General features: G+C 44.4%; 1 protein-coding gene across 1 annotated transcript; it reads left to right on the top strand.

Moving 5' to 3' along the window:
• Positions 1 to 22,788: 22,788 nt before the first annotated feature.
• Positions 22,789 to 52,004, top strand: MTURN (maturin, neural progenitor differentiation regulator homolog). Its single transcript, XM_068972323.1, has 3 exons — positions 22,789 to 22,950; positions 37,487 to 37,609; positions 51,894 to 52,004. The coding sequence occupies exons 1-3, from the start codon at positions 22,789 to 22,791 to the stop codon at positions 52,002 to 52,004; spliced, it is 396 nt and encodes a 131-aa protein (XP_068828424.1).
• Positions 52,005 to 72,089: the final 20,085 nt, after the last annotated feature.

The raw sequence follows: 72,089 nt of genomic DNA, 5'->3' as shown, positions 1-72,089 counted from the left end.
AGAGGCTCTTTAGTTCTTCTTCACTTTCTGCCATAAGGGTGGTGTCATCTGCATATCTGAGGTGATTGATATTTCTCCTGGCAATCTTGATTCCAGCTTGTGCTTCTTCCAGCCCAGCGTTTCTCATGATGTACTCTGCATATAAGTTAAATAAGCAGGCTGACAATATACATCCTTGACGTATTCCTTTTCCTATTTGGAACCAGTCTGTTGTTCCATGTCCAGTTATAACTGTTGCTTCCTGACCTGCATACAGATTTCTCAAGAGGCAGGTCAGGTGGTTTGGTATTCCCATCTCTTTCAGAATTTTCCACAGTTTATTGTGATCCACACAGTCAAAGGCTTTGGCGTAGTCAATACAGCAGAAGTAGATATTTTTCTGGAACTCTATTGCTTTTTCGATGATCCAGAGGATGTTGGCAATTTGATCTCTGGTTCCTCTGCCTTTTCTAAAACCAGCTTGAACATCTGGGAGTTCACGGTTCACGTATTGCTGAAGCCTGGCTTGGAGAATTTTGAGCATTACTTTACCAGCGTGTGAGATGATTGCAATTGTGTGGTAGTTTGAGCATTCTTTGGCATTGCCTTTCTCTGGGATTGGAATGAAAACTGCCCTTTTCCAGTCCTGTGGCCACTGCTGAGTTTTCCACATTTGCTGGCATATTGAGTGCAACACTTTCACAGCATCATCTTTCAGGATTTGAAATAGCTCCACTGGAATTCCATCACCTCCACTAGCTTTGTTCATAGTGATGCTTTCTAAGGCCCACTTGACTTCACATTCCAGGAGGTCTGGCTCTAGGTGGGTGATCACACCATTGTGATTATCTGGGTCATGAAGATCTTTTTGTACAGCTCTTCTATGTATTCTTGCCACCTCTTCTTAATATCTTCTGCTTCTGTTAGGTCCAGACCATTTCTGTCCTTTAGCAAGCCCATCTTTGCATGAAATGTTCGCTTGAATCTCTAATTTTCTTGAAGAGATCTCTAGTCTTTCCCATTCTGTTGTTTTCCTCTATTTCTTTGCATTGATCACTGAGGAAGGCTTTCTTATCTCTTCTTGCTATTCTTTGGAACTCTGCATTCAAATGGGTATATCTTTCCTTTTCTCCTTTGCTTTTCACTTGTCTTCTTTTCACAGCTATTTGTAAGGCCTCCTCAGACAGCCATTTTGCTTTTTTGCATTTCTTTTCCGTGGGGATGGTGTTGATCTCTGTCTCGTGTACAATGTCACGAACCTCCATCCATAGTTCATCAGGCACTCTATCTATCAGATCTAGTCCTTAAATCTATTTCTCACTTCCACTGTATAATCATAAGGGATTTGATTTAGGTCATAGCTGAATGGTCTAGTGGCTTTCCCTACTTTCTTCTATTTCAGTCTTAATTTTGCAATAAGGAGTTCATGATCTGAGCCACAGTCAGCTCCTGGTCTTGTTTTTGTTGACTGTATAGAGCTTCTCCATCTTTGGCTGCAAAGAATATAATCAATTTGATTTCAGTGTTGACCATCTGGTGATGTCCATATGTAGAGTCTTCTCTTGTGTTGTTGGAAGAGAGTGTTTGCTATGACAACTGCATTCTGTTGGCAAAACTCTATTAGTCTTTGCCCTGCTTCATTCTGTACACCATGGCCAAATTTGCCTGTTACTCCAGGTATTTCTTGACTTCCTACTTTTGCATTCCAGTCCCCTATAATGAAAAGGACATCTTTGGGGGGTGTTAGTTCTAGAAGGTCTTCATAGAACTGTTCAACTTCAGCTTCTTCAGTGTTACTGGTTGGGGCATAGACTTGGATAACTGTGATATTGAATGGTTTGCCTTGGAGACGAACAGAGATCATTCTGTCATTTTTGAGATTGCATCCAAGTACTGCATTTCAGACTCTCTTGTTGACTGTGATGGTTACTCCATTTCTTCTAAGGGATTCTTGCTCACAGTAGTATATATAATGGTCATGTGAGTTAAATTCACCCATCCCAGTCCATTTTAGTTTGCTGATTCCTAAAATGTCGACGTTCACTCTTGCCATCTCCTATTTGACCACTTCCAATTTGCCTTGATTCATGGACCTAACATTCCAGGTTCCTATGCAATATTGCTCTTTACAGCATTGGATCTTGCTTCCATCACTAGTCACATCCACAGCTGTGTGTTGTTTTTGCTTTGGCTCCATCTCTTCATTCTTTCTGGAGTTATTTTTCCACTGATCTCCAGTGGCATATTGGGCACCTACTGACCTGGGGAGTTCATCTTTCAGTGTCCTGTATTTTTTCCTTTCCATACTGTTCATGGGGTTCTCAAGGCAAGAATACTGAAGTGGTTTGCCATTCCCTTTTCTGGTGGACCACATTTTGTCAGAACTCTCCACCATGACCTGTCCATGTTGGGTGGCCCTACACGGCATGGTTTAGTTTCATTGAGTTAGACAAGGCTGTGGTCCATATGATTAGATTGGTTAGTTTTCTGTGATTGTGGTTTCAGTCTGTCTGCCCTCTCTCAGCGCCTACCATCTTATTGGGGTTTCTCTGACCTTGTACGTGGGGTATTTCCTCTCGGCTGCTCGCCACTCCAGTGCCGCTCATTTATAGTAGAAACAATGGTCTTAAAATCCAGCACTTTTGATTTACAGCAGCCAGGATTTTTGAGAGAAAAAGGAATTTGAAGTTTCAAAAGACTCTTCCCCTCAAAGATCAATGCACAAAGTTTATGTTTTAAACAAGGTATTAGAAAGAAATGAGAAGAATAACGAAAAGGCTCTACTTCCTGCAGATTAAAGATAGCTGAGATTTTGTCAAATACGTCTTTTTTTATTTAAAAAAAGATATAAGAAGATTTATATGCTAGTGAGTTCTTAAAAGGGGCACAAAAATCTCTGGTAGTGAGCAAAGAGCTGTCAGAGGGTTTCCATGCAAAATCAGGCAGGTGGAGAGTGGTTGCAAGGACATGATGACCCTGGAGCAGATGGAGTGCCTCTCTTCAGGGGGGTCAGCATGGGCTAAATGCCTCCTCTGAGGGCAAGAAGGATGCTGAAGAAGTCTGGATATGACATGATGGTGAGAGGAACTGCCCTCCCAAAAAAAATGCTGAAATGACTGAGTTTACCTGGAGCTGAACTTGATTGCTTTTCTGCCATCAGGTGGAATTGAAAACTGAAATGTAATTTTATCTCAGAAAAATAAGGTTCAGTCACTTACGTGTTAAGAGTTTTGTGGCCTATGAAAATCTTGCCCACCAAACTCTGAGAAGCAACATGAGAAAAATTTGTTATAAGTCTATAGGTAAGTGTCTCATGGAATCCAAGAGAAAAAGGTGTGAGCTAGGTTCATAAAAGACTATAAGCAAGTACTGGAAACCATTTTCTCGGCTCTCATTGCTGCTTCTTTATGCACACCCGTTTCCGTCTTCTCTGAGGATCAGCTGTCTGTATTCCCCCATCCATATGCCAGAATATAGTGGCATCGAGATCCTACACTATGTGACACAGTTCTAGCCACATACAGATTCTAGCTTTCTGTCTCTTAGTCCCAATTCCTAATTCTTACACAAGAATCTAATTGGCCCACTGTAATCCCACGTCTGTCTCCCTCAGTTCAGTTGGCAGTGGCCTGAAAAGCCATGGCCTACGGCACAAACATGACTGCTGTGGTCCCTCATCCTGTTCCAGGGCATGGGCCTCAGGGAGCTGGAAATGGCCGTGAGCTGGGAAGACAAGATGGTGACTCATCCACTGTGAGGCTCATGCCTTGCTTCCACCATTTACAAAGTAAGAGGAATAATATCTATAAATCCCTACTTCTAGATGAAGGCAAAGAGAACTAACATTATTATACTTCTCTCGCAGATACTAGACATTGTGGTAAAGTTAACCAGGTTATCCTAACTCATCCTATAAACAACCTAAGATATGGGCATTTTAATTTCCATCTTTACAAATAAGGAAATTGGTGTTTACAGAGGTTAAATCTCGGCGCTTGTAAGGGGCAGAGCTCAGATCTGAACCCCGACAGAACCGGCACTGCAGCAGAGGAAAGAGCTATTAAGATTGAGATAATGTCTGAAAGCAGCACATTACATTCTCAGCTATGAGTAAATTGCCTGGGACAGGATCTTGCATGGAGCAAATGCTCAGAATTAAAAGTCTCATTAATAAGAGCACCTGACTCTTCAATTACAGTGGCAGTCTTACCATCATGAAATGTTTGCCTCCCATCAATCCACCAAACACCTCTACGAAATGGGCACCCATCTGCTTTAAGGGGTTTCTGCCAAGACACATTGTATTACAAATGAAAAAGAAGATTGAAACAGCTGCCTATACCGATTTTAACTGTGATTGACCTTCAGCCACCGTTTGGTGAGATGGATCAGAGAGCTTTTTTATAGCTTCCTGTGCTGCTTCATGTTGAGGTGTGAATTTGCCAGCTTAGGGGCCTGTTGTCATAGTGTCTTTAGAATCTGTCTATGTGCTCTGATCTTCTGACCTCCCAAAGCTAAATATAACTCTTTATGATTGGTGATGAGCTCACACAAAGTCCAGACTGTAAATGTTTGCCAGATGAAACATTTGTCAACAGGTAGTGATTAATCACCTACTGTGTCCTCAGCCCTGAGAATATTGAATCTCTAAGATACAATCCATGCCTCTGAGAGGCACAGTTTTTTTCTGTGCAATCAAAAACCCAAGAGCTTAGTAATTAGGGAAATGCAACTCTAAACCACCTTGAGATCTGTCTTCATACTCACCAGGTTAGCTATAGTCAAAAGACAGAGGGTCAAGATGTGGAGAAATCATAATCCCCTCACATTGCTGGGGAGAACGTGAAATGGTGCAGCCGCTATGGAAACAGCATGGCAGTTTCTTAAGAAGTTAAACATAGAATTATCACATGACCCAGCAATTCCATTCCTGGGTGTATACCCCAAAGAATTGAAAACAGGTGTTCAAACAAGAGCTCATACGCAAGTATTCACAGCAGCACTGTTCACAATAGCCAAAATGTAGAGACAACCCAAATGTCCATCAGCTGATGAGTGGATGAACAAAATGGGGTATATCTGTATGTGTGTGTGTGTTCAGTCTTGTCCAACTCTTTGTAACCCCATGGACTGTAGCCCACCAGGCTTCTCTGTCCATGGAATTTTTCAGGCAAGAATACTGGAGTGGGTTGCCATTTCCTCCTCCAGGGAATCTTCTTAAATGAAGGACAGAACCTATGTCTCTTGAGTCTCCTGCACTGGCAGGCAGATTCTTTACCACTGCACCACCTGGGAAGCCTAGCGTATCTGTACAATGGAATACTATTTAGTAATAAAAAGTGATTAAGTGCTGATGAAACATTGGATCAATACTGAATGGAAGAAGCCGGACCTGAAAGACCACACATATCATATGATTCCATATTTATGAAAAGTCTATGCTAAGTCACTTCAGTCATGTCCAGCTCTTTGCAACTCTATGGACTGCAGCCGTCCAGGCTTCTCTGTCCACGGGATTTTCCAGGCAAGAATACTGGAGTTGATTGCCATTTCCTTATCTAATATGTAATATATATTTACATATAAATAACTGTAAGAGCTATGACCAGAGATGAGCATATCAATATGAAATGCCTTGTGATTCCACCTGGGCATTCTGTCAGATGGCCTTTCTTCTAAGAGGTGGAGTGAAAACATATTAGCCTGGGAGAAGCTATTGGAAATTGGCCCATCTGGTTTCCTAATTGAGTTCAGAAAGCAAATACCACTGGATTCATATACTGATCTATCAGTATCCTCATTGCTGAGTATATATAAATCATACAAGACCCTAAAACTATATATTTATGTATTAAAGTTTTGGTTACACTTCCCACTGTTTTTTCCCCCTATTGTGTTTTTTAAATGGTGTTACTGTGGCTCATGTTCAGGGTCTTATACCCTGAATCCATCCCCTTCCAAGAAGTCTTATAAAATCATGTTCACCTATCTAAAAGTCATATAGTTGTGAAGTTCTTTTTACCTGTTTAAAAATTATTGAGATATAGTTGACTTGTAACATTGTATTAGTTTTCAGTGTACAACATGATTATTTGGGCTTCCCCAGTGGCTCAGCAGTAAAGAATCTGTCTGCAATGCAGGAGATATGGGTTCGATCCCTGGGTCAAAAGATCCCCTGGAGGAAGGCATGGCAACCCTTCTCCAGGATTGTTGCCTGGAGAATCCCATAGACCGAGGAGCCTGGTGGGCTACAGTCCGTAGGTTTGCCAAGGGTCAGGCAGGACTGAAGCGACTGAGCGTGATGCCACAGCACAGAATTATCTGATTTCCATATATGTAAGAGTTATGAAATGATCACCTCCATAGGTCTAGTTAATATCCTTCACCACACATAGCTACAATTTTTGTGTGTGTAACAAATGCTTTTAAGATCTTCTGTCTTGACAGCTTTTAAATATACAGTATTGTTAACTGTAGCCCCTGTGCTGTACATCCCCAGGACTTACTTATTTCATAACCGGAAGTTTGTACTTTTGACCACACTTTTAGCCATCACACTCACTCCCTGCCCCCCACCCACCTCTGGCAACCACCAATCTGCTCTCAGTATCTATGAGCCATGTTATTTATTTATTTATTTTATTCTTCATATTAGTGAAGTTCTTTTTACCCCTTTAAAAATTATTGAAATATAATTGACTTGTAACATTATATTAGTGTTCAGTGTACAACATAATTATTTGGGCATCCCCAGTGGCTCCATGGGCTTTCCTTATAGCTCAGTTGGTAAAGAATCTGCCTGCAGTGCAGGAGACTTGAGTTCAATTCCTGGGTTGGGAAGATCCCCTGGAGAAGGAAATGGCAACCCACTCTAGTATACTTGCCTGGAGAATCCCATGGATAGAGGAGCATGGCAGGCTACAGTCCATGGGGTTGCAAGAGTTGGACACGACTTAGCAACCAAACCACCACCACCAGTGGCTCCAGAGTGAGATACTATGGAATTTGTCTTTCTCTGTCTGACTTATTTCGTGTAACATAATGCCCTCGGGGTCTATCCATGTTGTCACAGATGGCAAATATTCCCTTTTCATGGTTGAATAATATTCCATTGTGTGTATATGTGTATGGCATTTTCTTTCCCATTCATCTATTGGTGAACACCTTGATTGCCTCCATGTCTTATCTACTACAAATAATGTTACAATGAACATGAAGGTTCATATATCTTTTCAAGTTAGTGTTTTTATTTCCTTCACATAAATAGCCCCAAATGGAGTTGTAGGATCATATGATAGTTTATTTTTAATTTTTTAAGGAACTTGCATGCTGTTTTCCTCAGTGGCTGTACCATTTTACATTTCCACCTACAGAGCACAAAAGTCCCTTTTTCTCCACATCTTCTCCAATATTTGTTTTTTCTTCTTCCTTTTTTTTTTTTTTAACAATAGTACCTTGCTCTGATCTGTATTTAGAAATTACCCTTAATGTTGAAATACGTACATTTTGGGGTATCTTCCCAGTTTAATGGGCTTCTGTGGTAGCTCAGCTGATAAAGAATCCACCTGCAGTGCAGGAGACCCTGGTTCAATTCCTGGGTTGGTAAGATCCCCTGGAGAAGGGATAGGCTACCCACTCCAGTGTTCTTGCCTGTAGAATGCCCATGGACAAAGGAGCCTGCAGGCTACAGTCCATAGGGTCCCAAAGAGTCAGACATGACCCAGTGACTCTAAATGTTGAAATAGGTACATTTTGGGGTGTCTTCCCAGTTTCATACTCCCATTTCATTGAGAGCGTCTCTATCTCCATGAGACAGACATGTTCAGGATTGATGACCCTGCTTTGCTGGTGCCATGAATAGACACCTAACCTGAGGTGAGGCAATCAGACCAGAGTGGGACTTGGGGATGACTGACTATGCCTTTTAGCTGGAAAGAGGGTTATGGAAAACGAAGAGCAGAAACCGCCATCACAGAAAACCATTCTCATCCACGTGCCAGGAGAAACAAAGAAAGTAGATATTTATAGAGAAGAACTGATTTTTGAATTGATGTGAATAACAAAGGAAAAAGGGGGGAAAATAGTCTGGCTAGAGAGAGAGAGAAAGAGGGAGATAGGCAGGGAGAGGGAAAGACACACAGAGAGAAAAAACGATAGTTCTTGTTAGTATTCTAGTCCCTTGTTCTTGGTTTTCATGATGTCCATTCCTGTCCTTGGGTTCTGTGAGACACCCTGAATTTTTGTATAATGTTCTCCTGATTTTTTTTTTTTTGCATAAGATAGCTTGAGTGAGTTTCTGTTGTATTGACTAAGACTACTAGAACCTACTTCTCCATCTTGTTTTGAGCCCCTGAACAAACAAATAAACTTTGGCTCTTTCTGAATTAATTAAACACATTTATAGGCATTTATATCTATAATCATCTAATCCAAACCATTCATTTTATACAACAAAACATTGGTGTTCAAGGAAGTGAAATCCCCTGCTCAAGGTCTCACAGTTAGGAGATGGCAGAGCCAGAAACAAAACCAAGGTCTTTGAATATCAGCCTAGTGTTCTTTCTGCTAAACAAGGCTACCTTTTCATGAAAACAGTTAGCATCATGCTTGGGGCAAAGAATGCCTGCTCCCTATTCTGACTGACCACTGCAGTGGTCAGTTGGTCCAGGCTGAACATTTGAAGTATCCCAGACCTCTGGAGTCAGCTATGAGCTCTAGCTATTGGCCCAGAGATAAGCTCCTGCTCCAAGAAGAGATACCTAGGGACTTTTCAGGGAGAATATTCAGATACTTAGAGAAAAAGGGATGATCTGAATCCCCATTTTCTGAGCTCTAATACACTAGGGATCATGTGAGCTTAGTGCTTCTGGGGATTTTCTTTTTAGCATGAGAAGACATACAGCTCTGAAAAACAAAGCCAGCTCAGAGGAAAATAGAGCCAAGAGACGAAAAGAGACAGATGCCCAATGACTTTATTTGAGTAGCTAGAGTCAACCATGCCAAAGTTTTCAACTCCTAAATTCTCAGTTACCTGACCCAGTGTGTTTCCTCTTTGCTTAAGCTGGTTTGGCTTTGGTGGTGCCTACAGCCAAGTAAGTTAAAATACCAAAATGTTGACTACTAATCACAATTTAATTTTATATACGTTGCTTCTTATTCTCATATACTACAGAGAGGATACATCTTTGGGTCATTGTAAAGGGAAGTTAACTTTTATGATTTAAAATTTAATTAATATGAGTTATTGAGACTTCCGTGGTAGTCCAGTGTGCCCTAGTCAGGGAACTAAGGGCCTGCATGCCACACAATGTGCCAAAATCAATAAATAAATGAGTTACTGGGGCTACACTAAGAACAATAGTGACAAATAAATACAACGGTATATGTGCTTTTTAAAAATTGAGGTATAGTTGATTTATAATAGGACATGTTATAGATGTATAACATAGTGATTCACAATTTTTAAAGGTTATACTCCATTTAGAGTTATTATAAAATTTTGACTATATTCCCTGTGCTGTACAGTACATACTTATAGCGTACTTATTTTATACATGCTAAGTTGTACCTCTTAGCCCCCATCTCTGTCTTGCCCCTCCACGCTTTCCTCTCCTGACTGATGGTAACCACTGATTTGTTCTCTTATCTGTTTCTTTTGTGTTATGTTCACTAGCTTGTCTATTTTTTAGCTTCCACGTATAAATAATATCATTATAGTATTTGTCTTTGTCTGACTTATCTCACTAAGAATAGTACCCACTAGGCCCATCCATGTTACTACAAATGGCAAAATTTCATTCTTTTCTGTGGTTGAGTAGTAGTCCATCATCTTTATCCATTCATGTATTGATGGACACTTAGGTTGCTTCCATATCTTGGCAATTGTAAATAATGCTGCTATGAACATTGGAATGTGAAGTCAAGTGGGCTTTAGAAAGCATCACTATGAACAAAGCTAGTGGAGGTGATGGAATTCCAGTTAAGCTGTTCCAAATCCTGAAAGATGATGGTGTGAAAGTGCTGCACTCAATATGCCAGCAAATTTGGAAAACTCAGCAGTAGCCACAGGACTGGAAAAGGGCAGTTTTCATCCCATTCCCAAAGAAAGGCAATGCCAAAGAATGCTCAAACTACTGCACAATTGCACTCATCTCACATGCTAGTAAAGTAATGCTCAAAATTCTCCAAGCCAGGCTTCAGCAATACATGAACCATGAACTTCCTGATGTTCAAGCTGGTTTTAGAAAAGCCAGAGGAACCAGAGATCAACTTGCCAATATATGCTGGATCATGGAAAAAGCAAGAGAGTTCCAGAAAAACATCTATTTCTGCTTTATTGACTATGCCAAAGCCTTTGACTGTGTGGATCACAATAAACTGTGGAAAATTCTGAAAGAGATGGGAATACCAGACCACCTGACCTGCCTCTTGAGAAATCTGTATGCAGGTCAGGAAGCAACAGTTAGAACTGGACATGGAACAACAGACTGGTTCCAAATAGGACAAGGAGTATGTCAAGGCTGTATATTGTCACCCTGCTTATTTAACTTATATGCAGAGTACATCATGAGAAATGCTGGGCTGGAAGAAGCACAAGCTGGAATCAAGATTGCTGGGAGAAATATCAATAACCTCAGATATGCAAATGACACCACCCTTATGGCAGAAAGTGAGGAGGAACTAAAAAGCTTCTGATGAAAGTGAAAGAGGAGAGTGAAAAATTTGGCTTAAAGCTCAACATTCAGAAAACTAAGATCATGGCATCTGGTCCTGGCAAATAGATGGGGAAACAGTGGAAACAGTGTCAGACTTTATTTTTTGGGGCTCCAAAATCACTGCAGATGGTGACTGCAGCTATGAAATTAAAAGACACTTACTCCTTGGAAGAAAAGTTATGACCAACCCAGACAGCATATTCAAAAGCAGAGATACTACTTTGCCGACAAAGGTCCGTCTAGTCAAGGCTATGGTTTTTCCAGTATTCATGTATGGATGTGAGAGTTGGACTGTGAAGAAAGCTGAGCACCAAAGAATTGATGCTTTTGAAGTATGTTGTTGGAGAAGACTCTTGAGAGTCCCTTGGATTGCAAGGAGATCCAACCAGTCCATTCTGAAGGAGATCAGCCCTGGGATTTCTTTGGAAGGAATGATACTGAAGCTGAAACTCCAGTACTTCGGCCACCTCATGCGAAGAGTTGACTCATTGGAAAAGACTCTGACGCTGGGAGGGATTGGGGGCAGGAGGAGAAGGGGACGACTGAGGATGAGATGGCTGGATGGCATCACTGCCTCAATGGATGTGAGTCTGAGTGAACTCCGGGAGATGGTGATGGACAGGGAGGCCTGGCGTGCTGTGATTCATGGGGTGGCAAAGAGTCGGACACGACTGAGCGACTGAACTGAACTGAACTGTGAACGTTGGGGTGCTTGTATCTTTTTGAATTATTGTTTTTGTTTCCTTCAGATATATATGCAGGCATGGAGTGCTAGGTCATATGGTAGTTCTGGTTTTAGTTTTTTTGAAGAACTTCCGTAATGTCAGTGACTGCACCAATTTACTTTCCTGCCAGCAGTATTCTAGGGTTCCCTTTTCTCCACATCCTCACCAACATTTGTTATTTGTAGACTTTTTAATGGTAGCCATTCTGATGGATGTGGGGTGATGTCTCATTGTGGTTTTGATTAGCATTCCTCTGATGGTATATGATATTGAACCGTTTTGCATGTGCCTGTGGCCACTGTATGTCTTTTTAAACTTTTATTTATCCGGCTGTGTTTGTCTCATGGCACACGGGCTCCTTGTTGCAGCACATGTTGCCCCATGGCATGTGGGACCTTAGTTCCCTGCAGGCATGCGCTTGCTCAACCATGTCCGACTCTGCACTTCAAGGACTGTGGCCTACCAGGCTTCTCTGTCTATGGGATTCTCCAGGCAAGAATACTGGAGAATGGGTTACCATTACCTCCTCCAGGTGATCTTCCTGACCCAGGGATTGAATCTGAATCTCCTATGTCTCCTGCATTACAGGTGGATTCTTTACTGCTGAGCCACCAGGGAAACCCTTATTTCCCTCACCAGAGATCAAACCCTTCCCCCTTGCACTGTGAGGTGGATTCTTAACCACTGGACCACCAGGGAAGGCCCTATCTGTATGTCTTATTTGCAAAAATATCTATTCAGGTCTTCTGTCCATTTTTAGATCAGGTTGTTTTTCAATGTTAGGTTGTATGAGTTGTTTATATATTGGGGTTATACATATTGGTCATATTATTTGCAAATACTTTCTCCTACTCAGTAGATTGTCTTTTCATTTTGTCAATGGATTCCTTTGCTGTGCAAATGGTTTTATGTTTAATTAGGTCCCATTTTTTAAATTTTGATTTTATTTCCTTTGCCTTATGTGACAAGTTGAAAAACATTGCTACAAATTATGTCAAAGAATGTTATACCTATGTTTCCTTCTAGGAATTTCATGGTTTCTGGTCTCACATTTAGATCTGTAACCCATTTTTAGTTTATTTTTGTATATGTTGTTAGAAACTATTCTAATTGTGTTCTTTTATGTGTAGAAGTCCAGTTTTTCCAGCACCACTTATTGAAGAGACTGTCTTTTCTCCATTGTATGTTCTTGCCTCCTTTCTTATAGCTTAATTGACCAAAAGTATGTGGGTTGAACACAGTATATTTTTCCATCTGCTTGTGTCATCTTCAGTTTCTTTCATTAGTGTCTTACAGTTTTCCAAGTACAGATTTTTACCTCCTTAGGCAGGTTTATTCTTAGATATTTTATTCTTTTTTATGTAGTTGTAAATGAGGTTGTTTCCCTAACTTCTCTTTTTGATAGTTCTCTGTTAGTGTATAAAAATGCAAAAGATTTCTGTATATTGATTTTGTATCCTGAAACTCGACTCAGTTCATTGGTGACCTCTAGTAGTTCTTTTGGTGGAGCATTTAGGATTTTCCATGTGTAGTATCATGTCATCTCCTTTTTGCAATTTGTATTCCTTTTATTTCTTTCTTGTCTCATTGTTGTAACCAGGACTTCTAATACAATATTGAATAAAAATGGTAGGAGTGGGTATCCTTGTCTTGTTCTGGATCTTAGAAGGAATGCTTTCAGCTTTTCACCATTGAGTATGATGTTACCTGTGGGCTTGGCGTACATGACCTTTATTGTATTGAGGTATGTTCCCTCTGGGGCTCCCAAGTGGCTCAGTGGTGAAGAACACGCCTGCCAATGCAGAAGACATGGGTTCAGTTGCTGGGTCAGGAAGATCCCATGGAGAAGGAAATGGCAACCTACTCCAGTATTCTTGCCTGGGAAATCCCATGGACAGAGAAGCCTGGAGGGCTACAGTGCACGGGGTCGCAAAAGAGTAAGACATAACTTAGTGACTAAAACAACAATGATTTTCCCTCTATGCCCACTTTGTAGAGAGTTTCTAGCATAAATTGATGTACAACTGTCAGTTCAGTTCAGTCACTCAGTCATGTCTGGCTCCTTGCAACCCCATGAACCGTAGCCTGCCAGGCCTCCCTGTCCATCACCAACTGCCGGAGTCCTCCCAAACCCATGTCCATTGAGTCAGCGATGCTGTCCAACCATCTCATCCTCTGTCATCCCCTTCTCCTCCTGTACAACTATAAATGTGCTTTTGTTTTCCAAGGAAAATGAATAAATTTAAATTTATCCTAAGGTAATACTTTTTGGAGTTTTTTTGTTAGGTTCTGGACCCCTTTACACTCACAATTTATTGAGGACTCCAAGACATTCTGTTTATTTGGGGTATAATTATCAACATTTACTGTATTAAAAGTGGAAGTGAAAATCACTCAGTCATGTCCAACTCTTTATGACCCCATGGACTGTAGCCTACCAGGCTCCTCTGTCCGTGCTTTGCTTCAAGCAAGAATCCTGGAGTGGATTGCCATTTCCTTCTCCAGGGGACCTTCCAGACCCAGGGATCAAACCTGGGTCTCCTGTACTGCAGGCAGATTCTTTACTGTCTGAGCTCCCAGGGAAACCCATTAAAAGTGGAAACTGAGAACTTTCAAAAATATATACTGATTCATTTGCCAATAGCCATGATTAGTGCATTGTATGTTAATATAGGTAACGTCTTAGTGTTATAATAAAATTAATTTTGGGTCTGCAACCCCTGAAGATGTGTTCTAAAGTAAAATGTTAGATTGTTTCAGAATAGGAAAAAGGATAGGGAAGGACAAAACTTGGCAAGTACATTTATTTGCCTTAGTTTATAATACTTGAGTCTGAAAAGTGGCTCTGTAATGTGTTAATATCTTAGCAAAGTTTGCCCAGTTTTGGTAAGCTTGTTGCTTGATTTATTGAGTAGTGTCTCAGCCTATAGCCTAAAAGGTTATCATTATCTGCTATGTAACCTGCCTGGGTAGCAAAGATTCTGGGTTTTACTAGAATAATTTCCTGTGCTTTATGTTGACTTTTCTATATCCTTGATTATTTAAGGAAGAAAAAGAATCAAGGTTCTTCACTTGTGAAAGAGCATAGACTTTTTAAAAAATCCTGTTACCATCTATGGTTATTTTTCAGTGCTTTCTTTTGACTCTAATTAAATAGGTAATCACTAATTGTTTCTTAGGCATCCATGATCCCATCTTAAGTATCCAAATATCTTCTGACAAGTTTTTTTTTTTTTAATTTTCACTTTCCCAAAAATATTACCTGTAGATGACAGAGACTTAAAATGGCTATGTTTAATTTATAACTAGTAATCTTCAAATACTAAAGTTCTGATGAAGGGGTGCCTACTACTGATACAACCCACAAGGATATTTGGTTGTCCATTTACATTGATTATGATTACACATACTCGGGAATCATTTACTCCGTCTTATTTTGTGTATATCATTCTTTAGAATGATTTTTCTTGGCTTCTGTTTTTTTCCATTCCTGCTGTCTGTTGAATTGGTGGGCTTTCTTTGGTCCCCATTTTCCTGTCTATCTGTTTGGAAGTTTCTCTTTATGGCAGAACCTGCTAGATGTCTCTGCCATAGGCATTTTCCCTTTTTTCCTTAGCAATAAAACTGGGAAATAAACCTTGCTGAGAAACTGCATTTCTGAGTTTCTTTCATAGATAGAAGGGACACAGTATGTGAGAAGTTGTTTGCTTGGAACATCTGGGAAGGCTCATTGAAAGGGTAATGAATGACAGGGGCTTCCCTGGTGGTCCAGTGGTTGGGAAGCTGCCTGCCAATGCAGCAGACATGGGTTTGATCCCTGGTCCAGGAAGATCCCACATGCCACAGGGCAACTGAGCCCATGCACCACAACTAGTGAAGTCCCCATGCCCTAGAGCCCATGTTCTGCAACAAGAGAAGTCTCTGCAATGAGAGGCCCACACACCACAACTAGAGAAAGCCAGAACAGCAATGAAGACCCAGCACCGCCGAAAATAAACTAATTAATAAATTTAAAAAGGAAAAGAGTAATGACAGTTGGCCTATGTTCCTTTATTCTTTCTTCCTTTATCCTGCTTGGAATGTGGGTATGATAACTGGAACTCCAGAAACCATCATGCGCCCTGAGGCAGCTCTAAGGATGGAAGCTACACCCCCAGGATAGTAGGGCAGAAAGCGCCTGAGCCCCAGTGACCAAGGAGTGGCCAAATCTGCCCTTCCCTGTGCACCTCCAGACTTTATTCATATGAGATAAAGACCAATTCTGACCTTATACTAGTCACTTTGGTCAAGATTTTTATTATTAGCTGAATGCAATTTCTAACTGATTCACCTGAAATTTTTAAACATGTATACTTAATGTAACAAGATCTAAACTTAATCAGTACCTCTGTATACATTATAGACCAAGGACCACTACTATCAGAACTTTGGATATACTGTCATTTCTCACTTTTTTAAAAGCTTCTTGCTGATTTTTGCACCATCTTCCCCTACTACACACACACTCACATATTTATTTTCTGATTCTTACGAGTTCAACAAGGTATGTACCCTTAACCCCATTTTCACAGATGAAGAAATTGCGGTTCACAGGCATTAGGTAACCTTTCCAAGGTCACATAATTAATAAGTGGCAAAGTCTTTTTAACACCCAAACTTTTCTATTGTGTCAGATATCTTGAAAAGTAAGAGTGTTAGTCGCTCAGTTGTGTCCGACTACGTGATCCCATACACTGTAGCCCGTGAGGCTCCTCTGTCCATGGGATTCTCCAGGCAAGAATAGGTAGCCATTCCTTTCTCCAGGGGATCTTCCCAACCCAGGGACCAAACCTGGGTCTCCTGCATTGCAGGCAAATTATTTGCCATCTGAGCCTCCAGGGAAGTCACAAATCTTAGCTGTATTCTTTCATCAACTACTTTGCTGGCATTGTAGCTGAGGACAAGCACACCCTCTGACTGGGGGAAGGCTGGAGTAAAGCAAACTATGCTATTACCCAGATCATCATATCGTACTAAATGGACATACATAAGAGATCAGTCTGCTAATTTAAGGACAGCAGCTTCTGGTTTAGCCAATTTCTAGGATATAGGAGTTTTCCCAGAGGGAAATCTACATCCTTGTAGGAGTTCTCTAGTAATGCTCTTGGGACACCTTGCTAGAGAATGAGCTAATACAACTAGGTCCTAATAAGCCTCAGCAGACAAAATAAAGGCAGAACTATAATCACGATCAGAAAGGGAAAAGAAAATAATATTAAAACAACCATTTTGCCACCATAAAATCTGTGTTTCTCTTTCAGAGCCACCAAAGAGATATCACTGAAAAGGATGTTTTGTGTGTTGTAAGGAAAGAAGGCAATGAAAATGTTTAGGAGCAAGGAACTTGAGAAACTATTTTAGTTGAGAGTAAAGGCAAGGACGGGGAGTGACTGAACAAAACAGAATACTGAGGTGTTTTAAATGAATTTAATAAAATAGAAGTAATTTCTTTTCATTTGACATATGTAAAAGGAAAATGCTTATCAGATGAATCTGATCAGATAGACATGCTTTGAAGACAAACGTAGCCAAATTATGTAACCAGAGCTTTCTCAAGTTCTAGATGCAAAGCTTTTAGAGGAATAACAAAAAAGAAAAGATTTTGTAGAAATTCAGATCACCAGATTCAGAAACACAATTTGGAATGAATTTTTCTGGCCAGAGGGCAAGAATGCCGAAGAAAATCCTTCTCCTCAGGTTTATGGAGTATTTGGGTCACAATGACCCATTTATGTAGATTTATAATTTTTGCTGATCTTTCAATTTAATTTTTTTCCAAACTCCAGTTACAATGAAACATGAACTTTGGCATGGGCTGAACTCAAGAGACTACCCTCTATTTATCTTCCCCATCCCACTGTCCAGGTGTCACCTCTCTTGAGTGTATTGGGAAGGCACACAGATGACTCTCATCCCTCTTTTATTTTTAATTGGAGGACAATTGTTTTACAATTGTTTTGTTGGTTTCTGCCTCACAACAATGTGAATCAGCCATAAGTATACACATACCCTCTCCCTCCTGAGCCTCCCTCCCTCTCATCCCTCTTATGTTGACGTCTTGGGGGTTTTGTCTCCAGATCCTGGGGTCCTCTCACCTCTCCCATTACTGCTGTGACAGATCACATACCCCTCTACTGACCATCCCCTCCTGGAGCTTGACGTCTGCTGTGCCTCTTGGCAAAATACAACTACTTTGAGTTTACAGGGTGAATGCGGAACCAGCCACATTTCCCGTTCTGCCTTATTCCTCATACTGCATAACCACGAGGCTGTGTGGATGAAGCAGATTTACCAGATGGTAGGGTTAGTTAAATGGACTTATAATGTGGGAGTAAATAAAAGGTACAATTATATATTCAAGTCAGCATTGCTCACACTAGAATAAAAGCCACAGAGGACCTGGGAACGGGGGTGGGTGGAAGAGTTGGCTTGAGTAGGAGAATCTAGGGTGGGTTTTGCAGTTCTGAATCGGGTTCCTGAGAACTCCCAGCCAACGTGGAGTTTGAAGATGCCTTCTCTCCTTAACAACATCTCCAAAAGACAGTGGTTCAACAGGAGAAAAGTCTAGATTCATATATTAGAAGAGAAAGATTTCTCTAAATGCAATGAAGCCTGCACAACTCTCTGCCCACTACTGGAGCTATGTTTTATTTTCCTTCTACTTTTAAATAATGGCCAAAGGCAAAACAGGAAAGGGGACTCAGCAGTCCCTGATGTTCCTTCACTCCTGGGCTACACAAAAGACCTGGCTGAAGTTCTGGAGTGACCACTACCCTGTACCTGGAGCCCATATACATCTCTACAGGGGATGCCTCACAGGACTCTCCAAGCAGGAGGGAAGCAGAGTGACTTGTCTTCCTATCTAAGAAACTGACTTAGTTGCCTTAAGGAAATCAAGATCCAAGCAACTTCTGAAGATTCACTTTGCAGGACTAATTTCCACTGCTTTTATGTGATAACCCTTTCCCTTAAAGGTGCAAGACTTCTCTCTCTAAATCTGTGGTTCTCAAATAGGGGTGATTTTGGCTTCCAGGGAACATTTAACAATGTCTGGAGACATTTTGGGGGCTTCCCTGATGGCTCAGTGGGTAAAGAATCCGCCTACAATGCAGTAAATGCAGGTTCGATTCCTGGGTCGGGAAGATTCCCTGAAGGAAGAAATGGCAGCCCATTCCAGTACTCTTGCCTGGAGAATCCCATGGACAGAGGAGCCTGGCAGCCTACAGTCCGAAGTGTCACAAAGAGTCAGACACGACTGAGCAATTAAGACATTTTTTGGTTGTCACAACGTCAGAGAGGAGTGGGGGAAATGCTGCTGGCATCTAGTGGGTAGATGCCAGGGATGCCACTAAACATCCTACAGTGCAAAAGATAACTCCCTACAAGAAAGAAATATCCAGCTCCAAATACCAGTAGTACTGCTATCTGCTCCAAATGCTTAGGAAAAAAAATGAGATTTCATTCACATCATCTGTGACCAGTACTCATCATGCTACCATTCTCATGTCACTCCTGAATTTTACTTTTAAAATTCATCAGCTGATCTTCCTACAAATCATTCCCAAGAAGTAGATTAAGAGTAATCATGGCATTTACTGAGTTCATACTATGTGCCAGGTTCTGGGAAAAGGACTTAATATACTTTATCTCTTTTTTTGTCACCATTTGTCAGAAGAGAAAACTGAGGTTCAGGGCAATTAAGTTGTAGATGTACACGAAACTTAAATTCGCTGAGGTGGGAATCAATGCAGAGCTCAAGTTTCTGATCTTTAACTCAATGCCTTTCTATGAAAAACAACAGTGTGCGTTCAATTTATTGAACAATTCCTTTAAACTCAGATTCTATTTTTCATCATAAGAATTTTTCATCTTCTGACAAAAAGTATTTGTTAAATACATACAACTCTGTACTTATGGCCATCCATCACTTGGAGCAAACTTGATAGATGGATTTTGAAACATGCATAGTTGTAAAACTCCCTCCTTTCCCCAAAGAAGAAAAGCTATGTCTTTTATACATTTTAGTCTCAAATTTAAAGAATCTCTATCTTGGGGTGTCTGTATTTAAAAGAAAAAAGCAACATTTTGTAACATTCGCAACAGCAGATTGAATTTTCTTATTCATGTGCCCATCTCCTTCTCTGTCCTATGTATTCCTTTTCTACGGCTGCAGAACAAATTAAAACAAACTTAGCAACTTAAGACAATACCTATCTCACACTTCTGTAAGTCAGAAGTTCTGTAAGTCAGAAATCAGTTACGCATAGCCGAGGCATAACTGACTTCTCTGCTCAGGCTCTCCCAAGGCTGAAATCATGGAATCAAGTCAGGCTAAGTTCTCCTCTGGAGGCTCTGCAGAAAATTTAGTTTCAAGCTCACTGAGGTCGCTGCAGTTGTAAGACTAAAGTCTCACTTGCTGGCTGATGGTCAAGGATTGACCATCTACACTCCTCTCCAATGAAGCAGCTCCCTCCATCATCAAAGCTGTTAGGAACGAATCTCACTTGATGATGAATCTGCTTCATGGTTTGAATTTCCAAGGAAAGCCCAGTCCCTTGTAAGGGCCCATGTGATTACATGAGGCCCACCAAGGACAATCTCCCCATCTTGAGGTCTATTGATTTGACTCCTTAGTTACATGAGCAGAATCCCTCACAGCAGTACCTAGATTCATGTTTGTTTGAATAACTGGGAGAACATCTATGTAGAGCAGGAATCTTGGTTTACAAGGAATCTTGAAGGTCATGTTAGAACCCTTCCTAGTTCACAGTCTGTAAACTCCTTGATGGCAAAATCTGGGTCTTGTGCATCTTTGTCTGGTACTCAAGAGATGCTCCATGAGTGTTCACTGAACTGAGTTGTTTTAAAGGGATTGAGAAATTACTGAAGTCATGAAATTGCTACATATAAGCATTAATTTTCAGGTAAGGACAACTCCCATCAGGAAAAAGATCAAATAAGATGCAATGCCCAGGTAGCCTTTAGGGTGATCTCTATCATGACCTCTTCCTCTATCAAAAGATTAAGTGGACTTTCTACTTTCACTCTGGGAATGCAGCTTTGATTTCATTAGGGGAAGTCAAGGGGAAAAGAATTCCTATCCCAGAAATGGCAAGATAAACAACTTCCCAGAATCAAATCAATTCTGTCAAGTAAAGGGTGTTTTCAGTGGGTTCAAGGTGTCATGAGCTTCCCTTGCCTAGTCTGTCAGCTCTTTGAGAGTGGAATTACATATTATTTATATTAAAAAAACTAAGAACGTAGCATCTGGTCCCCTCACTTCATGGCAGATAGATGGGGAAACAATGGAAACAGTGACAGATTTTATTTTCTTGGGCTCCAAAATCACTGCAGATGGTGACTGCAGCCATGAAATTCAAAGATGCTTGTTCCTTGGAAAATAAGCTATGACAAACTTAGACAGCATATTAAAAAGCAGAGACATCACTTTTCCAACAAAGGTCTATATAGTTAAAGCTATGGTTTTTCCAGTAGTCATGTATGGATGCAAGAGTTGGACCAAAAAGAAAGCTGAGTGTGAAAGAATTGATGATTTCAAACTGTGGTGCTGGGGAAGACTTTTGAGAGTCCCTTGGACAGCAAGGAGATCAAACCAGTTAATCCTAAAGAAACTCAACCCTGAATATTCATTGGAAGGACTGATGCTGAAGCTGAAACTCCAATACTTTTGCCACCTGATGTGAAGAGCTGACTCATTAGAAAAGACCCTGATGCTGGGAAAGATTGAGGGCAGGAGGATGAGGGTGATAGAGGATGAGATGGTTGGATGGCATCACTGAATCAATGGACATGAGTTTGAGCAAACTCCTGGAGATAGTGCAGGCCAGGGAAGCCTGACATGCTGCAGTCCATGGGGTCACAAAGAGTCAGACACTAGCGACTGAACAACAACACCACATTTATATCCCTAGAACTAGCATGGTGCTTGCTTCAGAAGACCAGCTTTAAAGACAAAAGCTGACTGAATGTTTGTATTATGGAATGAATGCTATTTGGCCCGTCTCTGCTAGTAGTTAATCACTTCCTGTGGGCCAGGGCTCTATCCAATGCATTTTCTGCAATCCAGCAATGTCTGTCTGGTCCTGGCAGCTACTGAACATTCAACAGGTGCAGTGGTTGGACCTTGTTTTAAAATGTACTTTCTCCTCTCCTAAATTGGCAGTTGGTCATTCTCGGTTTTACAGTATGAATTTAAGGTGATGACTCTTCAATCTAGATTTGTCGTTGTTCAGTCGCTCAGTTGTGTCCGACTCATTGCGACCCCATTGCAGCACACCAGGCTTCCCTGTCTTTTACCATCTCCCGGAGCTTGCTCAAACTCATGTCCATTGAATCGGGGATCCCACCATCTCGTCTTCTGTTCCCTTCTCCTCGTGCCTTCAATCTAGACTTATGAGGCTTATTTTTAGAAATACTCAGCTTTATGTTAACGCCAAAAAAACAAAACAAACAAAACACCCAGATCCATAAACTTTCATCTTCCTTTCCAAACGGACATTCATTTCAGTGTCTAGTAAATATATTTATGGAAAACATTTCTTTACATCATTCAGATGACAGAGCTGAAAAAGCTCTGTTTCCCTTTGGTTTTCTCAGCTCCTCCATTCCTAGCCTCAGACAAGGTACACGTTTTCTGTAGTTCTGTAAATTTCTCTACACTTCAGTCTCATTGGGAAAAATGCTTTCCCGGCCTTCAAACTCCAGATAAACGCGATCCAGATAACTCCGCTTCACTGTAACCTGCGAGCTGCCGTTTTCGGGCCCGCGCTGTGACGTCACCCGGCTCACAGATCTCGGCGTTGGTCTCAGACTCCGGTGATTGGCTGGACCTCATGACGTCACGGACCGGGGCGGCCCTAGGTTCCTGAGGGCCCCGGGATACTCCGGGTTCGTTTTTTAAAAAGGGGGCAGGTGGAGACAGGAAAGTCCGCGGAGCGCACGGTGCCTCCAGCCGTGCTCCGTCCACGCCCACTGTCAACCTCGCCCGGCCGGGCCGCGCCAGCCTCCGGGGCTGCCCGAAAAGGGGCGGGCGGAGAGGCGGAGCGGGGAGGAGCCGGGCGCGGCGCCGCGCAGTCCCTGGCCACCGCCCACCCGGTTACACACAGCATGTAAACAGTCCCCGCCGGGAGGAGCCCCGGGACCGGAGGGAGCCCGAGCCGCCCGGCCCCGCCGCCTGCCCGAGAGCCACAGAGCCGCGCGCTGCCCGTCCGGGAGGAGGGCGCCGGAGGAGAGGAGGGCGGGCGGCGGAGGGAGCGGGAGGCGGGCGGCGCGCGAGGAGGCTGAGGGAGCGGCGGGCGCGGCGGGCCAGGATGGATTTCCAGCAGCTGGCTGACGTTGCGGAGAAATGGTGCTCCAACACGCCCTTCGAGCTCATCGCCACCGAGGAGACCGAGCGCAGGATGGATTTCTACGCCGATCCCGGCGTCTCCTTCTACGTGTTGTGTCCGGACAACGGCTGCGGGGACAATTTTGTGAGTGCTCGGGGGAGGGACCGCCGCAGCGCGCGGGAGTGTGGACGCGCGGCCACTACCCTGCGCCCCAGCTCCCGCTCGCCGGGGAGGCGGTGGGGCGTGAGGTGGGGGGGCGTAACCGCCTGCAGGCACCCCAATGCTCCGCGCTCCGCCCGGCGAGCCCCTGAGCTTGGCGCGTTGGGGTCAGCACTCTGGGTGAGGCCAGTAGGAGGCAGGCAGGGGCATCCTTAGAATCCGGGAAGCTGGGCTAGGGAGGGCAGTTTCCGGGACGCGACCCCGCGGCTCGAGCGCAGTGCTCGGCTAGAGCATCTCCGAGGATGTCTGCGCCTAGCGCCAGTCCGGGCCGGGGCGCACGGACCCTTCACTCCCGCAGGATCCGGAGTCCGGAGCTTCCTCCACCCAGGCGTCCCGTCCGGGTGAGGAATCCCGTTACCTTCTCAATGCGCAGACACAACTCCTCGAGTTTTCCCCGCCCTAGAGAACCCTCATCCCGACCCCTCTCCCCATGTTATTCTCGGTGGTATTAAGACACAAAGCCTCTGTCCACACTAGTGATGCCCCATCTCCTGGACCATCTTTGCGGAATTACACCCCGGATCTTAAAAAGGCACACGCGCGTGCGCACACAAACACACACACACACTCACACACAGAGGCACGCCTAGCCCCCTTTCCTCTTGTGCTTCCATTGCTCCTCTATGAGCTTCCAACGAGCTGTGTGGAGCCCAAAAGGTTCTCTCCTGCTGAGGCGGCGGCCTTGGCCCTGCCAGAGCCTTTCGGTTTTTCCAGATGGGGGTGAAATTCCCCCTCCCCATCCCACCTCCCGCCCCGCGCCGGGCTCGGAGGGACTTGGCCCTGAAACTGCGGTGTCCAAATTCTCGACTTTGTATCCTGCCCTCACTTGGGATCTTGGCGCTGGCAGTTAAGGAAGGGGAGGTAGAGGGCCGGGGAGTTGGGGTGGGAGGTGTGGAGACTGGGTGAGGATGGCGTTCCATGAAGTATTTGTAAGGACGGGGTAAAAATAATGGTCCCTACATGTAAGATGGAGGCGGCTATGGGCTCAGGTTACCGGCCTGAGTTGCCGGCCTGAGCCTGGAGCTGGCGCTGCTGCCGCCCCTGGGGACGGAGGTGGGGCAGTGCAGAGGCGCGGCCTGGCGCTGGCTCTTCAGGTGGGGTGAGACAAAGCTGGTTCAAAGCTCACGCTGTCTTGCACCCCAGCTACCACAGAAAGTTCGACAAGGAGTTAGCGTGATTGTCTTTCTTGGCCCCAGAGAGATGAAGTCTTCCATGTGACTTAACATGAAGCATGCCCCTCCCACCACCTCCATTCCACTCCACAAAGGTGAGAGACTCACCAGGCCCCAGCCTCCTAACCCTCTAGAAGAGGGATAGCCTTGAGTGGCAGTCAAATTTGACTTGTGGCAGCGTGACTCTGGTCAAACGCATTTTAATGTTTTAAAATGCTCAGTGTACACATCTGAAAAATGGGTATAATACCGATCCCCAGGTGATCAAATAGATAATGCACCTGACAGTCTCCACTGCACAGCAAGGGCCCCACAAATTTGGGTCAGAGATCTGGGGTTCCCCAGAGCTTAGAACTTATCTCTTTAAGAGCCTCAATGTCTCACCTGTAAAATTAGGTTAATCAGAATGCCTCCATCATAGGTATTTGTGAAGTGCAAGTAAAATATAAATGTATGTAAGAACACTATTAACTGTAGTTAAAATAAGTAAGTGTTGTTTGTCAATGTGGAAGATCATTAAAAAGAGATTTCAGTTCAGTTCAGTTTAGTCGCTCAGTCGTGTCTGACTCTTTGCAACCCCATGAATCGCAGCACGCCAGGCCTCCCTGTCCATCACCAACTCCCGGAGTTCACTCAGACTCACGTCCATCTAGTCCGTGATGCCATCCAGCCATCTCAACCTCGGTCATCCCCTTCTCCTCCTGCCCCCAATCCCTCCCAGCATCAGAGTCTTTTCCAATGAGTCAACTCTTCTCATGAGGTGGCCAAAGTACTGGAGTTTCAGCTTTAGCATCATTCCTTCCAAAGAAATCTCAGGGCTGATCTATTTACTCCATAGTAAAAGTATGAATAAGCACCAGGGATGTAGTGGAAATGGCACCAGGATCCAAGTAATTGCAGTGTTGGGGTTTGACTAGGAGTCCCTTCCACCCCTGGGCTTCCTTGGTCTGCTAGTGGCCTTTCCCCTCCTTACTGTGTGAAATGGGGCAGGAATCACTCATGGTTCCGGAACTCATGGTTCCACACAGCCATCCTGCTCTCACTGCAGGAGACATATCCAAAGAGAATAAGTGGGTGAAGAAAAGCAAGGCTGTTCTCTTGATTTGAATATGTTTAGCAAACCATCATTCAGAAACATGAAGTCTATCAGGCCTTTTTCAAGGCCACCCATGTTACATTTTAAATCTCCACCTGTATGAGTTAAATACTTGAAAGTATTTCTTTTGAAAGTATTCATTCACTGACAGTTAAATGAAATAAATAGGAAAGAAAGAAAGTGGTGGGGAGGGGGGGTGCGGGGAGTAATTCATTGGGCAGACCGGACCTTTCTCAGTTTCTAGAGGCCATAATAAACAAGATGCCAAACACTGGAATTTTCTTAGCCCAAAACCTTGCCTCAGATTTGCAGGCCAGGTTTGTCAAGATGCTGTTTGCCTCTAGTTAAAGAAACTCAGACCTGAAGAAAATGTCCTACCTCTGTCCATTGCTTTTTCCCAGGAGAATCTGCTAAGTATCAGAGGAAATTTGAGATGCATGGAATCCTTGTAATCTGAAGGATCTGTAAACAATAAGAATATTTACATAGCATTTCTCAGTTTACAAAGTGTTTTTATAGCATTCATTCATTTAACATTTATTGAGGGCTCACTCTGTACGTGGCCAGGGCTACTTCGAATAGGACCATTCTCTTCATCTGAGAAACAGTGTGGTATAATGCCTAGGGGCACAGGCTCTGGGGCAGGCGACTCAAGCTTTCACCCCAGCTCCCCACATCTAACTTTGTGCCTCAGAGGAAGTTGTTTAACCCTTCTCTGTCATAACTTCCACATCTGTAAAATAGAGATGATATTAGTATCTCCCTAGCGGATTTGTTTGGGAACAGTGCCTAAAGTGGGGATGATATTAACAATCTCAGGCAGAGTTTGCACATAGCAGTCCCTCTGGATCTATTTAAAATGTCGATAAAAACATCAGGTTGTGTTCTTACCACTCCCTCCCTCTCCGAAACAGACTTCCCATCACTTTTGCAATAACACCTGAGCTTTCCTGGGTTCAAGCTCCCACACGATCTGCCTCCCGCCACCTCTCTGACCTCATCCTGGCCCATTCTTCCCCCTGGCTTAGTGTGTTCCTGCCACACTGGCCTTTCTGGTCTTTAGAGAAACCAAGCTCATTCTTGCCTTAGGGCCTTTACATCTGCTGTTCCCTCTCCCTAAAACACCCTTCCCCCACCTCCTTACATAGCTCCTTTCTTTATACCATTGCAGCCTGGGAGAAACCTTCCTGACCACATACTCCCTTACTTCACCCTCTCTTATTCTTACCATAGCACTCACTAATACTTGATAGTCCACTGCCTATGTTCTGCCTCGCCCACTAGCCTATTAAGCTTCATGAGACCTTATTCATCCCTGTATGGCAGCACTCAGAACATGCCAGACATGTGACAGATATTCAGTGCATGTTTGCAAGAATGAATGAATGAGTAATAGCTCAGTATAGAAGACATGTTAAATTTCAAGAGTGACAGCTTCAAAGACAGCTACCACTTAAGTGTGAAGTACCATGTATCAGACTTTGTATGTATGAACCCATTTAATCTTAGTAATCTCAGAAGCCACTCTCTGTAATTATCTCCACTTTACAGATGAGAAAACTGAAGCCGAGTGAGGTTTACTAACTTCCTTACAGCTAATAGATGGTAGCTGTGAACTGAATACTTGGCACTACAGGGGTGACAACAGGGGACCCGATTCAGACTTGGGTTCAAGGGCTACATCTTATTGAGCTTCACAAAAATTCTGTAAGGTGGGTATTACTATTTTATAGGCGAGGAAACCGACACTAGTAACTTTAAGGACTCAGCCAGGACTATGCCAGTAAGAAGTGACAGAGTCAGGACTTGAGCCAAAGCCCAGAGGGCTGTCCCTTCCACCATGCAGAAGGCCTCCTGGACAGGATCAGGCTGGGGCCTAGGAACAAGGACTTCTTTTTGTCTCTCCTCTCTTTGGCAGCTCCTGGGCCCCTTGTGAACTCCTTCCCCTGCTTGCTTTACAGGCCATGTGGTCCCTTTGCAAACTGCTGCTGATTCAAGTCTCTCTCTATGGATGGCTGGGGAGTTCAGGTCTGGGATAAAATGCTGCCAGTGCCCTGTGTGTGCTGGGGGTTCAGGGACACGGCTACCCTGCCTGGCTCTTTGGGTGTCACAGGGAGGGTGCCGAGAGCTTAGACAGGCGGCACGCCCATCCTCTGCCAGCTCAAAAGGTCCCCAGGGTTCGGTCAGGCTTGAGGAATGGGGCGTTGGCAGCCACTAACATGCCAGACGGACAGAGGGGCACGTGCTCCTGGGCATGGCAGCACCAGCTGCTTTCCCTCCTCGCCTCGTCCTGGAGAAAAGAGCTCTCTGGAAACAAAGCCCACTGCCCAGCCTCTCCCTGCTGCTGATGGTGAGGGGGTGGGGGGCGCTCCCTTATTGTCCTGCCAACCATTCACAACATGTTTGGTTCTGCATGTATAGTTTAATCCCTCCCCAATACAAAAACAAAGATAGCTGTTGTCATAGTATTAAAGAAAAATGTTTTATTTATAGAAGAACTATGTGATTTAACTTTGTATGTGTCCCTATGACTGTGACTTTATATGTGTATATATAGATATAATCCCCATTTTCATTCTAGGCATGTCTCTATTATTAACTGTGTGACTAAATAACCTTTTTATTCTGGAGAAAGAAGATATAACTTGTTTGAATGAGGTTGCATCATCATGTTTCCATGGTGGTATAGTGAAGAGAAGGCCCTGTCTTGTTCAATTTAAACCCTATCCTCAGTTTCCTCTTCTGTCTAATGGGGATAATCAAACCTATATTACATTATTTGCAGGTTAAATGAGCAGTAGTGGTAAACTGTAAAGCTTCCTATGCTGGCCATGTATTATTCATCTAGAGAGATTACTTCAGGGAAAAAGATATGTCCTTTATCGTTCATGGAGGGGTAATCCCAAGGAGAGTAAATTTTTGCTAATATAAACTCAAGTAAGGGGGAGAAGACATAAGCACTCATCAGCCTCTGCTAAATGAGAAGCAGCTTATCTCTTGGAACCTTTTTTTTAGATTTTTTTTATGTGGACCACTTTTAAAGTCTTTGTTGAATTTGTTACAATATTGCTTCTGTTTTATGTTTTGGTGTTCTGGCCGTGTGGCACGTGGAATCTTAGGGTCTTAGTTCCCCTACAGGGGGTCAGACCCACACGTCCCTGCATTGGAAGGCAAAGTCTTAACCACAAGACTGCCAGGGAGGTCCCTCTCTTGAAATCTGAAATCTTTATATCCACCCTGTTGTGCTTAGTAGCTCAGTCGTGTCTGACTCTTTGCAACCCTGTGGACTGTAGCCTACCAGGCTCCTCTGTCCATGGAGTTCTCCAGGCAAGAATACTGAGTGGGTTCCCATGCCCTCTTCCAGGGGATCTTCCCAACCCAGGGATGGAACCTGCAGCTCCTGCAGCTCCTGCTTTAGCAGGTGGATTCTTTACCACTGTGCCACCTGGGAAGCCCATGTCCACCCTGGGGGTATTATTATTTTCTTTGACTTGCAAAGGAAGGAGCTGAGGCTCAGGTTGAAAGCAAGACATCTCTCTTGATATCCTGGCTTTGCCCGTTGCTTCATGTGTGACCATAGACAAGTTGCTTAAACTTTCTGAGTCTCAGTTTCCTCCTTGATAAACCAGATCAGTGTTTGACACCAAGAGCAGATTGGAGGTATGGTCAGACATGTTCAGAAATAATGCTGGCTGTCATGAGATGGCTTGCCACTCTTACCTCACCTCTTATATGGGTAGCAGTCAGTTTTGGGTTAAGCCGTACCAACTTAAAATGGACTCCCCAGAACTGCTGGCAGCAGAAAACCCACGTGGTAAGACTGAGTCGCTTCACAATGGCCCTTTGACACAGATAGCTGAGTCCTGGGAGGACAGCGGGTGTGTTCTTCGCTCCCTGCCATCCCCAACTCTGCCTGAGCACCAGGAAGTCAAGCGCCATCCCCACAAGTGTTAGAACAGTAGAAGCATACAGACTGTGATCAAAAAGGTATTTGTCATTTGAATTACTTTAATAATCTACCTCCATTCTTGGATAAGCTAGATATTCTTATCTCTACTACAGAAAACAGAAAGGTGCTCATTTTCCCGTTTGCGTCTTAAACCAGATGCGCTTTGATAAGAAACTCCATCCCAACTTAATGACAGAAATAAGGGCCACAGATGACATGTGCTGAAATCAGAGTTCTCACTGGGGATTTTCAGCTCCAAATGGGCAGGAATCTATAGGAAAGAGTAGGCTTGCTCAGGGCAGGTACAAGTTGGGGCCGCTTCACTGCAAACCATGCTGTCCTGAGAATTGGAAGTGGTTTTAGTTGATCATGACATTTAGATTTTTTTTTAATGTAATTGATTGCATGCTATGTTGCTTTAGTTGTATCCAATTCTTTGTGATCCCACGGACTGTAACCCTCCAGGCTTCTCTGTCCATGAGATTTTTCAGACAAGAATACTGGGGTGGCTTGCCATACCTTCCTCCATAGGCTCTTCCCGACCCAGGGATTGAACCTGGATTTCTTGTGTCTCCTCCACTGTAGGTGGATTCTTTACCCCTGAGCCACCCGGGAAGCCCTTTTAATGCAATGTTGTTCAGTTGCTCAGTCATGTTTGACTCTTCGCAACACCATGGACTGCAGCACACTAGGCTTCCCTGTCCTTCACCATCTCCCAGAGCTTGCTTAGACTCATGTCTATCGAGTCAGTGAGGCCAACCAACCATCTCAGCCTCTGTCGTCCCCTTCTCCTCCTGCCTTTCCCAGCATCAGGGTCTTTTTTAATGAGTTGGTTCTTTGCATCAGGTGGCCAAAGTATTGGAGTTTCAGCCTCAGCATCAGTCCTTCCAAAGAATGTTCAAGACTGATTTCCTTTAGGATGAACTGGTTGGATCTCCTTACAGTCCAAGGCACTCTAAAGCGTCTTTTCTAACACCACAGTTCAAAAGCATCAATTCTTCAGTGTTCAGCCCTCTTTATGGTCCAACTCTCACATCCATTCATGACTACTGGAAAAACCATAGCTTTGACTAGATGGACCTTTGTCAGCAAAGTAATGTAATGCCCATCCTCAAATATGAGGTTAGTCACAGTTCTGGTCTATCCCCAAACGGTGGTCCCAGAACCAGCAACATAAGCATCACCTGGAACTTGTTGGAAATGCAGTGTCAGAAATTCCTGTGTGGGATCCAGCGATGGTGTTTTGATAAGCCTCCAGGTGACTGAGAGGGCTTCCTTGGTGGCTCAGATGGTAAAGAATCTGCCTGCAAAGGGGGAGACCTGGGTTCGATCCCTTGGTTGGGAAGATCCCCTGGAGGAGGGCCTGACAACCCACTCCCGTATTGTTGCCTGAAGAATCCTATGGATGTAGGAGCCTGGTGGACTACAGTCCATGGAGCCAGAAGTGAGTAAGCACAGCACAGGTCACTGAGATGCACTCTAACGCTGAAGAACCAGTTCTTTCCCCTCCTTTGTGAAGCCTTTCCTTGGCATTTCTAATACTGTAACAGTCCGTGTCTGTGATCTGCTTTGGCTCTCTCTACCAGATTGGAAGTTCAGTACATTCTGTTCCCAGATGTATATTTGCCAAGGAATTAACATTGTTCAGAGCCACAGGTTCCCTGACCCCTTGCTATAGTTTTTTTATGGCCAGAGTGAGTGTTTGATTTCTCATGCTTAAGATATTTTCCAAGTGAAAGGCCTTGTGGCCATGCTCTGTGGTGCCAGACTCTGGGTCAAGTTCCCGTTTGTCCTTGTACAAAGGCTAGACCCCAGATCTTGCTTTCAGGTGCTTTAGCCCAGCCACCAGATACTCTCTCTGCCCTCCCCTGGTTTTGGAATAGGCCTCTCTAATTTTCTAAGAGTAACCCTCCTGCCCCTGGAGAAGGAAATGGCAACCCACTCAGGTATTCTTGCCTAGGGAATCCCAGGCGGGCTACAGTCCATGAGGTCGCAAAGAGTCGGACACCACTTAGCAACGGAACAACAACTACAGCGCTCCTGCCCCTAGTCCCATTCCTGTTAGTTCTGAAGAGTTGGCCTGTTTTGTCTGTGGGCACTGCCTCGGGTCCCTGGTTGCTTGTCTTTCTTTGCATAGGCCTCTGCAGAGCAGTGGCAGCCAGTCTGCGTTCCATCCATGGCATGTGCTAGGCTTGTTTACCTGGCACTGCTGTCCTGATCTCACGGGTTTTTACATGATTCTTCTGTTGTTTTCCCTTTGTCTTTTTTTTCCCCAACTACAGACTTATTTTTTTAGCTCACCTCACCTTGTATTCTGTAGATTTTCACTGACTGCCATGAGTAGTCTTAGAAGGGGGCAGTTTCAGTAAATAAAACTGAATACCTTTTGTTATGAGATACAATGGATATGAAATAATTAGCATTTAGTAAGTGATGTCTTATAAGCGGCTGTGTACACCTGGGTTTGTCTCATTCCAAACCCCCTGCTCTGTCAGGTTATCACATGGGCAGGGATTCAGCTGAAACTCTTTTCTAAAACCAGAAAACCAACACTGCTGGCAATTCGGGATAAGTTAGAAAGCCACGTCAAGGAAATTTAGGGAGAATGGACAGGAAGGCCTTTCCCAGGTGTTAAGTATTTCTTCTCCAGAGCTTCCCTGGTGGCTCAGCGGTGAAGAATTCACCTGCAGTGCAGGAGCTGCAGGAGGCGCAGGAGCTGCAGGAGCTGCAGGAGACGCAGGAGACGCAGGTTCCATCCCCAGGTCAGGAAGATCCCCTGGAGGGAGGGCATGGCAACCCACTCCAGTGTTCTTGCCTGAAGAATCCCATGGACACATAAGAGTCAGACATGACGGAAGTGACTTAGCAGACATGTATGCAAGTCTTTCTTTTCCAATGTATTTATAAATCAGCAACTCCAAAAGTGGAGTAATGAAAATGGTGGCGTGAATAACCTCCTCTGCATGAGGCTGTAGATGCCTTAGAAACACTTAAGCTGCAGAAACTGATTGCCCGGCGGTGGTGGATACACTGTGATTCTGTTACAGTTTGAGTGATATTGGAGAAGGAAATGGCAACCCACTCCACTATTCTTGGCTGAAGAATGCCGTGGACAGAGGTGCCTGATGGGCTACAATCGATGGGATTGCAAAGAGTTGGACACGACTGAGCGACTAACACTTTGAGTGATATACTTTTCTTAATTTATTTCCTTAATTTATAACTTAAAATACTTTTTTTTTAAAAAAAAGATAGTTAAAAAACAGGCTATATTTGTAAAAAAAAAAAAAAATACAAGGTTTTCATAGATACACCTGCTTCTGAATTAATTCTAACCCAAGTTGCCTTGGATAGTGTTCTCAGTGAAGTTATATAGCCTGTCTGATTTAGTGCTACTGAGGGTGGAAATCCCCCACACCATCCTGAAAATGCAAAAGGGGAAATAGGGGACTTATAGCCATCATTTATTGAAAAGCTATTGTACTATCTGCCAGCCAGGCACTGTACGAGGTACTTAATCAACTTTTTACTTTCTCTGTAATCTTCATAACAAGTCTAGGGAAGAAGGCAGGCCTAAGATTTTCCTTTGTGTGGTGCTAGGTGTTAATCCCATCTCTGACTTGGATAAGAATTTGAAATATGCCAGAACTTTCTAAAATTTGAGTTTGAAATAGGTGTTGAGCCAAACTTGTATTAAGGTGGACTTTATTGTTCTTGCTGAATCCCCACTAAGAATCAAGTGCAATAATGGATTTAAAGGCACTTTGTACAAGAGAAGACTTTACAAATGGACATCACCAGATGGTCAACACTGAAATCAGATTGATTATATTCTTTGCAGCCAAAGATGGAGAAGCTCTATACAGTCAGCAAAAACAAGCAAGCTGTGGCTCAGATCATGAGCTCGTTATTGCCAAATTCAGACTTAAATTGAAGAAAGTAGGGAAAGCCACTAGACCATTCAGCTATGACTTAAATCAAATCCCTTATGATTATACAGTGGAAGTGAGAAATAGATTTAAGGGACTAGATCTGATAGATAGAGTGCCTGATGAACTATGGACTGAGATTCGTGACATTGTACAAGAGACAGGGATCAAGATCATCCCCATAGAAAGGAAATGCAAAAAAGCAAAATGGCTGTCTGAGGAGGCCTTACAAATAGCTGTGAAAAGAAGAGAAGCGAAAAGGAAAGATATAAGCATCTGAATGCAGAGTTCCAAAGAATAGCAAGAAGAGATAAGAAAGCCTTCTTCAGCGATCAATGCAAAGAAATAGAGGAAAACAACAGAATGGGGAAGACTAGAGATCTCTTCAAGAAAATTAGAGATACCAAGGGAACATTTCACGCAAAGATGGGCTCAATAAAGGACAGAAATGGTCTGGACCTAACAGAAGCAGAAGATATTAAGAAAAGGTGGCAAGAATACACAGAAGAACTGTACAAAAAAGATCTTCACGACCAAGATAATCACGATGGTATGATCACTCACCTAGAGCCAGACATCCTGGAATGTGAAGTCAAGTGGGCCTTAGAAAGCATCACTACGAACAAAGCTAGTGGAGGTGATGGAATTCCAGTGGAGCTATTTCAAATCCTGAAAGATGATGCTGTGAAAGTGTTGCACTCAATATGCCAGCAAATGTGGAAAACTCAGCAGTGGCCACAGGACTGGAAAAGGGCAGTTTTCATTCCAATCCCAAAGAAAGGCAATGCCAAAGAATGCTCAAACTACCGCACAATTGCACTCATCTCACATGCTAGTAAAGTAATGCTCAAAATTCTCCAAGCCAGGCTTCAGCAATACGTGAACCGTGAACTCCCAGATGTTCAAGCTGGTTTTAGAAAAGGCAGAGAAACCAGAGATCAAATTGCCAACATCCTCTGGATCATGGAAAAAGCAAGAGAGTTCCAGAAAAACATCTATTTCTGCTTTATTGACTATGCCAAAGCCTTTGACTGTGTGGATCACAATAAACTGTGGAAAATTCTGAAAGAGATGGGAATACCAGACCACCTGACCTGCCTCTTGAGAAGTCTGTATGCAGGTCAGGAAGCAACAGTTAGAACTGGACATGGAACAACAGACTGGTTCCAAGTAGGAAAAGGAGTACATCAAGGCTGTATATTGTCACCCTGCTTATTTAACTTATATGCAGAGTACATCATGAGAAACGCTGGGCTGGAATAAACACAAGCTGGAGTCAAGATTGCTGGGAGAAATATCAATAACCTCAGATATGCAGATGACACCACCCTTATGGCAGAAAGTGAAGAGGAACTAAAAAGCTTCTTGATGAAAGTGAAAGAGGAGACTGAAAAAGTTGGCTTAAAGCTCAACATTCAGAAAACTAAGATCATGGCATCTGGCCCCATTGCTTCATGGCAAATAGATGGGGAAACAGTGGAAACAGTGGCTGACTTTATTTTTGGGGGCTCCAAAATCACTGCAGATGGTGATTGAAGCCATGAAGTTAAAAGACACTTACTCCTTGGAAGAAAAGTTATGACCAACCTAGATAGCATATTGAAAAGCAGAGACATTGCTTTGCCAACAAAGGTCCATCTAGTCAAGGCTGTGGTTTTTCCTGTGGTCATGTATGGATGTGAAAGTTGGACTGTGAAGAAAGCTGGGCGCCGAAGAATTGATGCTTTTGAACTGTGGTGTTGGAGAAGACTCCTGAGAGTCCCTTGGACTGCAAGGAGATCCAACTAGTCCATTCTAAAGGAGATCAATCCTGGTGTTCATTGGAAGGACTGATGCTAAAGCTGAAACTCCAGTACCTTGGCCACCTCATGCAAAGAGTTGACTCATTGGAAAAGACTCTGATGCTGGGAGGGATTGGGGGCAGGAGGAGAAGGGGATGACAGAGGATTAGATGGCTGGATGGTATCACCGACTTGATGGACATGAATCTGAGTGAACTCTGGGAGTTGGTGATGGACAGGGAGGCCTGGTGTGCTGTGATTCATGGGGTTGCAGAGTCAGACACGACAGAGCAACTGAACTGAACTGTACTATTATGCTTTTTGTACAATGCAAGAGACGATTACATGACTGGCATTTCAGTGACTCGACAACTTTAAGGGCCTCCACTTAATAGGGAATCATGTTTGAACTGTTCTCTAAAGTTAGAGAATCTAGAAGGTATCTTTATTAGGTCACGGAGGAAGCTACTCTAGAAGTCTGCTGGAAATAGAGCGGCATGTATCAGAATTGGACTTTCACATCTGTGAAACACAGATAATTGGGGTGTAACGATGGCATATTAGCACGTTATTCTCTCTTGAATCTGAGCAGCGTTTTCAGTTCTTTCCAGTTCCTGAGGATACTGCAGTGAAAAGGAAGAAGGGAAAATCTGTTTATTGCATGTTGGGCATATGACTTTCTGGGGGTGATGCTCTAATCATTTGTATTAATAGCTGGGGTAAGTATATGCTTGACATGGACCATTTCTCCAAATTGATCTGTCCCTTGCTGCCCAGTGCCTGTTCCTTGCTCTCAGCTGGCAAACATCTTCCTCTCCTCTACACTTTTTTCACCAGTGTTGAGCTGTCATTGATCCGGCCCCTGTAAACAGCAATGCTTGGTACCTGACTGACACCCTGATATTATCCTGGTCTTCAGTAACCCCTATCCCCATCCTGTTGTGCAGATATGCAGAGCAGGGGGCTTCTGCATCTTCATCTCTCAAACTAGTTTCTTGGGCTTATTCCAGATCCTTGAACATTTATGGGAGAAACTAGCCAAGTCTTAAAGATGTGCTAAAATGGATATCCTCATGTGGGAAAGAAAAAAAAAAAAAATACTTGTCTAGCCTAAGAAAAAATAAAGCCTAAATCAGTTTCCTCCTGGTGCATGTTAACATCGCAAAGTGTTGCTTGGGTACGTTGCCCTCTTATATATATATAAATATGTGTGTGTCTATGTATATATATATATATAAAATAATTTTTATTTATTTTTCTTTTTTTGGCTTTGCTGGGTCTTCACTGCTACATGGGCTTTTCTCTAGTCGAGGCAAGTGGGGGCTGCCCTCTAGTTGCACAGGCTTCTCTTGTTGCAGAGCAGAGGCTCTAGGTGCAGGGGCTTTGGTAGTTGCTGCACCTGGGCTCAAAGAGTTGCAGCTCCTGGGCTCTGGAAGATAGGCTTGTTAGTTGTGGCACTGCTCCACAGCATGTGGGATCTTCTTGACACAGGAATTGAACCCACATCTCCTGCATTGGCAGGTAGATTTTTTACCATTGTGCCTCCAGGGAAGCCCTACAATGTCCTCTTAAAGCATTTTAAGGGAAGGTGAGATTTCAGAGAGCCTTTGTTTCCTGGTGAGTAGGGATGACTTTTCCATGTGTTCTCCTAAATTCATTTCATTTTTTTTTTCTTTTTTTAAATTAAAAAAAATTTTTTTTATTTTTACTTTATTTTGCTTTACAATACTGTATTGGTTTTGCCATACATTGACATGAATCAGCCATGGGTGTACATGAGTTCCCAATCCTGAACCCCCCTCCCACCTCCCACCCCATATCATCTCTCTGGATCATCCTCGTGTACCAGCCCCAAGCATCTTGTATCCTGTATCGAACATAGACTGGCGATTCGTTTCTTACATGATAGCATACATGTTTCAATTTTGAAGCAAAGTGACCATCGCCCCCACTCTCAGGCTAATCTGGGTAAAGAATGTTTCCAAGTAAGCAGTTACAAACTCCTTCTTAATCCTTCAGCCATTGCTGAAGGCAGTGGTAAGGATTATGCAAGCTCTTGGTTTCTCCTCCCTCCCATTTTAAAGCCACCCTAAATGGCAATCCACTCCAGTACTCTTGCCTTGAAAATCTCATGGACAGAGGAGCTTGGTGCAGGCTACTATCCATGGGGTCACAAAGAGTCAGGCACAACTGAGCGACTTCACTTTCACTTTCACTTTGCCAGCATCAGGAGAGGGACATCGGAAATCACGGGAAGGGGAATATTGATCCCCCTGCCCTTTTGCTATGTATGGGCAGATCTGATGGAAAATTGAGCAGGTGAGATTATGGACCAGGAGCACGGGGGCTTTCTGCAGGGTATTCATTTTCTGCCTTCGATACAAGTCAAGAATAACTATATGGATTTTTACTGTGGAATGGAGGCCTTCTTCAGATTCACATAATTGAAAAAATCTTCTTGGTTTTGTGTATTTCAGACTGAGTATAATAACTGTGTCTTTGTTTTCTCCTTTCCCTTACTGGTGGGCACGCAGCACGTGTGGAGTGAGAGTGAAGACTGCCTGCCTTTCTTGCAGCTAGCACAGGATTACATCTCCTCCTGCGGCAAGAAGACACTCCATGAAGTCTTGGAAAAAGTCTTCAAGTCTTTCAGACCTGTAGGTGCCTGCTTGGCTTCCAAAGCTGTCTTATTGTCTCCAGTGACTGTGCTCTGAATAACACGGATTGTGGGGAAAGTGGGCAAAACCCGGAATGACTAATTGTTTTTCTCTTGTCTGCCCTGTGGCTTAAAGATAGCAGTTCGTGGAGGGAGGCTGAAGGCGGAGAGGGAGGGGGAACGGGGTGCGACACAGCTGTTTGTTGCGGGGATGATGGTTATTTCTAGCATCCCTTGAGTTAAGAATCTCTGATTGGGTGGGAAGCACACAGTCTTTTATGAGACAACTGAGTATTCCGGTTCTCATCCAGTAGACTTAAAACCAAAATGCTTGCAAGTGCTATGGAGGATCTCTTGTAATAGAAAATTGCCAGAAGGCAGTATAAAGGATATACCCTCATGTGGATGGATATGGAGGCGAAGAAACTGGACAGTTGTTCTTTTGTCTTTTGATAAAGTCTCTTGTAGAGAGCTTGCTTCCCCCACCCCACCCCCCGCCCCCCAGCCTCCTTAGGATTTAGGAATCTGGATGTTTGTGGTTAGCTGACGGTTTGTTTCATTCTAGATGAAAAGCATGTGAAATGAATACTCACCCCTATTTTATAAACTACTCTCTCTTTATTGGAAGACAAAGTCAGATTGTGTGACATTTCCCCCAAGTTCACTTCCCTGCCCACTGTAAGCACTCTACAGTTTCAATGTTATTTCTTCTAGAATTTTCTTTTTCCAAATCTTTTAATATAGTATCTACTTCTTTTTTTATAATTTTAGTTTTGGCTGTGTTGGGTCTTTGTTGCTGCTCTGGGTTTTCTCTAGTTGCAGTAAGCAGGGGCTATTCCTCTAGCTGTGGGAGGAACTAGCCTAGCTCGGGCTTCCCATTGTGGTGGTCTCTTGTTGCGGAGCACAGGCTCTAGTGTGTGCGGGCTTTAGTATTTGCAGCACATGGGTTCAGTGGTTGTGGTTCCCAAGCTCTAGAGCACAGGCTCGACGGGCTTAGTTGCTCCAAGGCCTGTGGGATCTTCCTTGATCAGGTATTAAATGCGTGTCTCCTACATTGGCAGGGGGATTCTTTACCACTGACCCATGACCCACCAGGGAAAACCCTAGTATCTATTTCTTTCTTGGAATCTTCAAACTTGTTTTTGTTTCTCTGAATATGGTAGGCTTAGCTGCATAAGAGACTTTGGGATATTCCAGTGTTTCAAAATTTTGAAGTCTGTTTTGTCATCTTTTGTTTTCACTGGGTCCCCTTCCTGGTATCTTGTTTCTTTGTGTGTTGGATTATCTCTGTGTGCTTGAAAATTTGTATATTTGTATTTGAAGATTTATATTTTTGGGATAAATTGAGGCCTAAGATAATGGTACTTTCCTCCAGAGAGGATTCAGTCGGAGACCACCTTCAAATAATTTAAGACTTGTAGTTCTTAGAACTCTCCAGGTGATGCAAAGCCAGGTTGCAGGCCTGGTTTCTTCTTGTTCTGAGAGCAGACTCAGTCTGTTCAGGCTGTTATAACAAAACACTAGGTGGCTTATAAACAAGAATTTATTTTTCACTGTTCTAGAGGCTAGAAGTCCAAGACCAGTGTGCCAGCAGAGCTGGTATCTTGTGAGGGCTCACTTCCTGGACAGGTGGCCATCTTTTCATTGAACCTCCTATGGTGGAAGGAGAGAGAGAGAAGCCAAGAGCCTCTTTGATAAGGGCACTTGGTCATTTATGAGGGCTCCACCTACATGATCTGATCACCTCCTTAAGGGCCCACCTTCTGATGTCATCACCCGGAGGGGTAGGATTTCAGCATATGACTCTGGAGGGGAGAACATAAATATTCAGACCATAGCATAGACTTTTGGGGTCCTAGCCTAAAGCGAGGATGGTTTGCCACAGAAGCTCCTTTGTTGACTTTGGAGTAGGCCAAGCAGGCCATAGTTTCTTTGAGAACAGTAGATGAGATGTCCTCAGGACAAAAGCAACTTTTTATGATAGGCTTACATCTATGGGTACTAACTCTCAATATAATTAAGAAGGCATTTTTCATATTGAATCCAGCTTTCTTAGTTCTCTGTGGAAGAGTTGGTCCTGACCAGTGTCACTTAATCCACCATTATAAGAAGAGGAGTTTTAAACGGCCTTTGTCAGTCTGTCTGATTAATATCATTTGTCCAACCAATTCTTTTTGTTGTTGTTTGTTCATTTTCTAAGCCTGTTTGACTCATCCAGAATAGAGTTTTGACTTACAGATCCTGGTCTATCCCACTTGCTCCATTCAGTTTGTATTTACTGAACACCTAGTAAGCCCTTGATACTCTTTACTGCTCTGTCCCTAGCACTCGAACCAGACAGATGAAAATCTTAGATCTCACCGGGCTTGTATTCTAGTGTCAGGGAGACAAGATAAATGAGGACAACGCATGACGTGTTAGTGCCAAGTGCCAAGGAGAAAACAACATGAGTCAGGGAAAGGGGCTGAGAAGTGTCTGAGGCCCTGACAGTTTTGATTAGGGGAGCAGGCAATGCTTCACTGAGAAGGTTACTTAAGTGAAACTGAAATGAGATGTGGGCCGTGAGGGGATCTGCAGGAAGAGCTTTCCAGGTAGAGAGAACAGCAGATACAGCCACAGGGGGAGAGAAAGCCAGGGCTCAGGGAACAAGGGGAGGCTGGTGTGGCCCGAGTGAAGGGGGAAGGCAGGAGGAGTGAGAGGTGAATCTTGAGGAATTTCCGGGGCTTGCAGGTCACAAAAGGACTTGACCTGGGGAGCCTCTGAAGGGCTGGAGCACCAGAGAGATCCACCTAGCAGAGAGCAGGCTGTGAGGGGGAGAGGGGGTGCAGGGAGGCCCGTGAGGAGGCTGTCACTGTCATCCAAAAAGAAGATGAGGGTGACTCCAGAGTTCCTCATCTACTCACTGAAGGGAATGGCGTTCGTTTACTGAAATGGGGACAGTTGCAGGAAAAAACTTAAGGAGTGAGACCACCAAGACTTCAGTTGTGGACTTGTCAGTGTTTGAAGTGCCTGTTAGACACCCGAGTAAAGACATCAAAGCAGGCAAAAGTTAAAGGAAAAAAAATGGATTTCTGTAAATCTTACCTCCCCCCCCGAACCCCCCCAAATATCTGATTAGTACACGATACTCACTTTGCAGCTGGTTTCCACAGAGGGTCCACTCATGAGCTGGCCACCTGGTTCTCTCATCTGTGGTGGCCAGCAACATGTTACCAGCAGAATGTGCTTCACTAGGGAAGGTGAGCTCCCACCAGAGCCCCTTCTGCCATCTTGCTTTACCAAGCCTATGACTGTGCAAAGCAACCAGGCAGCTGTATGTAAAGGGAAAACAAATGCAGTCCCAAAAATCCAGATATTTAGCTAAAAGCAGTTGACTTGGTTGAATACTTTCTTTCAGATCAAGCTGCTTTGTGTAACAGAGACACACAGATTTTATTAATGCTGTTGGGCTTCCTGAGTCCATTTCTCAAGTGGAGCTTTCCGCCAAAGCGGGCAGGATGGTGCTCCCAAGGTGGGGCCTCTGCCTGGCACGAGGCCCCCTTTGCTAGGGAAGCTTTTGTGTGCTGGGCGCTCTGGCTGAGTTTTTGTCTTCAGGGAAGTGCCTTCTCAGGGCTGGTGAGGGTGCAATACACGCAGGCTTGGGTTTCTCTCAGTTACGATGTGCCCTAGATCGGATGAGAAGGGAGTGTTACAGACCGGGTGAAGGACTTCTGGAGATCAGGCGGAAGCTTCACCCTCTCCCTCTCCACAGAAGAGTGCCTTTCTCTCCACTGCTGTTTATCTGTTTTATATAAAGGAGGCTTAGGTTATGACTCAGAAAATGGTCTTGTTGCTGTCGTAGCTCGTAGTATTTGTTGAAGTAACACGTACCCAAATGCTGCAAGGTTATCAAGCAGGTGAACTTGAGTCTGTCATTTCCCTGAAAATTTTTGATAATCTGATCCAATTGTGCGGCTGCTTTTTTTTTTTTTAATAGTTGGGGAAACCACGGGAGGAATATTTTCACCTTCCTCTTAGAACAGCCTCATTCATGGCTTTGAATCCTTGTTTTCCCTTGGCAGGCCCATTGCCAGCCCCTATCCTATGCAGTGTTTCCAGAAAGATAAGGACCTTTCTATTGACAGCTTTCTGCTGCCTTTGGGGGCAGCAGTCAAGCAGAGTCAATTCACTTTGCTGAAGCCCACACATGCCTGCCTGCCTGGACCAAAAGCATGGAGTCATCTCCTGGCCTCCCGAGCGTCCTGCCCGCGAGGCTCAGCGTGCGGCGGCAGCGCTCTTTACCTTTAGACCTTCCCATTTCGTAGACGGGGTGCTTCTCCCTGCTTTATGTTTGCCTCCCCGCCCCTCCCTTGCCAAAACAACCAATCTCACAAAGCCCGTGCCCTACCAGAGAAATCTGTTGTTGGATTTGACAAGAAAAGATAATTATTCTTTTTCTTATTCACCATCTTACCTTCCTCTTTTTCCTCTGTCTCTTCATAACATGATTAACAAAATGCAGGATCATCTGCTGTTTGCCGAAGTGGTGCGTGGTCAGTCGTGTCTGACCCTTTTCGACTCCGTGGGCTGTAGCCCACCAGGCTTCTCTGTCCATGGGACTTTCTAGGCAGGAGTACCGGAGTGGGTTGCTATTTCCTTCCCCAGAGCATCTTCCCGACCCAGGAATCGAACTCGCATCTCTTCGTCTCTTCTGTCTCCTGCGTCGGCAGGTGGTTTCTTTACCACTGCGCCACCTGGGAAGCTCCTGCAGGAGACAGGGCACAGTGCCTAGGCCTGTGCTCTAGGAGCTGGCTTTCTGGGAGGAGAGGCAGCCACAGAAAAGTACAGAGAAAGCCCAGGTTCCATGACTAAGCGCTGATTTCGGCCCAGACCCTCTGCCTGACGCCGTGCAGATAGAGGGAGGGCCATTCCCTGTCTCCTTGCTCCACTCTGCTGGCTCTTTGGGGAAGCGTTTTCCGAGAGGATGTCAGTGAACAGGCACCGACCGCAGCATGATGGTTGTGGTCCCTTGACCTAGTTATGCAGAATCAGGTTACTACAGTGATGAAGAACCCATGCTCTGGGGGGCAGGCTGCCTGGATTCAAATCCCAGGTCTGCCACTTGCTGGCTGTGTGACCTCAGCTAAATTACTTGACCTTGCTGTTTCTCAGTTCCCTCATTTGTTAAAACTAGGAAACAAATGACAATAGTTACCTTAGGGCTGCTGTGAAGATTAAACGACACAATTTTTGTTGGGGACTTAGTGCAGTGCACACACATGAGAAGCACTGATTAAAGGCTGGCATTGGCATGGGTGGGATGGGGACACTTGGCAAAATACTGTTGAGAGGTGAGCTCAGTAGTGAAAACCTTGGGACTCTTAGGTTTCTGGTGGAGAGAGAAAACAATTTGCTAAGTCATTTCGGCACACACTTAACAGAATCATCTAGCTAAGGTAAAGGATTTTCAAGGCGTAGTGTTGAGGTATTATAGCCAAAAGTTTATCAACATTGATTTTGGCAAAATAATAATCATCCATTCAGTACTTCATCCATGCAGCTCACTGGGGTGGAGGCTAGTGTTACAAGAGGGACGACCAGATGCTCCTCTCCTCCAGAGGGACACAGGACCAAAGAGCCTCTGGTGACAAGGCTATGAATGATACTTGTTTCCTTTTCTGGATTTTCTAAATTTTCCATGATGTTACAGAAACCATTTATGATCAGGAGCTATGTTGTGATTTTTTTTAAGGTTGTCTTGTCCACGATGTGTCCAGAGGACTGGGAATCTCAGATATGAGTGGGCTCATCAAGGAAGGAAGTATGGGCAGGGGCTTCATGGGGAGGTTAGACTTGAAGAAAGGGCAAGATCCGGATTGGGTCAGCAGGGGAGGAGGGCTGGATAAGAATAAAGACCAGGAAGGCCTGCCTTGGCTCCTTTAGTGAGAGAACCTTAGAGATGTTCCTCCGTGGGGCATGGTGGCCCAGCCCCAGCCTGGCCAGCTCCTAGCCTGTGTGGCCTTTAGCAGGTTGCTCAGCCTTAGTGTTCCCATCTTTAAAATGGGGGTCATACATGTTTCACTGTCTTATGGATGCATGGAGAGCTTCAGAATCAGAACACACACAGGGCTATCAAAGCCCAGCCACCCTATCAAGGTTAGTCTCCATTTCCAGGGGCTTCCCTGGTGGCTCAGCAGTACAGAACCCGCCTGCCAATGCAAGAAACGCAGGTTCAGTCTCTGGGTCAGGAAGATCCCCTGAAGAAGGAAATGGCAACCCACTCCAGTATTCTTGCCTGGGAAATCACATGGACAGAGGAGCCTGGCAGGTTACAGTCTATGGGGTTACAAAGAATAGGACATGAGCTAGTGACTAAACAGTAACTACAGGTCCATTTCCAGCTCGTAACTGCTGTTAGGAAATGTGTATTAGGTGGATATGTGACTCCATGGATGGAGCCGGGCAGCCTCCCTCCTGGACTTACCCATATTCTGCTACACTCCAGGGGCCTCCTAGCTTCCGCCTAGTTTTTCTCCTTCCTGCCAGATTGTCATATTCAAATGGTACACGTGTGCAGTGACAACACCAAGCAGGCTGTCGCTGCAGTTTGTGAGCAGATGGGTTTCTCTGTGTCCTGAGACCAGTAATGGCTTCAGAGACACCTGTCACCAGCTTCGATAAATGTGAGGTGGAGAATTGTTGGAATCCTGCATTTTTCTTGTTTAAATGGTCCTGAATTGATGGTCGCTGGTTATCACGTGAGTGAGCTAGTCAATGAAAGAGTGGTTATGGGTCTAAGTAATATTGACCATACTGTTCCTTTTTATCCCCTCCATGTTTTTGTATCTTTTATTTAGTAGTGATTGACAGTCTCTCCCCTGGTTAGAGAACAGTTCGCAAGAGAAGAGAGAGCTTACCATTTCCAAGTTAGCTGTAAAACCCAACCTCATCTGTGCCCTTTCAGCTCTCCCAAAGCTTTACTCTCTTGTCCTGGAGTGTTATTCTTCCTCTTACCAGCACGGTGGACGTTAGGGTCACGAGGCACCTGTTTCTATGACAATTTCCTGTGCTGTTTTGGTTGATGTTGCTTTCATGGCCCTTCATTGAGTGAGAGCCCACGCTTTTCCAGGTTTTCTCACTCGGACTGACCTTCGTCCTTTCCCTGGGGTTGCTATGTGACTCCACGTTTTTTTCTCTTTTGAGAAGCAGAGACATTTCCACAAGAAAAATTTCCTTAATTCTGTCTTACTGACATGAGCAAGATTGGTAATTGGTAATTGGTAATTTTTTTGCCACTAGTGTCTGGAGAGCTAGGGATTAAACCCCACAGGAAAACCCTTTGTGACCAAAAAAAGCTTATTTCTTGCTTCTACTCTTGTTGTCTGCTCAAGAGTCTGGAAGAAGAGAAAGAATCCACCTGTGGGAAGCTACCCCAGTGGGTCATAAAGTCTGATAGGAAAGATTATGCACAAATGTGGGTTTTAATAAAGACACATTGAATTAACAACATTATAAATCAACTATACTTCAAGAAAAACAAACACAAAACAGCCAACCACATCCAGAAGAAAACCACATTGAACGCTGACAATTTAAGTTTATCATGGGATTTGTTGTTTGCTCATGTTTTGAACATTCAAACCCTTGTCATTTAGGGTATGATGCCCCTAAAGTAAGAGAGTACCTATTGCTCTTTCCCATTTGGGTCTTACATCACTCTTGCCGCTTAACCTCTATTTGCTTTTCCTATTATGGAGAAGACAGACTGACCAGGATCCCATCAGAGGTTTATTGGTAGCACCAGCATCATGGCTTAAGGTCGTTGTTTTTGTTCAGTGTCTAAGTAGTGTCTTGTTGACCCCATGGACTGCAGCATGCCCCGCTTCCCTGTCCTTCACTTCACTACCTCCTGGAGTTTGCCCAAGTTCATGTCCATTGAATCAGTGATGCCATCCAACCATCTCATCCTCTGCTGCTCCTTTCTCCTGGCTTAAGATAAACAGTGACAAATTTCCCAAATGCTTTAGTCTCAGTACTCAAACTGTGGTTTCTGGATCAGCAGTATGCCCATCACCTGGGAGCTTGTTAGCAAAGCAGAATCTCGGGTCCCACCTGAGACCCACTGAATCATAGTCTCCCTTTTAGGTAGATCCCAAGGTGAGTCATGTACACAGCAAAGTATGAGAAACGCTGCTTCAGGAAGTCCTCTGGAAGGAGCTTACAGGGACCTCAAAAGCCACAGGGCTCTTCCTGGAAGCCCCAGATGCCTAGCTGGTTGACCATGCACCCCAAGGCCTAGATACGGTCTCCTTGTATAAAGGCACTATAGTCTGAGCGCTTGAGTGCCACCTTCAGAGATGGCAGATGCTAAATGCAACTGATTCCAGCCTCAGCTAGTTTATACCACCTTTAAAAAGACCTGGAGCTAGTTTTGCAGATAACCGATCCTCTCATGGGTCCAGAGAGCTTCAGTTCTCAAGGATCGGCATCTCTGCCCATTAGGCACAGGCCAGTGGTCCTTATGTGTTGAGAGAAAGTTCCGAAGGAGCAAGACCCTGGGAATGCTATCGTTGTTGTCCAGAGCAATCATAAAGATTTTTTTCCAGGAAAGTGAAAAAATTTTACTAAAATAAAAGTGAATGATTCTATCAGGAGTAATTTAAATATAGTTGACAGGATTTATTGGCTTGTCTTTTTCCTTATAAGAATGTGTGGGTGCAGTTAAAGCAAGGACTCAGGATTCTTCCCAATCTGTTTGTATTCCTGTTTCTGATATGTCTTCTTGATTGTTCAAATTTTGGATGCAGTAATTAAATTTATTTTTTTTCCAGTCTGGCTCTTCAATCTATTCTTTTACCCCCCCAGTTTTGTTGGGATGTAATTGGCATAAAGCATTGTATAAGTTTATGGTGTACAGCATAGTGATTTGACTTATATACATCATGAAAAATAATTATCACAGTAAGTTTCATGAATATCCATCATCTTATATAGATACAAAGTGAAATAGAAAATAAAACCTTTCTCTCTTGTAATGAGAACTCTTAGGATTCACTGTTTTGACAACTGTCTTATATAGCATGCAGCAATGTTTAATTATATTTACCATGATGTACATTACACCCCTAGTATTTATTTATTAATAACTTATAACTGAAAGTTTGTACTTTTTGATTGTCTTCATCCAGTTCTCCCTCCCCACCCTGCCCCCACCTCTGGTAACCCGGAAGTTAGACTTATCTGCCATAGATGAGAGTGGAGGCAGAGGTGGGAACATTAGATTATTACATTTCTGTATGGTGTCCTTTCTTGCTCTGATGCTTTTTTCGTTCTCCTCTGCATGCTTCCAAATTGTACGCACTCATAAATGTTGATGCTAACACTGCATATTGAATTTTTTAATGTTTATTACCCAATTGAAAACACTGAAGCCTCCAGCTATAGAAATAGCATGGACAGCTGGAAGGGAATCTCCCGGGTAGCCTGGTGGTTAGCTATGTAAAGTCTACAACCCAGTGGCCTGGTTTTGAATCCTCCTCTGACGCTTCCTGGGTAACACTGGGCAAATTTACTCAACTTCTCTTTGTAAAGGAGAGATAATAATAATACCTACCACATAGGATTATTATGAAGATGAACGGAATTCATATACAGAAAGCTGCTTATACTGTACCTAGCACAGTAGCCTAACCAATATTAACTCTTAGATTGAATCCAAAATATGACAGAATTGGTTGGTTCATTGGAATGGAAGCCTGGGAATCAAATGAAGAGGCTGATAGAACTGAGTTTCTTAGTTCTCATCTTCCTACTTCCTAGGACTGATTAGCCATGAGGGGGTCTAGAAGCAAGCCCAGCAGAAGAGAGAAGAAGAAGTGGGGGGTGGAGACAGGCTACTCATGCATCATTAGTCCCCTTGAATCACTGAACTGGCTGTGCTTTAAAATGAGAAACAGACAGTCTTTGTGACTAGATGATTCATATGAGGCTCTATGGTTTGCAGACCATGGCCACATTCACTCTCTCATTTAATCTCCATAGTTTCTCTGGAGTAGAGCAGCTGTCCTTTACAGAGAAGGACACTGAGGCTCAGCAAAGGTGGGGTCCCCCAACCAGAACCCTGGCTTCCAAGCTGCCAGGTCGAGTGCCTTTTCCACAGAACCTCTCAATGAATCTGCAGACCCTTTACTAAGGTGCCTGAAATGTCCTGACAGCCATTGAGAGCTACTTCTTTTCTCTCTATATATAAGGATGGCGGTACATGCATGCGTGCTAAGTTGGTTCAGGCGTGTCTGGCACTTTGCAAACCCTAGGGACTGCAGCCCACCAGGCTCCTCTGTCCATGGGATTCTCCAGGCAGGAATACCGGAGTGGGTTGCCATGCCCTCCTCCAAGGGATCTTCCTGACCCAGGGATCGAACCCGTGTCTCTTATGTCTGTTGCGTTGGCAGTCGGGTTCTTTGCCACTAGCACTCCTGGAAGCCCAAGGATAGGGATGTTGAGCTCTCAAATAGCATCTGAATGTTTCCTGCCAAAGAGAAGGGCCTCCCAGTGTGGCTGATGCTCCGGACCTAGACCTATGTGCTTTGGATTCACACAGAAGATAAGGTGGGAAGCTGGGCAGAGGAGAGGGGTAGGGGTTCATGCTTGGCTTGCTGGAACCTCTTCTACAAGCCAACCTAGCTGAGGAGAGAGTGAGTATTAAGGGATACCTACAGTTTGGGTCCATGTGAATTATGTAAAGTATAATGACCAAGGCTAATCAATGGCGTGTCACTTTAGGACAAGATGGCCAGTATATATATATAGATGCATGCCTCAGCTGCACTTTCTGTACCTGTGACAGCCATTGCTAACTGAACAGGATCTTCCCCATTGAGCCTCAGAATTGTCCTGAACCCAAGGCTCCAGGCAGCCAGTCAGATTTGTTAACTGAAAAGGAATCCAGTGACCATTCCTCTTTTAAGGAGCATCCCTTCAGTACAATGAGAAGTTACATTTCTTATTGAATTCATGAGTCTTCTTTTAGCGTTTTGGTGACTCTGAAGTTCTTGGTCACAGCAACAATATTTATGTTTTATCAGCTACTTCAGTGGTACCGTTCATTTGATACTTTCACCTTGCTGTGTCATCCAGCAGCTCTTAAAACTGAACACCGAAATATTAGTCAACTGTGTTCATTGTAACCAACCATCTTTTATCCCTCCTTGGAGTCCAATTTTACCTTTTATTCCATCCACTAAGATGCAGAAGGGAGACAGTGGTAGGAGAAAGGGGCTTCTCCCTTCTCCCCAGCACACACAAGACAGATGCCACTGTGGAGACAAGATGTGCCCTCCCTGCCCTTCTCCGCAGTCAGCAGTGCCTCTGAGACAGCTGCAGCCTTCTGAGCTCATGTCTGCAGTGGGCCGTGGTGCCCTGGCAGACCCCGTGCATCATATGATCCATGATGCCCGGCAGATGATTTTTGTCCCAAGTATGTTCAGAGGGCTCTCTGAGACCTGTAAAGAGTTATGGTCGGAGAACTTCAGGGTAAAGCTGTTGCTTTGGTCGGGACTCTGCTTACCCTTTCCTCCTGGAAGTCTTTGAGAGGGAATGGCAAGGGGGCGGATGGCAGGGTGCTGGGAGGCAGTGCAGAGTCAACGGAACAGTCCGTCTTACTTTGTCCTAATGCATTTAGTGTTTGGATCATAGGGCCATTCAGTGAAGTGGCCTGAAATGGTTGATCCTTGCCTGAGAATGATCAACCAAGGGGCCACGAGTGAGAAAGGTTCATCAAGGAGTTGAGGGTTGGCAGCCCTGGATCACAAGACAAGGCCAAGATGCCCACAGCCATGGCTTCCTGCTGGCACCAGAGCATTCATCCATATTGAACTGACCCAGCAAGGGGCACTCACAGTTTCTAACCCAGGACCAGCCAGTGCTTTAAGAAAATGTTTACTGTGTATTTATCGTGAATTTCCCTGATGATAATTATAGAGCATTTGGAAAATACAGAAAGATCAAAAGGAAAAAATTATCCATAATCACACTGCCTAGAAGACTACTCGTAAAATTTGGGCTTATTTCATTGAAGTCTTTTTTTCTTTGCATTTGCATATACTTAAAAAAAAATTTGTATCATAATGAAAATGTAATTTTCATCGTCCTTGTATACATATGAGAACATTTTTAAAAAATTATTTATATTTGTTTTTGGCTGTGCTGGGTCTTCATTGCTGCGCATGGGCTTTATCTAGTTGCACTCTGTGGGCTTCTCATTGTGGTGGCTTCTTTTGTGGGACCTGGGCTTAGAGCACAGGCTCAGTAGTTGTGACCTGTGGACTTAGTTGCCCTGAGGCATGTGGAATCTTCCCGGACAAGGGATCAAACCAGTGTCCCCTGCATTGGCAGGTGGATTCTTAATCACTGGACCACCAGGGAAGTCCAGTACATTTTCTTATATCATTAGATAATTCAAAAATATTACTTTAAGTGGATATATAAGATTCTATTTTATGGCTGTGCCATAATTTATTTTGTTGAATGTTTTAGTAGTTTCTGTGTTTTTACATGTGTTTTATGAATAATAGCAGCATGCATTTTTATAGGAGAAAATATAGAGGGGAATAGATATTAACATCTTGATGGGATAGTCAGCACTGTTCACTGTACTGCTGCTGACAGCCCAGATACCTGTGTGTGCATAAATATTATATGTGGATGATACTTAAAAGCAGAGACTCTCTAGACTCTCTGATAAAACCTACTAGCCCTGTGAGCACCAATCCATTGAGCAATTGACATTCTCATCAAATAAGTTTACGAAAATAATTATAAAGGTGGTCGACTTCCATGAGATATCCATAGCTGCTGTACTGAGTCCTGTTAAGTGCTGTTGAATTTTTTTAAATTGAAATATAGTTTATTTACAACATTTTGTTAGTAGTTGTGACCTGTGTGCAGCATAGTGTAATGAGTCAATATTTTTATAATTATATTCCATTTAAGTTATTACATAACAATAGCTATAATCCTCCATGCTATACAGTATATTCTTATTGCTTATTTACTTTACACATAATTGTTTGTATCTCTGAATCCCCTACTCGTGTTTTGCCCCTTTCTCCTTCCCTCTCCCTACTGGTCACCACAAGTTTGTTCTCTATCTATGAGTCTTTTTCTGTTTTGTTGTATGCATTCATATGATTTTTTAGATTCCACATATAAGTGATAACAGAGTATTTGTCTTTCTCTATCTGACTTATTTCACTAAGCATAATACTCTCTAGGTTTATCCATGTTGTTGCAAGTGGCAGAATTTCATTCTTTTTCATGGCTGAGTAACAACTCCAGTGTTTGTGTGTGTGTTTGTGTCACGCCTTCTTTATCCAGTCATCTGATGGTGGACATTTAGGTTACTTCCATATCTTGGCTATTGTGAATAATGCTGCTGTGTGCATTGAGGTACATGTGTCTTTTTGAGTTAGTATTTTTGTTTTCTTCAGATACATACTGGGGAGTGGAATTGCTGGGTCATATGGTAGTTCTATTTTTAGCTTTTGGAGGAACCTCCATCCTGTTTTCCATGGTGGCTGCACCAATCTACATTCCCACCAACAGTGTAGTAGGGTTCCTTTTTTTCCATATCCTCTCCAATATTTGCTATTTATAGACTTTAGTGATAGTATTGTGGTTTTGATTTTCATTTCTCTAATAATTAGCAGTGTTGAGCATCTTTTCATGTGCCTGTTGGCCATCTGTATCTCAGGTCTTCTGCCCATTTTTTGATTTTTTTTTTTATTGAGTTGTATGAGCTGTTTATGTATTTTGAATATTAACCCCTTATCAGTCATATCATTTGCAAATATTTTTCCTATTCAGTAAGTTGTCTTTTTGTATTGTCAGTGGTTTCCTTTGCTGTGCAAAAGCTTTTAAGTTCCATTAGGTCCCATTTGTTTGTTTTTCCTTTTATTTCTTTTACCTTAGGAGATGGATCCAAAACAATATTGCTACAATTTATGTTAAAGAGTGTTATGCTTATGTTTCCTTCTAGGAGTTTTATGGTTTCTGGTCTTACATTTAGATCTTTACTCCGTTTTGATTTATTTTTGTATATGATGTGAGAGAATGTTCTAATTTCACTCCTCTACATGGAGCCGTCCAGTTTGCTCAGCACGACTTATTGAAGAGAGCGTCTTTTCTTCATTGTGTACCCTTGCCTCCCTTGTCATCAGTGCTGTTGAATTTGTATCAGCTGCCTTTGGTTGCCTTCCTGCCTTTTGGCCACTTGGCACTCACAGCTGCTTCTCTTCTCTCCCCTGTAGTTACTGGGGCTTCCGGATGCAGATGACGACGCTTTTGAAGAGTACAGTGCAGACGTGGAAGAGGAGGAGCCAGAAGCGGACCACCCCCAGATGGGGGTCAGTCAGCAGTAGACTTCCAAGGGCTCCCGCCTGAGGAGAGTGAGCCCCGTGTACCTAGGGTGGGGTCGTGAGCTCCTGGGTTAGCATTTTGCATTAGCACTTCGAAACAGGACGTCTGACTCCCAGCATCCAAATTAATATGAAATACCTTTTTAATGACCACACAATATCTGGGATGAGCTTTGCTCAGAAGTGACCTGAATTTTACTCCCGTTTCAGTGGGTCTCTATGGAGTTGTCTCGGTAGCCTTTGCCAGTTTGAATTTAGAGTCCATTCTGTGGCTGACTGTTCTCTCTTGAGTTTATGTTGGAGAACTAACATTTGCTGACTCGAATGTCGAGAACTCTGAATGTATTAAGGATATGCGTTGAGTCATCACAGGTGACATTATTGAGGGAAAGCATGGCAGAGAAGAAATGCAGTCTGCACTTTTTATGTACCTTTTAAGTGTGTGTAAGTGGAAGGTTTTGCTTATAAAGCATGAGTTTTAATATCTAGTCATTAAAACTGCCCAAGTGCAAATACACGGGCAGAAAAGGAGAATTACTTAATTTTGGATTAAGAGGGTAAGAAAAGCAAAGAAGCCTGTGTTTAAGTGTTCTGCCATTACTGAGTTACCTGGATATAGAGCAACAGGTTCATGGTTAGGTAGAAACATTACTTGCATGTTCAGTTATTTTAAAACATGCTGATTCCAAAGCTACTTTTAAAGTGGAGAATATAAATGGGATGACATAAATTATTGATTTCTTGAAAATGTTCATAAGCCACCCCCATATGAAACATTTACCTTCTTTCTTTATAACAAGATGGCAACTTATTAAATTATGAAAACATCCCGAATCCAAGTGCCACTTAAACTTTGAAGCCATAGATGAATTTAAAAGGAAAAATAAACCAGGATAAAAAAAATTTTTTTAATATGATGGAATCCTTCTTTACTTCCTTAATTCATCTCTTATTCTTTCAAAAAAAAGTCAAGGAAAAGATCCCACTCTATAATTTATTTAAAAATTGTAATCAAGTGCTTTGAAGAATTCAATTGCAATGAAATCATAAAGTGATAAGAAGGTGGGACTTTTTAAATCATGGGTTAGCTTGGTTCAGTGGGGAAGTGTTAATGATCAAAATAGACAACTTACAGAAACAACTGTGATAATAACTGGAAACACTGCTGTCACCTTTTGGCCACAAACACTGAGTGAGGAAATTCTTTGCAATGCTAACATGGAATTATTTAAAACATTCATTTTTCTTAGACCCTTCTGCATCTCTGGTTTTAATAAAAGATGCGGACTGCCTCTTTTACAACACTTGACAAATCGTAACATCTGGGGTGGAACTGTTGTTAACATGCACACGTGTGCCTGTGGGGTTGTCAAAGTTTTAGATTAAGAAAGCCGCGGTAGAGGCCACAGAGCTTATGGGAGTCTTGTATATCTTCCAGGCATGTCGGTGTAAACTTGATTATCTCAACATTTTCTGTTTAATTGATTGGTGCTGTGAGGCGCACAGCTGCTTGTGGTTAAAATGGTGTCCTGCAGTTTCAAGTCATCGGGTAAAATAATTTCGTGGTTTCCATCCGTGCTTCAGTGCCCACGTTTTGTCTTGATTTTTTTTTTCTTGGAAAGACATATCAAAGGTTAACTTAAAGTGAAATGAATTTCCTTCAGAGTAGCCTGTTAACAAAACAAACCTTGAGGTTTCATCCAGTGGGGTGAGCAGACTACATGCTTCGCTCTCATGCCCGTGTTCTGATTGGCTGTGTACCTGAGCACAGGTGATTGGAATTGCACCTCCTCATAGGTAGCACCCAGATCCATAAGCTGCATTTTCACACAGTAGGCCGAAAGGATGACTTCTGCCACCAAAATGAAAATGCTTGACTAGCTTGCTCCATTCAGAGGTAAATTGGAAATTTTGTAGTTCAAGGCTTAAAAATCTAAATTTACATATGTTCAAAAATGGAATGGACATTAATATAAAATGTATTTTATGAAAAAAGTGTTTAGGCTTTGACCAGATGCATTTTGGCATTATTATGCAAATGTTCTCTGTTTATAAAAATTGAGCTGAGATAAACTCAGCCATTCCATGCCGGGGAGAAATCTGGTCTTTGTTCTGCCCCCAGGGGTTGGGGGGAACATTGCTGTGTGTTTCTTATTTTTGTGACAAAACCCCAAAGAACTTTGCGAATCAGATTGTTTCCTCTAAAGCTTCGTTTTCTCTGATTGTCCGTATCCGCTCCATTGCACGCTGACACACGTGCACACATACACACGCCCGCCAGCGCTGTGCATTCTCTGTTTGGGTGTCACTAGAGCTTGCTCACTGTGGAGCCTCACCTGCCTGGTCAGGGATGCAGGCAGCCTGTGGTTCTCATTATGGAAGTGGTTCCCTGGCTAGACTCTCACAAACACATAAACACACTGAGCGGAGAGGCACTGTGGCACCATGGGAGGAGCGGAGACCCAGGAGTTAGGAGGCAGACCTGGATTTAGTCCTGACTCTGCCCGTGACCTTGGGCCAGTCCCTTCACTCACCTAAAGCAGGTGGTGTTTGCCTTCCTGCTTGAACCACTGCCCTTCCTTAACTGTCTTATTGTGTGTGTGTATAAAGAGCTACAGTCAAGGAAACTCTTCACGAAATGCAAAGGAAATACCTTATGAATCTTGTTTGTATTGTTCTGTGAGTGTTCGCAGCCCCTTAGCCCCGATGCTAAGGGGCTGATGAGATTCTGTTCCTTGGGTGAGAAGGTGAAGGAGGTCCCCCAGGAATGTGGAAAACATACTTATTCCAGTTGGCGTGCTTTGCTGTGGAAGGCAAGGGTTTTCCTGGTGCCCTGACAGACTGGGGCTTTGGAAGTAGAATAAGTTTAACTTAACTGAGAAGGGGAATTCACATGAGGAATAGCTGGGAGAGAGTGAAAGATGAGTACTTTGTTGCCATGTCATCCAGGGAGAGAGAAAGAAGTAATAGGAAGTGACTGAGTATATATGCGCAGGCATGTGTGTGAGTGTGGGTGGGTGTGTGAATAGGGGGATGGTTGATTGCTTATCGATCACTGTGGGCTGTGACGTCATGCCTGTGACAACATTATAAAACCTGGATCCCGGGTTTGAGTGAATCACAGAAACATTTTTCTGATGGTGACACAGTTACTTTCCCTGCCTAATAATCATACTGAAGAGACTTTGGGGAGTCGAAGAATGGATTCTGGAGGGAGGTGAGACCCCATAGTATCCCTGTCATCACCCTGGAGACCCCAGTGTCCACCCAAGTCTTCCAGGCTCCCAGCAGCACATAGTACTTCCCCCCTCCCATGCCTAGAACGTGAAAAGTCTCTTATTTAGGAATTCTCCTTGTGTCCTGGTGCCAGAATCAAGGTTTCCAGTGTCTGCGAGTGAAACCTCTCTCCTCTCACAGTCAGTGTCCACATAGGAGCAGAAACCTTTCCCCAGCACAAGTACATCTCTAAACACTGCTTCTGGTTCATGAGAGCACAAAGTGTTTGGACCCAGGGGAGCTGTGATACTAGAGCATTGTCAGAATTTATATTTTAGAAATCTTGCATATTAAAATGTACAGATGGGGAAGCTGTGGTATGAACAGACCTGATTTCCCATGGTTTGAGTGAAGACATGCAAGAATAGGCAGGACTTAACCTGTGGTAGGAGGAGATGAGTGAGGTGTTCAATAGGATGACAGAGTTAGGGTCTGACTCTTTAAATAAATAAAGCCAAGAGGCAGTTATTCTATAAAGTACAAGAGAACTATATTCCTGGCTATCTCACCAGGGGCCTGCTTTCCTGAAAAGGGACTGCTGCCTGTTGAGAGGCAAGGCCTGAGTGTGGGGTGGCTTTGTGACTTTAAAAATCCACCCCCACCTCAGCCAAGGAGACAGTGGATGTCCTGCAAATCAGTGGAGTTCTGTTCCTCATTAAGCCACCTGCCGGAGAAGCCTGTATTTCCAAAGTTCTGTCAGAGCTGAGAGGGGCCTCTGATCACCTGGCAGGCAGGAGAACCAAAACTGACCTCGCTCTCCGCTGCAGAGAAGGGTCTGTGTCAGACATGTCCCCACTGGCCAGAGGGCAGAGCCCACCTCCTCCACCACGCTTCCGGGTTGGAGAAAGAGCACAATTGAAACTCAAGCGGATCCCAGATCCCGCTTCCCTCTAGTGAGTGAGAACTCCAAAGAGATGCCGTTGCCTGATTGGTTAGTCTTCAGAGTACTGGAGAAGCCTCAAATGTTTTGCATTAAAAACAAATCCTCTTCCATAAAGACATAATCAGTTATCTTGGTGATACCAGGTATGAGGTGAAAGGCTGAAGTGTTCTGGATTTTATGCAGACTAATTCTCAGACTTGCCAGAATGCCAGTAGCCACTGGTATCCATGGCAACGTGGTGTCTGTGGTAAAATACATTGCTAAAGCTCATGTTCATTGGGCAGGTTGTTAAATAAGGTGTTGTCTTTGATATCACATTTGGATATCACTCACATTTGGATTACAAAAACAGAGGACCCATGAGCATTTCATGTTGTAGAAAGTCCATTTAAAGCACGGTATGGTTGAATAGGCACAAGTAGTTAAAAGCAGGCGCCAGGCCACACACAAATGAACATCTAATTTGCTGAGAACTGTGCGTTCAAGTTGTTCAATACCACGGAGAAAGCTGACGGTCTGTTCTTTGTAAAAACTGCCTTTGCCTGTGTTTTCCTTTTGTTTTTGTTTCTTCAGATTCATTTTTTACTTTAAATACCTTCCGATAGCTAGGCAGATAAGTTACAGAGCACTGCTTTGTATCTCCTCAGCTTTTTAGAGGAGAGAGGAAACCGTCAGTTCTAGGAAAACCCGAGACCATCTGTGAACCAGTCTTCGCTTGTGTACCAGAGCAACGTTGAGCTATCCGCGTAAGAAGCAAAAGCAAGGAATGGTTTGGGGCTTTTGCTTTTTTAGGTGAGAAATGTTTCATGCAGGGTGTGTATGCTTTCTCTGCCTTTATATTTCTTTTCGAAGAAACTCTTGTAAATTATAGAACTGTGAAATGGGTTGCCAAAAACTGTTGCCCTTCGTTAGATGCTTCAGCAGTGTAAACCCCAAATTGAACCCTGTCTACACCTGCTCCTTCCTCACTCCCCTGCGGGTGGGGGTCTCATCCAACGATGTAATTACCATACGCTTGCTATTAAAGAGCCTTCCGATCTCTGGTGACTTGTGCCTCTTGTTTACCGTCTCCACCACGTTTGGTCCTAAAGGACACCTTACTTGATCCAAAGGGGGACGGGAACTGGGGATCATCAGCCAGCTCTGTGGTTGCTGTTGTTGGGGCCTGGCTGGGGTGGGAGTGGGCGAGTGAGGATGTGATTGCAACAACCACTGATACAATTCAGATGTTAATAATTGATGTATTTGGAAACATTAATCTATTCTGATGCTGCAGCTGGTGTTTAGTAATTTTCCACTCTTCCTTCGACCCTTAGATTTTTTCTTTTTTCTTGTCCTAATCAGGCATCCATTATGTCACCAATTAGAAACTTGTGGTCATTCTGTGATGACAGGACACTATTTCCCACTACTTTCCTCCCACTTGTTATTCAGAAACAGTAGCATTTGAAGAATAAATCTGGAAGTTGGTAATAAGTCCCATTATTTAAGAGCAAGTTTCTTTCCCCAAATGAATAGGTCTCCATAGATTTTTAAATTAGATTTGCAAATGCCTGAAATAGACACAGCCTAGAAGCTCATGTATGTGTTTCAGGTAACTTAATTTGTGCTTCTTCGTTTTAACATGGCTAGTTGTCAGAGACTGTACTGAGTGGTGGGCAGTGTGCAAGCATGCAGACCTCACTTAGTGGCAGTGACGTGGTCTTCCCCAGACAAAGCCTTTCTTACAAGAGAATTCCCTTGTTACTGTTAGTTGAGCACTCTCACAGATAGACCTTTTGGTTTTTAATATTTATTTATTTGGCTGCATCGGATCTTAGTTGTGGCCTGTGGGATCTAGTTCCCTGACCGGAGATCGAACCTGGACCCCCTGCATTGGGAGCATGGAGTTTTAGCCACTGGACCACAAGGGAAGTCCCTCACAGACAGACTTTTAAAAATGCAAACCTGCTACTCTAACCGAGTGCAGGGCCTAGTGCTCCCTTAGCAGAGACTCTTTCTCTGCTCAGTTGTCCTAGGACAAGGCTCTAGCCCAGTCTCCTCTCCACTGGCTGTGTGATCACAAGCTTGTCACCTCCCTGCCCTTCATCTCTGTTTCCTCATCTGTAAAGACAACAGTATGGATTCATTTCCAGGTTCCTCCGGGCACTAGTGTTGTGGGGACATGTCTTGGCTAGTGAGGTCAGGGCAGGAGGGAAGCAAAGTTTATAAGGAAAGTGCTTTCTCAGGAAACCAGGGCTGGATGACCAACAGTGGCAAAACTATTTCTCCATTTTGAACCCGTGTTCTCTAAGGTCCCTTTTAGAAATAAACAGTCCAAAAGAGAGGGATTAATAGTTGGAGCAGAGGGGGTTTTTAGGGATTTTTAGTAGGGAAACTACTCTGTGATTCTGTAATGGTGAATCCATATCGTTATAAACCTGTCCAAACCCACAGAATATACAACACCAAGTGAACTCTGGTGTAAATGATGGACCCTGGGTGATAATGTGTGTCAGTGTAGGCTTCAAATGCATCACTGTGTGGGGCATGTTGAAATGGGGGAAGTGACGCATGTGTGTGGACTGGGGATCCATGGGAACTTTCTGTCTTTTGCTCGTATTTGCTATGATTCTAAAGCTGCTATAAAAAGTAAGCACAAATAAAACAACAAAAAGAGAAAGACCCTAGCCAAAATAGTAGATGTGTATTGGCTCCGGCGCTGACATCCCTGGATACTTTCTCCTGCCTTCCTGCATGTCCCTTCTTTTTGTGATCAAGAATACAGGATAGGGGACTTCCCTGGTGGTTCAGTGACTCAGGCTCTGTGCTCCCAACGCAGGGGTCCTGGGTTCAATACCTGGTCAAGGAACTAAATCCCACATACTACAACTAAGAATTCTCTTGCCACAACTAAAAAAAAAAATCCCACATGCCACAAGTAAGGAACCAATATGCAGCAACAAGGATCAAAGATGCTGTGAGCCACAGCTAAGGCCTGGTGCAGCCAAGTAAATAAATACTAAAAACAGAATAAAAACCTATAACAAGATGGGAAAATTTGGGGTGATTTGCTGAGGGATGTAAAGAATAGTCTTCTTTCCTTTAGAAATGAATCTCCTTTTCATAATAAAGTCAGGCCAAGTGGGACCTCCCAGTGTCCCTAGTTTTCACTGTGGATGTCAATGGGTTGAAATAAAATAAGCAAAACCCAGTGTTGGTACCCTGCACCAGAACTGGAGCCAGTGGGCTCGCACATGTGTGGAGGAGGGGCTGGCAGATGGTGCCCCCCTCCCACTACCACCATGCCCTCCCGCTGACCTGGGGTGCGGGGTGAGGAGCAAACAGTCCTGTCTCCCTTTGTGGGTTTGGCCACCTGATCACTTTGGAAACTCCAGAAATACATCCCAAATAGCTGGCCCTCTGCTTTTCCTTTTAGTTTCGTAGTAGGCAAATACTAACTTTGAAATACTTTCCCAATTTCTAACCTACATTTTTCCCTTTTCTGGAGCAAAAAGCAATGGTGTTCTTAAAAATCTGAGCAGGCTGTAATTAGGCAATCAAAGAATAAAGTCGGCATTTCCTATTAGGCAGCATTTAAAGGAGCAGAGAAATTTTCTCCTTGTTTTCCAGGAAAATATGGCAACCACACAGGATGTAAAAAACAGGCCATAAAACAAAGTTGGTCCTTTGGGATGCTTTTTAATTGGAAGCCTCTAGAGGTCAGCACCACATAAAGAAAGGGTTTCCTGGTGCTGGTGAGGCTTTCCCCCGTTTCCTTGTGGAACCTTTGGGAGAGGCGAGATAGCAGACCCCCAGCCTGGCACGAAAGGAGCGAGCAGCCCAGCTATGCATAGGAGGGAAAGGTGTAGAGTCCCTTCTTTATACATGAATCCTAGCATTTGACCCCAGTTGGTTTTCTTCCTTTCTCATCCATCTTTCTCTGCAGCTCCCCCACCCCCATACGTACACACTGTCAGCTCAATAAACACGACTTATTGACCGATCAATGAAGCGTGGCATTTAGTTCCCTCTGAGAAGGGCTGGGGAAGTGCCAGAGAGGAGATGGATGGCATATTTCATTTTGTTCTGAGCAAGGTGAAAGACCGCTCTGTGTTCTGAGGTAGCCCAGGCCTTTCTGGTGATCAGCTGGCAGGCTTTGTAAAGCCCTGTTGCTTCCAACCCAACTTCAGGGTGCCAAGGACGGGCCCCAGCAGGTCTCAAGTCAGGCTCCCTGAGGCCTGCACAGACCAGGGGTGGGTGGGGAAGGATTTGCACATCTGTAGGACATCTGGCCAGAAGGTACTTGGGAGCCCCTAAAAACTGATCGGGGCTCCTGGGAGCCCTAGGGCACAAGATGCAATAGCAGCACAGAATGTCACAGACCACCGGAGGACAAAGCCAAAACCAGGGCAGCCTGGGGGTTCCCAGTGGCTCCCAGAGTGGCCCCAGGGTTTCCTTTTAGCCCAAGAAGGAACAGGAAGTCCTTTCCTTCCCTCTCTCCCCATTTCCCCCCTGTTCAGCTTTTTATTGTTTCTGCTGCGTTAGGTCTAACTCACATCACGGTCGTGGGATTGACAGTTGTCCTTTGCTGGGTGACTTGGCTGAGCTGGGACCCCGTCCCCGAGGAGGGAGATTGGTGCAAAGGACAAAAACATGTCACAAGCATAGTGGAAGCCCCTGCTGCCCTGAGAAACATTTTAGCAGTAGCTTAACAGCAGTCTCGCCACTACCGCTAGATCTCAGAATGATGTTCCTTGATTCTGTTGAGTGTGGACAAGGTTTGAGGTTACCTGGCTCCCCAGTGTTGCTGCGTCCTTTGTGAGTATGGAATAGCCTGAGTAGGTTTCGATCCTTCTCCTATCAAGCAAATAGTTCTAAGTGAATATTACCCCAGCCATGTGCACTGTTATGTGCGATAGTTTATTTTAACAAACTTTATAAAGCCCTTTCTAAGTAATGGGCACTGTACTAAGCTCCTTTAGACTCCTACAGTACTTCCAACAAAAGGTAGATGTTATCATTGATATCCCTACTTTTTAAAATCTTTCTGTATCTCAAGGTTTGCTTTTTAAAAATTTTATTGAAGTATAGTTGATTTACAATATCGTGTTTAATTCCTGCTTCCAGCAAAATGACTCAATTACGTACACACACATATATATGACTCAATGGACAGGAGTTTGAGTTAACTCTGGGAGACAGTGAAGGACAGAGAAGCCTGGTGTGCTGCAGTCCTTGGGGTCAAAGAGTCAGACCCAACTTAGCAACTAACAACAACAACAATACACATATAATTTCTTTTTCATATTCTTCTCCATTACTATATCTATCCCAGGATAGATATAGTCCCCTGCGCTGTACCGTAGGACCTTGTTTTATCCATTCTATTATATACTAGTTTGCATCTGCTAATGCCAAATTCCCAATACTTCCCTTTCCCACACGCCCTCAGTAACCCCAGCACCACTGTGTACTTCTCAGGTGTGCGGATTGGAAAACACTTCAAAGGCAAATTCCATTGCCTCTGAGTCTCACTTGCTTTTTTGGATGATCTCTGCCATTGTTTCCTCCATTAATGTGGGGAAAAAAAGCCGGCCACATCACATCCCCTAGAAATGTTGGTGCCCCAAACCTGCTTTCCCTGCTTCTGAGGTCCCCAGTATCCTGGGATCCTGTGGGACCCAGTGAGCATCCTCGCTGGCAAAGGGCTCCAGAGAACCGGTGCTGGATCCCAGGAGCCGAGCTTTTCTGTTTTCCAAATGATGCTGGCATCAGACGAAGGAGCTGAGTCAACACCAGACCTTTGAGTGTAGGAGTTCTCCAGGGAGCATGAAACTGCACGGGATCAGAAAGACAAGGGGACAGACAGTGTCACATGGCAATGAAGAAAAGAGGGGATTTGGATGTGAGTCTTGTTTCCTACATAGCTTTGGTCTTTTCAATTTTGAGTTTCTTCTGTTCAGAAATGGTACCAGCCACTTGGGCTGCAAGGGGCTATAAAAAGACAAACTCTTGAGTAGAATCAACTTAAAATGCGTCTGGAAAATGTCCAGTTTAACAGTTTCTGACTCCCCTAGGCCCTGTTATCAGAAATGGAAATCTAACAACTGAAGGGACACAAACTACACAGCCTCCCCCGACGTTGCTCTGCAATGGGATTTCAGGCTGGACTTGCACGTGACCAGGGGCCCCCTACTGAGGACTTCCCCCCTACCCCCACCCTCACCACACCCAACGGGCCTCCACTCCCTCCTCTCCCGCCTCACCTGCCACTGGGCCCTGTATCATTCAAGTGAAAGTGTTAGTTGCTCAGTTGCATCCAATTCTTGGCCACCCCATAAACTATAGCCCACCAGGCTCCTCTGTCCACGGGATTTCCCCGGCAAGAATACATGTCCCAATCTGCCACGGCACAGCTAATTACCTAGCTCCATCCCACCCTGCCACACACTACCTGCCGCACACTACCTGCCTCACGTAATGCCACCCTGCAACATGCCTAGCCACCTCGGCTTGTACCTATGCACCCACACACCTACCCAGCTCCCATCAACCCACACGACATATGCCTATAGCCGTTACAGTAACCCTTTCTTAACAACTGCCACCTCATCCCAGTCCATCCAGTGACATGATCATCTGCCTAGCCACAACAATCCTGACCGAGCATCTACACATCTCACTCAAAGATGCACTGGAGTGGGTAGCCATTCCCTTCTCCAGAGGATCTTCCTGACCCAGGGATCGAACCCAGGTATCCCTCAATGCAAGCCAGATTCTTTACCGTCTGAGCCACTAGGGAAGCCCTTTATCATTCAAACTTCATCTAAATTTAACATGGAGATGTAATGCAGTCCTTTAATAGACAACATTACTACTTCAGAAATATGTCCTTCATCTTTGCAAATAGTCTTAAGTCATAGGAAAATTTGTGCAGGAAAGTGTTATTTAGATTGAACCCATGCCATTTCATAGCTTTCTTTACAGTATGGTTGAAACTGGTGATTTGGGGGACTTCCTGGCATTCCAGGACTTAAGACTATGCTTCCATTGCAGGGGGTATAGGTTCCATCCCTCATCAGGGAACTAAGATCCCACATGCCATGCAGCCAAAAAAACAAGCAAAAAGAAATTTGGTGATTTGGCAATACTTGGTGATAGGCCTAAACTCTCCAGTTCTCTTGATTTCCTCCTTCCTTCAAAGAATATTTCTGACTCTGGTCAGCTCCCAAATGACTCCTGTAACCGGTTACAAGAAGTGCTTAGTAAGGGAATATGAGTGGCTTGGTGTAAAGCTCTTGTCTTGAAGGAAACACAAACCAGCACCCTTCTTGTGGTGAGTGAGAAGCATCTTCTCGACCTCCACCTCCCAGGATTTTGAAAAAAGGTCTGTTATCCATCAGTGAGCCAGAGCCATCATCCAGCTCAGTGCTAATGAACTCATCCAGCCCAGCCACACGGTCCAGTCCCTTCAGAACTCTGGCCAAACCTTTACTTAATGCACGAAAGCTGACTCCCGTGGGTGCATTTCAAACCTTGCTCTGACTCCACACTCTCTAGCTCTGGAAAAGCAACATTGGCCACATGCTCTTGAAAATCCCATTTGAAAGCTAGTGTTGGCGATTCCAGACAGAATTTTGACACAAGACAACAAACACTGAGTTAGGAATGCTGTTTGCCGCTTGGACCTCCTCTCCCGGGGACGGTTCTGCCTGCTGCCCCGGGAGAGCTTTACAGATGTGGAGTTGGGCCGACCAGCTGCTGGGAGATACAATGACCTTGGTGTGTTAGTTCATTATCAAGACAATGGCACTTTTGTGGATTTTCTAGAAATAGAACTTTTCATCTGGTGCCGGAGTGTGCTATGCTTTGGAGCAGTGATGTCACAAGGAGGCAGAAACTAGGGGACTGATCCCCTCGGCAGGGTGACTAATTCTGTTTCCCAGCCTCTGGACATTTACTGATGTCATTCGTCTTCCCCAAACCTGCCAGCCTGCGGGTGAGGAGAGAGCCACAGCTACAGACACGAGTTCTCATTTCTCTGGCTCTGATGCTCACTTTAGCGGTTCTCAGCCCTCCTCAGATTCACCCCAAATACCCTGAGGTTGGCCTCTGGGGTGTCTCATATGTGTTTGACTGGCTCATCTTCGGTGACACCTGGTGTTTTCCTTGCTGGGTGTGCTCACAGCCATCCCTGCTAATGCTGCAAGACTCCCAAGTGGGAGCTGGCGGGCCAGTGTCCACAGACAGGCCCAGTTGTCCACCAAAGGCGTCCACGTTGCTGCCACCACCTGCCAGTGTGGGCCCGAGGCTGCCAGCGTGAGGTAGTGAGACCCTGGGTGTGTGGTCCAGGGTGCTGACCCCAGGGAGGGTGCTACCCAGGTGACAGCCCTGTTTTTATTTATTTTTTGTTCCAGCCATTTGCCGACGGGGCATGAGTCCAAAGAGTTGGATATTGCTTTGAATGACAGATTAGGAATCACTTCTTCATCCAGCCTTTCCTGCTGTCGTCCTGGAACCCAGTTTGTGAGCCTGACACCCTTCCGAGGAGAGGATGCATGGCACAGGTCTTCTACCCCGTAATCCCTAGGTGATCCTCCAGGAAGTGTCATCCGCAGATAAGATAGTCATGAAGCAGCCCTGGCCCCAGACACGTCCTGGTGGGAAGGCAAGGATATATGCTGTGGCCCCTTCCACTTTCTGTGCAATTTCCAAGTCGAGAGAGAAGCTATCCCCCAACACAACACACTCACTTTCTGGTGGCTTGTGCTGCTCTCCAAGGCTGCCTGGCTGCACACCATCTCTAGGAAGGCTCAGAAAAGGCCCCATTTGAGCAGGAAGGCTGGAGAGTAGGAAAATGGCTCATGTGCCTCCAAGCCAGTGGTGAGAGATTGATGTGACCTTGTTCTATTAAAGTTTCTTAATCAGTGCAACCTACTATAATAGGAGCTATAGACTGACTAGCTTGTAAACAACAGACATTTACTTTTTACAGTTCTGGAGATTAGAAGTCCAAGATTAAGCAGATTCAGTGTCTGAAGAGGATCTGCTTGGCTCACGTGTCCTCACGTAGTGAATGGGGTGAGGAAGCTCTCAGGTCTCCTTTTAATGGCACTAATCCCACACGTGAGGGCTTTACCTTCACAATCTAATCACCTTCCAGAAGCCACACCTCCCAATACCATCACATTGGGATTAGGTATCCACATGTGAATGTGGAAGAACACAAACATTCAATCTATAGCATAAAGTCACCCAGGTTTCGGCATCTAGAACTGTATATATTCAGCCCCCATCACCTGATTTCAGAGTCATAGGAATCCTGGAACTCTAAGGCCTCTTTTTCCAACACTCTCTCTTTAAAAGAATCTTCCATGCATCCACACCATTCCCCACCCTCCAGCCCCACAACTTAGTCATCACTAAGGGGGTAGGGCACATTCCTGAAGTCCTCATTATGGCCAGTCCACCAATGCTGGGTAACTGAGTCTACGAAAGCTCTTAGCACAACTGGCCTTTGGGATTCAGTGTTCTCAGAACCTTGTTTGTTCCTTGTTCCATTTTCCTTTCCAATTGGTTCTCGATTCCTGCTCCTAGGATTGCACCCCCTTCTCAGTGCTGTACAGACATACTCTCCCGCTGCAGGCCTGCCCTTCTGCCTGTGGCTATTGAATCAAGCTTTGGCTTCCGGGAATGGTCACTCCAGTCATAGACTTGACCCTTCTGCTTTAGACCCTGTAGAAAATTGAGTGGCATTTCCCTGCTATGTTCAAAGATGCGGAACAGGGATTTTGGTTTGAGAGAGCTGTATTAGAGCTCTGACATCTTCTCAAAGCCGGGCCACTGGGTGGCAGAACTGGGTTCTGATTGGGACCAGGTCCACGGATAGCATCTTCTTCCAGCGGGGTCTGTGTTGACCTCAGGTAGCCCCCAAGTCATGGCAACTTGTTTACAAAGACCCAACTGGAATCTCTGTCCACAGAGATAAGTGAGTCTGAAGTGATAAAACAATCAGGTTCATTCCTCACCAGTCCAACTTCTATGCTGCCTGGCCTCGCTGTGAAACTTAGCACAGCTGCCTGCCACAAAGGCATGCCTCCAGTGCTAGCCGGTGATGGCCCCAGGCTAGGGAGTTTGAACAGCTGCCCACTGACAGTGCAGGCTCCTCTCCCAAGATTATCTTTCCCACCAGGCCCGCAGCTGGTTCTGTGCAGAATGTATAACATCGTACAGATGCTGTTCAGGCTGCCAAGCAGTGGAAACCCTGCAAAAGACTTCTATTTATAGACAAGGCATTCCTGGGGCACTCAGAGGCTCTCAGGCCTGCTGAGAAGTAGCCAGATTCCCAGCAGGCACTGATGGGTGGGGCTGCAAACCTCTGCCAAAGAAAGGCCTTGTTCTGCACAGACAATGGTAGGGTGGCCCTGGCGTGATGTCAGATGAGTTGGCAGCAGCAGCTTGTAAGTTCCTGCTCCAACTTTACAGCTGAGCTCTGCCAGATTCAGGGAACTATCTTGGGTTTGGATTTAGGAGAATGAATTGCACCAAAAACCAAGGACTGTCTAGCTCCAATTGACTGAAGTAAGGAAATGGCCATAAACCATAGGTGGCTACTGAGTTCTGACTGTGCCTGATTCTTAAGGGCCAATGTAATTGCCCTCCAGCTGAATGCTGTAGCATGGTGGCCAGGGCCAGTGCAAGACAACAATTGCGGTGGTTTATCAGGTAGCCTGATGGCTTTCCCCAAGACCTACCTGAAGGCCCAGCTCCTGGAGGGAGCTGCAGTGTGCAGCTGGGATGTTTCTGGTAGAAGCAGCAAGGTTTCCTTAGGCAACATTCAGGATTTCATTCATTAGCTGTTGTTGTTTAGTTGCTAAGTCATGTCCAACTCTTCTGTGACCCCATGGACTATAGCCCACCAGGCGCCTCTGTCTGTGGGATTTCCGAGGCAAGAATACTGGAGTGGGATGCCGTTTCCTTCACCAGGGGATCTTCCTGACCTAGGGACTGAAACAGCCTAACTATCCCTTCCCCCTGCCTCACTAGCAACCATAAATTCATTCTCTAAGTCTGAATAAGTTAGTTTGTGTCATTTCTTTTTAGATTTCACATATAAGGGGACATCCTGCCTTTAGACCTGTGCGCTCCAAGAACCTCAGGGCTGAGGGGAAGTCCTTCCCACTCCTGAGTAACTCCAACCACTCCACGCACTCCTTTCCTCAAACGCCAGCCCAGGAAGAACTCAGATCCCTTACTCATTCAGGAGATTTCAACATGTGCACACTTTGAGGCACAGTTTCTCATTTACTTCCCCAAAGGCAGACATATCATTTTTATTATTGTCTGTGCCTTTTTGACAGATGAGAAAACTGAGGTTTATGAAGTGGAATTAACCTGCCCAAATTCACACAGAAGCGAAGTGTCTTCGTATCCTGTTGCTATATGGCAGATTGCTGCAAACATAGAAGCTTACAACAACTCATCTCTGTTATCTGACAGTTCCTGTGCTTCAGGACCCTGGGCACATATTAGCTGATATCAGAGTGTCAGGCAGGGCTGGGGTTTCATCTGAAAGATCAGTTGGTGAGGATCCACTTCCAAGGTACTCACTTGTGGACAGAATTCTGTTCCTTGTGAGCTGTTGGACCTCAATTCCTTGCTAGTTTTTGGTTGGAGGCCACTTTAGTTTCTTGTCCTGGGGGCTTGTGTGATGTGGCTGCTCACATCATCAATGTGTCTGGGCTGAAAAGGCCACAGAGAGTCTGCGAATGAGACAGAGACTACAATCTCTTAGCACTTAATCTCAGAAGTGACATCTCATCATTTTTGCTGTATGGTCAGAAGGAAGTTGCTAGGCCAGCCCACACTCAAGGGGAGACTACACACGTGCATGAATACTAGGAGCGGGGATGGGGGGTCCATCTGAGTCAGGCTGCCACAGGAAATAATGCCTGGGGTTTAACTCAGCTCTGTCGGTTCCCAATGTCTGGGTTTTTCTTCTCTGCACACCTGGATCCTCAGCAACGCCTTGCTGTTGTCTGAACAAAAAGGTAACGGTGATATCACCTTTGCCATGTGACTACCTCAACTAAAAACTCTTTTAGCCAGGGATGTTGAGTAACCTGATTTTAACAAGCAAGGAATGGGAATTTTAAATTAACATACTTTTCTAAAAGTGTTATTTAAAGCCGAGCAGCTAAAGTGATGAAGCATAGAAGTGACGAAGGGAGGAGCAAATATGATGCCTTGTGATAAAGGCAGCTGACAACTGTCATCATCTTTTAACCCCGTCCTACACTCAGAGACCACTGTTAAATAATCTCTGTATGCCTGGCCCAGCAAACTAGCTACCTCTCTGGAGAAACAGGTGTGATGGAGGAGCAGGAGAAAAGCAGCCAGCACGCTGTCACAGCAGCCTTCTCAGGGAGCCACGTTCTTCCACACCACTGGGGTGGACGGAGCTTCCAGTCTGTGTGATGGAGCAGGGAGGGACTGAGGGAATGTTCTTCTGTGATGACAGCTGGGACAGATGGTTAGTGTCTATCATTCCTATCTCCCTCCAGTCACCATCTTCACACCCTGAAAACTTCCGACACCAACAATTTGAGTTGGACCGTAAAGAAGGCTGAGCACTGAAGAACTGATGGTTTCAAACTATGGTGCTGGAGAAGACTCTTGAGAGTCTCTTAGACAGCAAGGAAATCAACCCTGAATGTTCATTGCAAGGACTGATGCTGAAGCTGAAGCTCCAATACTTTGGCTACCTGATACGAAGAGCTGACTCATTGGAAAAGACCCTGATGCTGGGAAAGGTTGAGGGTGGCAGGAGAAGCCAGTGACAGAGGATGAGATGGTTGGATGGCATCATCAACTCAATGGACATGAGTCTGAGCAAAGTCCGGGGTCGCAAAGGGTCGGACACGACTTAGCAACTGAACACAATTAGCCACCACCACAATTTCCAGCACTGTGGCTTCTCAGCACTTCAGACAGCAGTATGGGGCATTCCTCTGTTTACACCTGTATCTCAGGCAGCAGTTGGGTGGTGCCCACACTGTGCCCACCTCCTCAGAATCCTCACTCAGTTCTCACCACCCTCATTCATCTCAACATTTGGGACCTCTCTCTCTAGCTTGATCCACATGGGCATATTTATTTAATGACTTTTTATTAAAAACTCATTATAGGCCAGATATCCTTGCAGGCACTGTAACAGAGAAATTTCTTGTATGTGGATATATATGTGTGTAGATACCTATGTGATAGAAGGTCAGAGCCTTGAAGTCAGATAGATCCTGCCATTTAGTAACAGGAGACTCTACTTTGGCAAATTACTTAAACTTTCCGAAACTTAGTTTCCTCTTCTGTGAACTGAAGACCATTATTGCTACCTTGTAGTACTATACAGTTCGAATTAAGTGAAATAATTTCTGTGCAGCACTTAATATTGTGCCCAGCACATAATAAATACTTAACAATACTTCTGTATGATCAACATAGGATAGACCATTAGCAGAGGTTCGCTGACCCCACCAAACTGTAGGCTCCCTGAAGGCTGGGACCACATCAGTCTTGCTTACAGTTGTGTTATTAGTACCTGGTACAATCCGGTACAATTGTAGGCAAAAATGAGTCTTCAAAAACATTTGTGGCATGGTTTAGTCCATGAATAAATAATGCTGCAGTTAATGGCAAAATATTTATGGAGTGCATCTTTCTAAGATGCTCAAAGATTTCTCAATATCATCTAATGCAGTTTCCAAATCCAACTTGGATGCTAAGTAGTGAGTCTGGCCATTTAGGCATTTGACAAAGACCGGAAGGGGCAGACTTGCCTAAGACTGTACCGTTGAGCTCGCATGGTGATAGGGCTGGGATTCAGTTACTTGTACTCTCAGCTCACAATTCCTACATACCAATGTGATGAGATCATCTTCCCAGCTTGACTGATTTAGCAAATAGGGAAAAGCCCCTCTGAATTAGAACTTTCTAATTCCCGTGACTATGACTCACTTTGGAAGAAACAAATCAGTTGCCCCAGGCCTTGGTGTGAGCAAATGGTGGCACATAAGCCAGCTGCCTTCTATGTGTGAGTCCAAAAGTACCATCTGAACACCCCTGCAGTGCCCCCATAGGTGATTCTCCTGCGGGCGAGGTTATCTGCTCAGGTGTGACCAGCAGTCACGCTTGGAGAATAAGAACCAATCTCAGTAGCCAGTGACCTGGCCTTGAGTCCAAGCTGCTCTTGCTGTGTGACCTTGGTTGTGCTTCTTTAACCTCTTTGCGTTTTTATTTTCTCCATTGGAAATGAGGGGAAAGAACACCTTGTAAGGATTTAATGATATGATGTATGACAAAAGGTACCCAGCAGGCTTCCCAAAGAATGCTGGTTGCTCTCTGCACTGGAAAGCAGGGCAGGGCTGGGGAAACCTTCCTATTGCCTATCTCTCCCTTACAGTCTGGCCAAATTCCTATGGGCATTCTGGATGAGGAAGTGATTTTTAAGATTTATCTCAGAGCAGAACTCTTGTGTCCAGCAAACTGAACACAGAATGGAGCAGAAAAGCATGAAACTGACAAAGTGGAGCTCATTCATCCGAGTGGAACTGGCGGGACAACCTAGATCCTTGTCTGGGATCTGCTCCTCAACAGTTTCAGAGGTCACCGTGAACCCCAAAGCTTCTCAGAACTTGGTTGGAAAACAGCTGAACTAATGTATTCTGCATGGTCCTTGACAAAGCAATAATAGTATCAATACAATACAATGATATAAGTACGAGCATATTGGGCTTCCTAGGTGGCGTTAGTGGTAAAGAATCCGATTGCTATTGCAGGAGACGTAAGAGATGCAGGTTTAGTCCCCGGGTTGGGAAGATCCCCTGGAGGAGGGTGTGGCAGCCCACTCCAGTATTCTTGCCTGGAGAATCGCATGGACAGAGGAGCCAGGAGGGCTACAGTCCACAGGGTCGCAAAGAGTTGGACACAACTGAAGCAACTGAGCGCACACTCACACACAAGAATATTATTATTTTCATGTAACCTCTGGCCGATGGGCTTTGCTGGTGGCTCAGATGGTAAAGAATCCGCCTGCAATGCAGGAGACCCAGGCTTGATCCCTGGACTGGGAAGATCCCCTGGAGCAGGGATGGCTACTCACTCCTGCATTCTTGCCAAGAGAATTCCATGGACAGTGGCATCTGGTGGGCTTCTGTCCTTGGGGTCGAAAACTGAGCAACTAAACACACAGTAACTGGTACTGCACTGATTCTCAAACTTAGCTTGCATCAAAACCACCTACAAATCTTATTAAAACAAAGACTGGTGGGCCCCACACCCAGAGTTTCTGAGTCAGTAGGTTTGGGGTGGGACCAAGAATGTGCAGTTGTAACAGATTCCTGGTGGTGCTGATGCTGGCGTCTGGGAACTCACTTTGAGAACGGCCGGTTAACTGTGTGTTTTCTGTATGGCAGGTGCCGTGCCAGGCACATAATTTACCAAGATAGTTTTATGTAGTGCTCACAACGATGCTCGGAGGTTGGTGTGGTACTATTTATATCTCTTATTTATAGATGAGGAAACTAAGCCTTAGGGCATCTACGTGATTTGCTCGAGGTCTTACAGGTATTAAGTGGCAGATTCCAATCCATATCTGACTCCAAATCCCTCATTCCTAACCATAGCATTAAAATCTAAACCAATTTAATTAAAAAAAATTAAAATGTATATGTATTTAAGGGATGAATACACTTATTCTCATCCATTTATTTGCATTCATTGACCCATAGCAAGTTAATGGAATGAACTGGCTCTGAGGGAAAGAATTCAGCATAGGTTAAGGTTTGATGGAGAGCAGAAAGACAAGCTAGAACAGGAATTCCTGGAGAACAGAGCACTGCTCACCATGGTCTGCCCATCTGGGGCATCTGGGCAGCCATGGGACTTTTCAT

Source organism: Capricornis sumatraensis, chromosome 5 (genome assembly GCF_032405125.1).
Source record: "Capricornis sumatraensis isolate serow.1 chromosome 5, serow.2, whole genome shotgun sequence".
Classification (NCBI taxonomy): Eukaryota; Metazoa; Chordata; class Mammalia; order Artiodactyla; family Bovidae; genus Capricornis; species Capricornis sumatraensis.
The sequence above is the reverse complement of the archived record's forward strand: the minus strand, read 5'-3'. Positions and strand labels throughout refer to the sequence as shown.

Excerpts from the sequence above, each read along its gene's own strand:
- MTURN (XM_068972323.1), top strand. The coding sequence starts at position 22,789 with ATGGATTTCCAGCAGCTGGCTGACGTTGCGGAGAAATGGTGCTCCAAC. Across the intron at positions 22,951-37,486 it reads ACGGCTGCGGGGACAATTTT|CACGTGTGGAGTGAGAGTGA; the intron begins GTGAGTGCTCGG and ends GTGGGCACGCAG. Across the intron at positions 37,610-51,893 it reads TCTTCAAGTCTTTCAGACCT|TTACTGGGGCTTCCGGATGC; the intron begins GTAGGTGCCTGC and ends TCTCCCCTGTAG.